Here is a 72,089-nt window from a genome sequence, read left to right as displayed (position 1 = left end):
GGCGCCAATAGCATTTTGCCAAAATAAATTGACACGCAGCATTACTCATACGCCCCGCTAGCCCGCAAGGCATTCGAGTCTAGCTGGCTTTCTGTCTGTCTGTCTGTCTGTCTGTCCGTCTGTCTGTGTCGCTGCCTGTATACTTTTTAATTGATGTTTATTTAACGTTCAACATAATTAACTCTGTGGCAATATTTAAAGCATCGTAAATGGGCATTATACGAGCCATTAAATGAATTTGTAAACGCTTCACTTGAACTAGAAGTCTTTGCTCTGCTCGAGCTGACGAGCCGAGTTGCTTTTATGCGCTATGTGCCGTGATTGCCGTTAACGCATCTCGTGCCCCAGCCACGCCCCAGCCACGCTCCAGCCATGCCCCAACCAGCTCGGGCCTCTTTAAACAGCGCCATAAACGCAGCAAGGCGGGCATTAACACCGTCCGCTCTGCGTATTTGCAAGTAGTTTCCATGCCAAAACTGTCTCCCGCATTTGGTGGCCTTTACGACTCACAGAGTCGCATATAAAACCAGCTGTTGCCCTGCCCCATCAGGAGTCGGCAGTCATCGTCAGCGCAGATTTGCGCCGTGTCATATAAAAATGCGAGCGACAGACGTAGATGCTACTGCTACAATGTTGCAAATTCCTGCATAAATACAATAAACATATGTATGTTTGTATACCCATTTTCAATGGGAAATCTGAATATAGGGGATTTGTAACAGGCAAAAGCAGGCGTGGCACACCTTATACAGCATATATATTCCTGTTCAGGGCGACGAACTTAGTAGATTTTGCCTTGTATATACAACCGTCCGTCCATTCGTATGTTTGAACGCCTCGATTTCAGTACACATAAGAGCTAGAGACTTGCAATTATTTTCTTAGATCCGAATAAATTACGCGTAGGTCCGGGTTTTCTCCAAAAGCCGATAGCTGGTCCTGTTCTTTTATTCTCGATAAAAAACTTTTTCAAAAAACAATTCTTAAAATAATATCTCTTACAGCTTTAAAGCTAAAGTCAGCTAATTTTATCTGTAGATGCGTATATATTTTATGTAATTTCGATTTTGGCTATAATTGATCCCCCCACCCCTAAATACACCCCCACTAGAGACTTGTGAATTGGCAAATGCATTTCAATGATGAGTGACATAAATATTCGCTTGTCTTTTTTTTCAACTTCAAACGCAAATAAAACAATAAATTCACTGAAAACAAGTAAGAAAGCTCTAGTCGAGCCTGCTCGACTACGAGATACCCCGAATTACATCACGTTGCAGCTTGCGACAAGAGACCAGCCTGACTCTATCGCATTGCGTTATCCCCGCACGGCGGCCCCATGGCCTGATCGAATCTCGAAGGTCCTGCGCGATTCGCGTGCCTGCCATCAATTTGTTCATTTGTTTGCCTAATTCATCGGGCAGGCGTTGATACAGTGAGTAGTATAAATATTGGGTTAAGTGTGATGCACCTCATAATGGATGCCCTGTGTTTCATTTACCGATAATTCTTCCTTGCCATCTCTCTCTGTGTCTTATTATTAGTTCTCTTATTTGTTTCGCACTCTCTAATATTCAATAAGAGCAAGGCGTACATTTTGAGTCTTTTAGCAACTAATTGCAGCTCAATAAATGTTTATTAACATTATTTTAGAAACAAATCAAGTTCTATAGAAATCAATTGTTTCTCCATGTATTCCATCACCTCATTGGGGTATATGTCACCCAAAACGACAGCTGGCACCGGCTGTGGCATAGCGCTGCCCTCCCACATAGCCCATAGATAGGTTATGCCATTGTGTTGGCAAAAGCCGCAGATTGAAATCAACGCAAGTCCCATATCAAAGCCATAATTGATTATCCAGGATAACTGTAATGAATGAATCAACTTATTTTGCATTCGCAATTTTAGCAAAAATTACTTACCTTGACGCTTTAATATTTTTGAATTTTTTTTATTTTGTGAGTAGTTGTTCTGTTCACAAAGAAATATTCTTGTCAACTGAAGCACTTCAAGAAAAATGCTCGCTAGATCTGACAGCAAAACTTTTGATTGTCGCAGCCAACTTCAAGTCGATGATCTTGACGAAATAGTGTTGCCAGCCGTGAGAACAGATCAGCTGTTCGCAAAGTTATTTTGGATAGAGTAAATATTAGCAACTTTGAACATCGAATCGAACTATTCGATTAATAAATAGGGAAACAAATGCAAGTCTGACATTTTACGTACTGCTCATCCATTCAACAACAATGAATTGTTATTGTATATTTGAGAGTTGGGCTGTATGCGAGTGCATTTGTGCATGTGTAATAATTATTGAAACATCAGTTGCTCGAAGGGTTCTGAGGATCTCGTAGTCGAGCTTGCTTGATGTTTTCAATAATTAATTATTCATTTATTTTGATTATTTTTCATTTTGTATCCATCTGTTAAATGGATGATCAGTACGTAAAATGTTTCGTCAAGCTTATCGACTTGAAGTTGGCTGCGACAATCAGAAGTTTTGCTGTCAGATGTAGCGAGCATTTTACCTGAAGTTGACAAGAATATTTCTTTGTGAACAGAACAACTACTCACAAAATAAAAAAATTTCAAAAATAATAAAGCGTCAAGGTAAGTAATTTTTGCTAAAATTGCGAATGCAAAATAAGTTGATTGATAAGTTGATGCATTACAGTTATCCTGTATAATCAATTATGGCTGAAGATGACTTTGAGGTCTATGGCTTTGATATAGGACTTGCGTTGATTTCAATCTGCGGCTTTTGCCAACACAATGGCATAACCTATCTATGGGCTATGTGGGAGGGCAGCGCTATGCCACAGCCGGTGCCAGCTGTCGTTTTGGGTGACAAATATCCCTTGGAGGTGCTGGAATACATGGAGAGCAAATTGAATTGAGAGAACTTTAATTTGTTTCTAAAAGAATGTTAATAAACATTCATTGAGCTGCAATTAGTTGCTAAAAGACTCAAAATGTACGCCTTACTCTTATTGAATATTGAAGAGTGCGAAACAAATAAGAGAATTACTAATAATAAGACACAGAGAGAGATGGCAAGAAAGAATTATCGTTAAATGAAACACAGGGCATCCATTATGAGGTGCATCACACTTAACCTAATATTTATACTACTCACTGTATAAACGCCTGCCCGATGAATTAGGCAAACAAATGAACAAATTGATGGCAGGCACGCGAATCGCGCAGGACCTTCGAGATTCGATCAGGCTATGGGGCCGCTGTGCGGGGATAACGCAATGCGATAGAGTCAGGCTGGTCTCTTGTCGCAAGCTGCAACGTGATGTAATTAATAAATCCACTTGACAACGTTCACTTATTAATTCTTTAGGGCTAAATCAAAAGCCAAAAGTGCAAGAGGCAACTTTTGCCTGGCGTACGTGACCAATAACAAGAAATTTCATATTTACAAGGCTGCACGAGCTGCGCTGCCGCTGGAGCTGGCTCACTGTCTGTCTGTCTGTCTGTCTGTCCGGCTGACTGTCTGTCTGACTCACTGGCTGCCTGCATGCATCGTTCCTCTCTCTCTCTCACTCTCTTGCTCACTCTCTCACTCTCTCTTAGTCATATACATGCAGCCTGGCTGCCTTTGTCCGTCGGCATATGCGAGTGAGTCCTTGCCTGCCGCCACGTCGCCATCTCAGTCATTGTAAAGTCAGTGGCCTAAAAAAAATTATGAAGTTGCTCACTTGATCGTGCAACGTACCTTTTGATTTTGTTGCCCAGCACTTGGCACGTTTCAGGCAACAGGAATTTCGGAGAATGGGAAAGTCCAACTCCCTTTCGCCCACTCTCACTCCCACTCCCACTCACTCTCTCCCACTCACTCTCTCTTTGTGGCTGGAATTAGCACAGCTGCTGACTAAATCAAGAAATGGGCAACGCCTGTCTACGGATTCATCTGTCTGTCAGTCCTTCAGCATGTGCGGCTGTCTGTCTGTCTGCCTGTCTGCCTTGCGGCCGTATCTGCGCTCAAATGGCATTGATTGTTTCTCCTGATGATGTGTGAAAAGTTTATTTGGCCAGTAAACATCATGAAATGCTAGACAAATACACAAAGCCAAATGTGAATTTGTTGCAACAGCAACAAACGTATTTATATATATGTACATTTGGACATGGCATCCAGCAGTCGAGAGTGATATGGTGGCAACTGCATTAAGACCAGACACCAGCCACCAGCCAACAGCCATCAGCCAACAGCCATCAGCCATCAAAACCATCAGAGATCAGCCGCATCAAAACAACACCAACTGGGCCAGTGCATCCGATGCAGAGGCCATTAAATGCCCAGATGCATCGGCACATTGGCAGCCGCAACAGCAGAATGCATTTAGCAAATGCAAATCAAATTTATAGACACAGTTCGAGGCGAAACCAACAAATCGCACAGCAAATAAGTGAAAGTCCACTCGGCCGATTATGAACTAGCAGATACCCTGGGACAGCATGGACTTGCCTTTGGTCAAGAATGTAACATAAATAGAGTTTGTTGAATGTTAACCAAACTAAAATAATAATGTGATATTTTTTAAAATAATTTTAAAAAATATTTATTAAAATAATTTTTTAAAATAATTTGTTATATATTTTTTATGTTTTTTTTTTCATATATGTTTTTAAAATTTTTTTAATAATTTAGTTTTTAATTTATTTTAATAAAGTTAAAAAAAAAATCAATTCGCAATATATTATGTTTATTAATTTAAATTTTGAAAAAAATATTTTTAATGCCCTAATCACTATGAAATATTCTTAAAATTTTATATAAGATTCTCTTTAAATTTTTATCTTTAAAAATTTTATTTAAGTTTCTCTTGTGTTTTTTTTTTTTTTTAAATTATTTGTATTATTCTTTTTTTACTCTGATTCCATTTAAAGTGGAAAATCGGGCTAAAATGCTATTGTTAAAATATATGCAACGAGCAGAAGGAGGCGTGGCAGACACCATAAAGTATATATGTATATTATTGAGCATTGCGACAAGCTGTTTCAATTTAGCATTCCATATGTCTGTCTGTCCGAATTTTTTTACTTTATTTTATTTCAGTTATTTTTATTTATTTATTTATTTTAATTTACTTTGTTTTTTTTTTTCAACATTGAATCAAATACCCCAGTTGTTACTACCTAAGCTTTAAGCTAGTCTTGATAATTATTAATTATTAATTAATTATTCATTCTAAGCTCTAATAAATTAATCAATTTTAAGTAATTTAGGTATTTTATTTTATTTACATATGTAATTTATAATATTTATTTTAATTCAATTCTAAATAATATAACTTGAATATTTGCACTACTTTAATTGCTTTGGCCATTTCAATTATTGAAATTATAGTTTTAATTATTCCAAATACTTTAATTAGTTTTATTATTTGAATAATTTGACGCATTTGCATTTGCACAGTCAGCAAATGCTTATGAATAATTAGCTTTAAGGTTCACTGACCTGCGGCTGGCAGTAAATTTCAACACTTTGCTGTGTGTTTGCTTCAACAGCAAGTCGCACGCACACACACACACACATGCTGGCAAACAAAATGGCGGCCCAGCTGTGGAAAAGTTGGGCGCGTTCCTAATTTATTTACATTTTGTGTGCGCGCCACTGCAAAGCTATTTCCGCTGCACATCATAATAATATTAATTAAGCTACAAATAATAATACAAAAAAAATAGGAATAAAAATAAATACAAATTTAAAATTAATTTATGCATTTCCTGCACACGCCGGACTCCTTTTGCCCACCCCCTTTTGGCCATTCGATTCACTCACTCGATCCTTAAGCCTCGACTCGCCCAGGGCCTGGCCCAAGGAGACCAATTTCTGGCTGTCAGCATTTAATTTTGACCTGCTGTAATCCCAGCTTTGAGCAGTTGCCCGCCTCCTGCTGCCCGCCTCCTGCTGCCTTTGGCTACTCTAGCATTCCAGGGGCGCCGGCAGCATTGTTGAGATTGTCTCAGTTTCTATTCATTCAGAAATTTGATTTATTTTGATTTAGTTACATTTTTATTTGACCTCTCTCTCTCCCTATCTTTCTCTCTCTTTCTCTCTCGCTCTCTTGCTGGACTTGCTCTTTCTCCTTCTATTGTACTTGTTGGGCAACAAGTTTAATTAACTTTGCAACATGCGTGCGTGTGTGTGTGTGTGTGTGTGTGGGATCATGTATGTATGTATTCATGTATATTGCAATTCGGCTTGCTCGGCTATTTATTTATTTATTAAATTTTATACAATTTCACGAGGGCGACGCACGCTTAGCCATCATATTCTTGTTCTTTTTCGCTTTGGTATTTTTTGAAGGCATTTTTAATTATTTATTTTGTGCAAATAAATCCAGCTGTGTGCGTGTGTGTGTGTGTGTGTGTGTGTGGGCGCAGCCATAAAAATGGCGCACATAATAATGAAAGCTTGAACACACACAGCACAAGATACCAAAACACTCACAAACTTATTAAATATAAATAGCATTATGTTGGCACTTCTCTTTATGCCACCCCCTCCCCCCTTCTCCGCCACCAGCGTCGTCTCTGTTGTCTAAACCGCAAGCAGAACACCATTAGCAACATTTAAAACCGTTAGCGTCCTCAGCAGACCATCGACTGCCCACAAATATGCCGCACAAATTTCCACTCCATATGACACCATTTTCTTTATAATTTAACTTTAAAAAAAATATACTCAGACGTTGTTTGCTTAACTAACAAAATTTTAAATACTTTTCAATAAAAAAAAATATTCATATATATATTTATTATTATTTAAAATATTTACATACACAAAACATGTCACAATCTCTTATATGCTGAGCTTCATAACAAATTATTAATAATTAAAAAAAAATAATAATTAAAATTAAAATTTAATTAACAGCCAAAGGGAAAAAACAAGACAAAAAGGGGAAAACAACAAGACAAAAATTATAAATAAATCAATTAAAATGCACAGCAAACCTTTTGCTTCATAAAACTCCACGAAAATTCGGTAAGCCCCAGAGCAGAAGAAAAATTATATAAAAGGTTACAGTCCGATTAATCTGATTAGTAGCTCTCTAATTTTCATTTATTAATATATTAAATATTAATAGTATTGTATTTTAATATTAATATATTTAATATATTTATTTTTATTTATTAACAAGTTGAATTATAAGTCATTCATGTCTGAAGACTCTCAAGCAGATCTAGGTTAAATATGTTTGTCCGAAATTCCAGTCTCTATAGAAGCTCTTAAGCTGGCTACCGTGGAGAACCAGATCTCTTTTGACGCGAGTCGAAATCGGGATCGACTTAAAATCCACGCCCTATTGCCGTGCCAGCAGGTGGATAAGAAGACGCCAATTTGAGTAGTTTCTCTTCCCTTAAGCTTAGCTAAATATAAGTCTAAGCTAGTATATAATCTATATCTGACGATGCTATTATTATGCAAGGGATATTAAAGGGCATATATAAGCTTAAGTGCTTTCCAATAAATAAAGAAATCAATAAATGAATAAATATGTACAAATAAAAAAAAAAAAAAAAAAAAACAAAAGTTAAATGAAAAAAAAATATATAGAAACAAATAATTATTCATATAAATAAAAATGAGTTTCGCAATCGCTAAAATTCCGAGTCCCTAAGCATTATAGAAATAAATGATCTTTAGGATTTCATTACGATCTCACATATAGATTATCTTATAAATCAACAAGAGTTCTACAATTGCTAAAATCCAGAATTTCTATGCATAATACAAATAAATGATCTTTAGGATTTCATAACGATCTCACATATAATTTTTTTTTATTAATCAAAATGAGTTTTACAAACTCTAAAACCTAAAATCCCTTTGCATAATATAAATAAATAATCTTCGGGATTGCATTACGATCTCAATGAAAATTGCAGAGGCTTTAATGACATCGAAAATGTCCGAGTTATAGAAACAGTTGAACCAGCTGGAAGAGGTTTGACTATGACTGTAAGCTCGGTTTTTTTTTTTTTTGCCCAGGTAAGAGATAACTATTTCTTTCATGCTGCTGCATTCCTCTTCTTATTTTTTATTTCTATTTTTTTTTTTTTTGTATTCTGTTTGGGTTGGAAACCTTTGTCAAATTGAATGAGCTATCCGCAAGCATAATCGTGGACCCACAGTGCTGCGAGTCCAAATGGATTTTGGTTACTGGGGCATTTCACTAAAAAGACAGCTTCTGTCTGACAGGTGGAAAAAGGTCGCGCGTACACGACACGGCACAGCCGTTGCCACTGTATGTATGTATGTGTGTGTGTGTGTGTGTGTGACTGTGTCCATCCGTGTCCTGTTCACACCCCTCCCCCTCTGCAGAGCAGGCGGTTTGCTGGGTGAGTGCGGCGCGTTTGTCCATGTTCATTACTGCGGTTAATTTGTTTGCTCTGTCCGCTGCTCTGTTTGGGGTTCACTTGAAAAGCTGTACCTAACAATTTTTGTGCTCGCTTGAGTTGTTGTTGTTTTTTTCACTTGGATTTTGCTGTAGCTGTTGTTGTTGTTGTTGTTGTGTTATGTTTTTTAATAAGCTTCGTTGTGGACAGGTGCAAAAATAAAGTAAAAAGTGTTGGACGAGCGCGAGAGCTGACATCGAAGGCGAAGCAGGAGCAGCAGGAGGAGGAGGAGGAGGAGCCGGGCGGCACAGGCAATCATCTGCTGGCACGTTGTTGACATCAAAATAATGACTGTCGGTCTGAGGATTGGGGCTGCTGTCAGCATGAGGCGGAAGGTGGTAGGGGGGATACGTCAATGCGGATGTGGCTGGAGCTGTGGATTGTGCCGGGCAGCGCGGCCCAAAATGCCACAGTAACAACAAGAAGCGCGTTTATGGTGGCGCCAAAGCAAACATATGCACAAGATATATATATATATATATAATACACAAACACACACACACACACACACAAGTACAAGTGGCACATAAAACAGAAGCCAAGCAGTTTGCCCCACTCATCAGTCGGCTTCATCTTGCTAAAGCATATAATGCGCCCAACAGCCACCTCCAACAGTCTCTCTCGCTCTCTCTCTCTGTCTCTCTCTGTCTTTCGTGCTTGGGATCATCATCATTACACGCTCATGTTTCTGTGCTCGTTGTTGCTGTTGTTGTTGTTGTTAATTACAAAAAAAATGCAAAAGCACGAAAATGTTGCTGTTTACCAAATTAAATGCTACTAATTGGACGAGTTTAGCGGCGCTCAAGTATATGGTCTGCGACTGTTGAGCTGCTTAGGCCCCGTTCTAAGGGGTTGTGGTTGGAGAGACTATCTCTCTCTCTCTCTCTCTCTCTCCCTCTCTCTGTGTGTGTGTGTGTGTGTTTGGTGGATAATGATGGGTGTGTGTGTGTGTATAATGTGATGCGCGGCAAAGCGTGGGTAAGTATACTGATGCCATGGAATTTTTAATGAAAGAAGTTATTAGCATGTATCTGCATCGTTAGCATCAAAAATGAAGTCGCATCCAAGCAGTTGAATATTTAAAGATCTGCTCGCTACTCGCTTGACAGCCCGTTAAACTCCAACATTTCCTGTGGCACCAACGACCAACACGAAGGTGCAGAAGCCAGACATCGATGGAGATAATGTGCCAAGTGACAGGTGAATCTAATGAAAAGCAAAGGAAATCCACAGAGGAAGCTTCGACTAATGCTAAAAAGCGATGCAAACTGAATTAACAGTGAAGAGTTAACTTCAGAAGCAATCATCGTTTATGAAGTATAGTAGGTTTTAATGAGCTGTAGATTTGAACTCACGATTTGAACTCTGATAAGAAGTTGCAGCTCACATAATAAACAAATCTGATTAGATATTTAACTATTTTATATACTAAATTGATGATGTGGAGGATGACCACAGGGTGTTTGTATTAAAGAAAAAAGTAAACAAAAAAATGTTGCTGACCTGTCGACAGAAGAATATCCGCACTAAGCGAACAACAGTTAGTCCCGTCTTATGCTTAAGAAAACAAACGGAGCAAGACAATGCAAGAGAGCGAGAGAGAGAGCGAACATGTAATATCAATCGCGAGCATAGCTCGCAAGTAACTGTTAACCGCTTTCATCCTCACGCTCTGCTCGCGAAAATCATACTCTCTCGCTCTACCTCATAGCAGAAGACTTTGGTTCTTTTCGTCTTTGTTTTGTGCTGAGCGCATTGAGTGAAACTATTCGTGTGACGGACGCTCTTCGTTCAGGTAGCGACACGATTCACGCTCGCACAGTGAGGCTCAGTGAGTGAGCAAATACAACATAACTCAAAGAGGCACTGCAATTGGTCTTCACATACACATGCACACACCCAATACACCTACGCAACTGCTATGCCTCAATGAGTGTTTGCTGTATTCCACTCAAGCAAACGCTCAGCGAGAGCGAGGCAAGGCAAAATTAAAACACGATTTCTAGCCGATCGCAAACGAACTCATTGAAGAGCCGATGCAATTGGCTGCTCTCTGAGTGCGAGTGTAAGCTTCGGGTTCGCTAAGAGCATCAGACTATTAAACAAATCGTGGTATAGGACATTTACATACATATGAACATATTTGCAAACATCTCGAGAGAGAGAGAGAGAAAGAGAGGTAGAATAATAATTAAAGAGCTCATTTTAAATTTGTAATTTCAATTTGTTAACTATTGTTATAAATTTAACACTTAGTACAAATACTTTGGATTTTTGGCAAAGTTTATTAATATGTGTATAGGAGGAATATCTTAATTATTATTGAAGAGATTTTATTCGTTCGAAATTGAGTTAAAGATGAAGATGAAATCATAGAAGCTTAAGTAGCCTGAAGACTCTGCTTCTTGTGAGACATTTAGCAAATAGATATACATATTGATAAGAAATCTCTCTTTCTGTCTCTCTCTCTCTGTTGGCTCATTGTAAATTGATGCAATTCAGTTGTAAAACTGTCATAAATTTGCTTAAAATAATTTATAAAAAAAAACCTTTCACAAGACTTTTCCTTTGGCATTCCAATGAAAGGTATTCCATGGCCGTAATACAATGGAAATAATATGCAATTACAACGCACTAAACGCACCGGATGAATGTGCCGCATCATGTTTTTTTATGAGCAAACACTTTAAAATTCTGCGAACATGATGTGGCAAAAACCCTGCTAAGATAACGGTTAATCAATAGCATTTAGCGGCGGCATCGAGTGCCGCAAGAGCTGACAAGAGCTGCAAAAGCGCATTGCATACCTTGTGGCGCAGCGAAGGTAAGCCCAAAGCAAATTGATTGAAGACCACTAAAAGTACGTACGTACATACATATATAGTGTGTACGCTATACATATATAAATATATAAGTAGATATATATGTATGTATGTATGTAGGTAGCACTAAGGCAGAAATCGCTTTGCGGTTAGTCAAAGCCAATGCAGCCGTAAGTCCACGGCAAAGACTAGCCCAGCTCGCTTCATCTCTCGCTCTCTCACACTCTTCCTCTCTGTCTATTGCTCTCTCTTTTTCTCGCTGGTCAACTGCGGCTATTGTGACTACGGCAACTCTGGCAAAATGGCGAGCGTATGTAAACATTTAAATCTGTTTGCAAATTATGCGCGACGGCTACAAAGGCGGATGGGTCAAAAGCAAAGCGATATGTGAATAGCGACAAAAAAAAAAAAAACAGAAAAAAGCTGTGGAAAAAACGACACGAAAAACAAAAGCAGAAAAGAGCAGAGCAGAGCGAAAAAAGCGTGTGAGTCAAGCAAACAAGCGACTCTACCAGACAGTTGCAGCCACACACACACATACACGCACACACAGTCGGGCATTACCAACCACAGAATACTCATTAACACATCAAAGGCTACTACATGCATTTACCGATGCATTTACATCCACAATTGCAATAATTTATAGGACTTTTCATATTCAACGAAACCATCTGGCAGCTCTACAAGGTTGCCCATAAGCATAAGTTTTATGATGTTGACAATAATCTTAAACATTCAATCATTTTATTTGGTTCAAGTAGATTTCTTGGTATCACTCATTGAGTATGCCATCTCCCAAATATCCGCTTTGAGTCTATACGGCGTCTCTATCAAAATATATAGGGTTGCCAGATGTCAGTCGTATATGGGCAGGCCTTCAGATGTTCAATTTGGAGTTTATAGTACTAAGACTGTAGAAGATATAGCTGTAGCTGAATGACCATGCCCCAAATGGACGTAGATACATATAGACCCCAACAGAGATACTTCAAAATATATTTCCCCTACAAAATGCATCCGAAATATCTTGATCCTATATATATATCGAGGGAATACAAATTTCAAGACTTTAGCTCCAATGGCGGCAGAAACAAGAAACCAATATACCCGTTTCACTTCAGGCGAATGAGTATAACAAGTGGCAAGCGGCAGCGTAAAGAGAAAAACCAGCGACAGCAAACGGTCGCGAATGAAAGGCAAACGCGTTCCGGCCACGTCAACGCAACGTTCCGGCCGGCGGTGGTGGGGCCACATTTTGCGGACACGTCGACGCCGATTAATAAACTCAACTTGCCGGCATATAAAAATATCCATGCAAATTAATTAAATATTTACAGTTTACTAACATAAGCACTGGCAAAAGAGAAAAGTAAAGGCTGAAGACTTGCAGAGAAAAAAATGAGAGAGGGAGGGTGGGAGAGAGAGAGAGAGTGAAACGTGCTGCACGCTTGCAAAAGCAAAGCCAAAGCCAAAGGCAAAGTCAAGTAAGCTTTGCGCTAAATTGCAAAAATATGCAAAGGTAAGCGCCAGCAGCCGGAAAAGCGTATGCTTGACTGACTGACGGATTGACGGACTGCCCCACAGACGGACCGAGTGGCTGGCCAGTGTGCCTGGGTGGTTGGTGTAAGGCCGTTACGGTGGTTTACCTTGGCTACCCCGGGCTGAGCCGAGCGAAGCTCACCAAACAGATGAGCTTGGCCGCAGCAGCGACAGCAGGAGGCGCAGCAGGAGGTGCAGCAGGAGGCGCAGCCTAGCTGGTCCGATTGAAGTGCCACAAAAACAACTGGAAACTGTGCCCAGCCTCAGCCACAGCCACAGCCACAGCCAGAACCAACTCCATTTGGATGCGTTCAGTGTGCTAACTAAGCTCATAGTTGCCACGGCACACAGGAAATGAAATTAGTGCTAAGCTGGCCGGGAGAGCCAGAGAGTCGGACCCGGAGACTCTGACTGACTCGGACTGAACAAACAAAATACAACTGGACTTTTATGTCGGTAATCATATTAGCGCCACGTTTGCTGACTCAACGTCGAGCGTAATAAATTTAAATCAATTTCAAGGCATAAATTACGCCACTGTCAAAGCCAAAGCCAAAAATTGCACTCGGTGTCAAGCTGCGAGGGCAGCGGCAGGAGGCGGCAGATTAAGTACGAAACTCAAGGATGAAGGAACTTAGTTCCTGTCTAATTAACTTATTTAGTTTGTGTTTCTAATGAGCGGTTCATTCATGAAATTTGATTTATATTTTTAACATATATTTTATTTCTGTTATACATTATTTTTATTAATTTTTATTTAATTTAATTTTAATTTAATTTAGTTTTTCAAGATATTTTTTATATTTTATTATAAATTTATTTTTTATTTATATTTATTTTATTTATTTATTTTTATTTATACAATTTACTTAACATATACTACAAAATCTAATTAGTTTAATATTTTATTTCTCCTGTGTATACATATTTTTTTGTAATATGAAATTTATTTTCTTTATTTTTCTGTAGTTTTTTTTATACCCTGAACCCATTGAAAATGGGAAATCAGGGTATAATGTTTTTGTGTAAAAGTATGTAACAGGCAGAAGGAATCATCGCAGACCCCATAAAGTATATATATTCTTGATCAGCACGACGAGCTGAGTCGATATAGCCCTGTCCGTCTGTCCGTCCGTCCGTCCGTCCGTCCGTCCGTCCGTCCGTCCGTCCGTCCGTCCGTCCGTCCGTCCGTCCGTCCGTCCGTCCGTCCGTCCGTCCGTCCGTATGAACGCCGAGATCTCAGAAGATATAAGAGCTAGAGAGCTGAAATTTTTTGTGCATACTCGTGTATACCATACGCAGTACGAGTTTGCTTTATTTTTTCGATAACTCATCCGATAACTTTTTTATCGAGAATAATCGAAAAATTGATTTTGTTTTTTGAGCCTCATTGGAGCACTATTAGACATAGAGACTTCAGATTTACTGTGTATATATATATGATGAATACAAACATTTTATCATCAACAGATTTTGGATACCACGCCCCCTTCGCCCCCAATTTGTAAAAAACGTATTTCAAGTACTAGAGACTTGTGCTTTGGAATGTACACACATTTTGACCATATAATTACGTCCTGAAAGTTTCATTAAGATCGTGTGTTTACAAAAGAAGTTATTCACCAAGAAAATTCTCATACTATTGCCCACACTGCAGCGCAGCCCAAGCGCAGTCGCTGCTTACTGCGCAGTTAGCAGAGCGCTGGCAGAATGGAGGGTTCAGGGTATCTCCTAGTCGAGCAGTCTCGACTAGAGTCTTCTTACTTGTTTATTATTATTATTTTATATTTATTTAAAATTGTTTATCATTATATACTTCATTTATTTATTTTTTATGTTCTAAATTTTTCATGTTTTTATTTATTTTTTTATTTTATTTTTTTTTTTTTTTTTCAATATTTTTACATGTTTACAATTTAATAATAAATTAATTTATAATTTATTTATTTTATGTCATTTCTATCTTGATCAAAATTTATTTTGTGTATATTTAACTTTGTTCAATTAATTTTTGTTTAGTTTATTAATTTATATTTATTTCTGTTATAAATAACAATTTTCTAATTTTAAATTTTAGGTAAGTTTTAGTTTATTTTATATTAGCTACATATATATATTTTTAGAAATTATTTTAATTTATTTATGTTTGCTTTTAGTCGTATTATATATTCTTCTACTTTATGCTCGATCTATTGTTATGATTTTGACTTATTTTATTATTATTATTTAATATTTCGTTCATTTTATAATTTCTTTATTTATTATTTACATGTATATTAGATATGAGAGATATTATGATTTTTTGTTACGCACGTAGTATATATACATATATTTAGTCTTTGCTTTTTATAGATTTTGATAATTGTCTCAAACAATTATTGATTAGCTCCCAAGCAATTAATCAGTTGAGTAACAAATAAAAAAAAAAATAAAAAAATGAGGAAAGAGACTTACTTTGCTCCTCGCATTTGCCATATTTCACTTAGAGCTAACGAAACGAACTGCATTAAAAAGTTCCACGAGAAATATGGAAATGTGTGTTGAGAGCACAATAAAAATGACTTTAATATAACCGTCGTAACTTTTCAGTTCGAAATATTGCCAACGCTATGCAAATTCTTTGACAATGGCAAGGAAGAAAATAAGTTTAAAAAAAAGTATGAGACGAGGAGGAAGAAGGAGAAGCAGAAGATCTTAACTTTAAATTGCGCCATAATATATTATCCATTTGGAACCGCAAACAATTTGGAAACTCTTTTGACACACACACACGCACACACGCGAAGAGAATCCCCCCCCAACCCCTTTGCGGTGCATAAGTGTGATCGCCTATCGACTATTACACACACATTATTCACAGGCTGTCCCCAGCTGGCAGCCCCAACTGCCGGCCCCCGGGGCCCTCGGGGGAGTAGCTAAATTGTTGCACTTGTGAATGCCGAAAAATAAATAAAAAGCGTAACGAAATGAAACCAAACTCGAAATGCCAAAGTAAAATACCAACTGCAAAAGTACTGAACAAGAGCCCGGGCACAATGAATGGGCCTCCACAGATACCAGAGAGAGAGATAGAGATAGAGATAAAGAGAGAGAGAGTGAGCGAGGGCGAGCCCTAAAGGTCCAACTTTTAATGGCAAGAGCAAAGAGACAAGCGAATGTGCATGGAACACATGTCGTGGCTGCGGGCCATACGGAAACGAGGGAACAGCAAAGGGTGTGCACTATGCGCAGGAGTCGCCGTGGTCGGCATGGGCGGTAGGGGCGTGACGGCACAGTTAAGTGCATGTTACCCAACAATTTAGCAGCGTAAGTTGGGAAAATTTCAAATGGCCGCAGCAGCAGCAGCGGCAGCGCAGAGAAACCCAAAGACGCCCAAATGAAAAGTGCTAGAAAATAAGTAAGAAGGAGAAGAAGCAGCTGGAAAATGAGATGAAATGCTAAAAGCGAATGCAGCATGCAGCAGGCAGAAGGTACGAGCAAACTTAAAGACAGCCCGCAAAAAGTTGAAATGAAGATTTATTTGCCTATTTGTTTATTTATCTTTAGCCAAACTAGCTAAGAAAGAGAAGAAGAAGCAGCAGAACAGAGGCAGAGCGCGCCACTTGATGAGCTGCTTGAGCAACTTGCAGCAGTTGCAACAGCTGACGTCGACGTCAGCGTCGCGACGCCTCTGATGCGCAGCAATGCATTTAGTGTCTTTGCATTGCGTATCTTGCGTCCTGTTGCGGATAAATTATTGTAGGTAGTTAGCACGAGTCTTATATGGCACTCACAGAGAGTGTGTGTGTGAGAGAGAGAGAGAGTGTGGGAGAGCGAATGAGAGAGTGTGTGAGATATATAGCCAGCCACACTCTTTATATCCGGCCAAGCGCAAAACTTTGTATTTACTTATCTTTTCCTTTTATTTTATTTATTTTTTAATTTTTTTTCTTTCTTTTCTTCCTTTTTTTTTTTTTTTGTCACTTCCGGCTTGGGTTGAGCCAAATAGCAACTACAGCCAGCTAATGGGCCATTTAATTATACGGAAATCATACAAAATGCATCTAATTAGTTTAGCTTTTTAATTGCCAGGACACTTGAGCCGGCTCAGCCGACAGCTCAGCCACGAGGCAGCGCCGAGCGGAGCTTACCCTAATTTCTGTCAACCCACACACACACAGATAGATGTACATATATATACACATGCACGCATACATATATTTTTAAAGAACCGTATATATATATATATATATATATATATATAGTAGATCTGTAGCAACTATTCCTTTGCCTTTCACATCGGTTGCCATGCAGTTTACCTTGTAAATACTTCAATGTTCGCTCTTCCTTTCTCTCTCTCTCTCTCTCCCTCTCCCTCTCTTGACAGTTGCAATTGCTTCTGCATTGCTTGTGTTGGTGCAACAGAAACAATCGCCGACAATTGTCACGCGAATTGACTCTCGAGCCGCTGAGTCGCGTCCTTTGCCTTTATCCACGATAATTGGTCCGTGCATAAAGCATTGAGCTGGGCCACATGGAGGAGTCCGCGCGACTAGCCGATGCCCTCGACACGAGCAGCAGCATTTGACTGAGAGAGATGCCCCAAGATTCACGCCCACTTTTGCCCCTTGCAGGCACTCGAGTCTCCTGTTGCAGAGTGCAGAGCGTAAAGACAACAAGGGTTCGTGATAAGCCCAATATAGCGAGAAAAATCATTAAAACGAGTCCAATTATTAATAACGAACTCAGGAAATTTCACATGGAAATGAAACTCCCAAGGAGTTGTTATACATATATATATATTTATATATGTATATATGAATGTAGCAGGCGAGCTGCACAGGCTCAGCGACTTTGTGAGGCCACCCAAGGGCGAGTTAACTCTATAGAGCTTCGAGCATTTGTAGTGGAACTTCAAAGAGAACTTCACAGAGAGCTGGAGAGAATTGCATATAAAAAAAAAAAATAATAATAATAAAAAAAAAAATGTATATAAATAAAAACAGCTGTGCGACTGTACACGAGATGTTGAATAGAATAGTTTAGTAAGAGGCACAAAAAATTAAAACAATTTGATAAATAAAGAAATAATAAAATTAGATATAAAAAAAAATAAATAAATAAACAGAATAAGTGGAAACAGAATACTATTTGAAAAAGCTCCAGGTTGATGTATTAGGATTAATAAAAAAAAAAAAAATTGATTTGAATAAGTAGACAAAAAGTAAATAAATAAGAAAATATTTAATTTTATATAGTATGATTACTAAGAATAAAAAATATATATTGAAAAGCAAAAACAAAACAAAAATAAATTTTAAAAACTTTCATTTTATTTATTTTATATATATAAAAGTAAAAAAAAAATACTCTTCCCATTCAAATAAATCCAATTTAATATAATACGATTTTTAAAAACATATGTGCATACGGACACTTTCCTTGAAGCATATATTTTCAAAGAGTTTTGTTTTTTATGTTTTATGTTATTTATTATTTATTTATATTTTTTTTATCGTTTTAGAAGTTTTTAAAATTTGTTTTTATTTTATTTTTTTAAATTTTAAAATGAAATGAAATCTATTCCATTAGCTGTGCTATATAATAAACATGTTATACTGTCATATTAAAATATGTGCATATAATATAAAATTTTTAATTATAAAATAATAAATAATAAAAAAAAAACTTATGCTGAAGAGGAGCAGCTGAATAAGCGGGAAAAAAAACTAAAAATTGTTCGTATATTATATAAATAGATAGAATATTTTCTAAGCATTCAAAAACTAAAAAATCAACTAAAAGCCATAAACTCTATTTTTATGAAGCAAGAAAAGCAAGCTTAGCACCAAAGATTCAAAAAACGTTTGCCCAATGGCCTCGCCCACATATTTCAGTCAATCTATACAGAGAGATTACGCCATAATAATAAATCCATTGCTATCGATAAGCTGATTTGGTCACATATCGATAAGAATTCGAACATTTCGGTAGAGCTTTCATATTTCATAATACATTTATAACTCTCTATGTAATGGGCACTCAGATATGTTTATATGTATGTGCACATATGTACGTATATACACTACACAGTTTTATGTGCTTAGGGCATAAAGGCAGCGCCATCAAATTGGGATACGACGCGACGTTAAAGGCCAAAGTGAAGCAGCGAACGCACAAAAGCACGCAGCGATGGGAGTTGAGCATTTTTGCATTTGATGTGTGTTAAGTAAAAGGTGCTTTTAATATTTTAGGCGCCCGCACAGGTGGGGAGGGAGAGGGAGAGAGAGAGAGCGACGATAGTGAGTGAATCGAGTGTGGAGAATGGAAGGATGTAGCCACTTGAAAGTGCTGATGCCCAGCCAAGGTTAGTTAAAAGTTAGGCATTCGCCACTTGACGTGCCAAATTTCACGCCACTTGAAGCGATATGGAGACGGCAGGAGTCGGCAAGCAGCATGCAGCAGCAGCAGCAGCAGCAGCAACAACATCCGTTTCAGCCATCAGACGAAGCACCTGGAAAGTTTTGTAGCTGCCATCTGGCACCTGGCACCTGGCACCTGCCAGCTGCCAGCTGCCATCAGGCGAAGGAACTTTACGTTTTAATCCTTTTGCATATCGCATGCAGCGTAAAAAGCATCGTTAAATAAACATAAGAATATGAATGCAGGATTGCGCGCAGCGACTGCGAGTGCTAACCGCTTTCAAACTCCCATTCCCAACATGAATTGGCCATAAACTTGATGGCTAACGCCAGCAGCTGACTCCATGTCTCGGCCTCATTCTCTGCGCTTCTTCGGCTTCGCGTTTTCGAATCGAACCAGCAAACTTTCAATTAATTAAAATCACATTGGCCAATACATTTTTTTCTCTTTGCATTTTAATTTGTTTTTTTTTTCTTTTATTCTGCTTCTTCTTCTTGAAAAACTGATTTATAGCTGAGCCATTCGCCGCCCATTCCCAGCTGCCGTCCGAGTGAAACGAATGGCCCTGCGATCAAATTAACATATTTTTACAATAATTCCTAGTGGCTGCTCCCAATTTATGCTCTCTGCATTTCCGTTTATAGCTCGGATGCGGCACAAAAACATATCGAATCCCTTTGTAGCACCACCGATAAGGGTTAGAGCCAGCAAATTTATGTGCCCAAAGAGAAAAATCGTTAAACAAATATCAGCAATCACTTTGCAGGCGGGACAAAGGCGAGAACAAATTTTTAAATCATTTAAGAGTGAAGCTTAGAGAAAAATTTAGAATCATGGAATGGAAAAAAATTGGAATTGCTAGAAGAACCATCTATAATGATGGTAATTAAAACCAAAGATTTTAGCAAATAAATTAAATAAATAAATATTTAAAAATAAAATAATATATACATATATATATAAATGAATTGTATATTATAATTAAAAACAGAAAATATCTCTTAAATTTATTATTACTGATTTGTGATTGAAAAATAAAAATAATAAAAAATAAAAATACAAATAAATAAGCTAAATATGATTATGATAATAATAGAAAAATATCTTTTAAATTTATTAATTATGTTTTATGAACTATATAAAATGCTCTTAGTGAATTAAAACTCTTAGAGAAATAAAATATAAATGGCAAATAAAAAACATACATAAAATAATTAAATAATTACAAATAAAAATTGAAAACTAAATTATATATAATTACTACTAATAATAATAAAAACTATATCTCTTAAATTTCTTATTTATTATTTATAAAATATTCTTATTGAATTCAAAGTCTTATAGAAATATAATTCAAATGGCAAAAAATAAATGAAAAAAAAAATAAATAGATTAATATAAATTATATATGATAACCAATAAAAAAATCTGTTTTAGTTTATGATTTTTTATCTCTATAAAATGATCCTAGTCCTATTATTATTTAATAAAAATGCCAGACGAAATCGGAGGCGACGCTGCTCAACTAGAGTTTCGCTGCACTCCATTTGCAGTGTATTAAGCAAATTGAGGCAAGCAGCAGATAAGAAGAAGAGGAAGAGGAAGAAGAAGCAGTGGCAGCAGGAACTATGTGGCAGCTACACATATTCGCATATTCGCCGCAGCTTCCATAGGCGTTGCGCCGCTTAAATGTCCCATCATTGTTGCCCAACTACTTTGTCTTTGTCTTTGCAATTTTCTTCTTCTTTTTTTTTTATTTTGTACTACAGCAACACCACTCAAGTTGCTGCCAGTGTGTGTGTGTGTGTGTTATTTATGGTCTAAGACTTTGAAGCTAAAATTTCGCAGCTCCATTCAGCTGCTCAGCTGCGGCTGCTATATTAAATCGCAGGCCATAGTTTTCAATAAGATGCCATCGCTCCGGCTAGAAACTCTGGAACGATGCCTTCCATTTATTTTGCCCAGCTCCTGCTCCAGCTCTTGCTCCCACTCCTGCTCCAGCTCCTGCTCCAGCTCCTGCTTCAGCTCCTGCTCTCCTTTCTAGTTTTTCTCTTTTATTTTCTGCTTCTTTTTTTTTTTGAGTGCGAGGGGCGTGCCCCTAATTTATGTACTTGGGGGTAAGTTCGCAATAGTTTTGAACATGAATGGGAACGAAAAAAAAAAAGAAGAAGAAGAAAAATGAATACGGAATTCGGCGGATACCTTCGCCTAAGCCGGGGCCCACAATTAGCGGCGCGGGACGAGCGGAGCGGGACGGGCTTAGCCATGTCTGGCGTCTAGGCGGCGGCTAGCGCGAGTCGAGTCGTTTACTATGTGTGCTGTTGTTGTTGTTGTTGTTGTTGTTGTTGTTGTTGTTGTAGGCGCGACAATTTCAAACCATTTGCCAAGCAATGCCTTTTCCATGTCCTTGTCGACTGCCAGCTGCCGGCTGCGGCTGCGGCTGCTGCTGCGGCTGCGACTGTGGCTGTAACTCGAGCCATCGCAATGTCTTATTTTATTTTGTTGCGGCCCTGCGGTGTCTCTGCGACGTCTCTGCGACGTCTCTGCGCTGTCTCTGTGTGTGTTGGGCCGCCTGCTGGCCGATATTTTATTTTTATTTTTATTTGCAAAAATCAATTTATGGCTTCTTTGGCAATAAACGATTCCTCTTTTAGTTGCCTTCTTCTTTTCTTTATGGCCGCATATCTTAGTAATATTTTCTATCATTGTCATCGCTTGAGTTGTGCCCTACACAATTCCCAACTCGCTCGCTCTACCCAACTGCCCTATCTCTCTCTCTCTCCATCTACATATCTCTCTCTCTCTCTCTCTCTCTCTCTCTCGCTCTCTGTGTGTATCATCTCCCTTGTGCTGCTTCCTCATTTTTATTGTATTGTTAGCAGTCCGTTGTCGCAACGCCCCCATCCAGTCCCAATTTGACCAACCGCACGCCCATTATTCATTGTACACTTTGGACCTGCTTCCCTTTTGGCCTCACAATGTGTCTGTGTTTATGTGTGTGTGTGTTTGTGTGTGTGTCTTGGCTCAATAATGCTGCGATAATAATGCTCGCCAAGAATTTCAGCCAAACACCAGGCCATTGCAGGCGCCACTCGAACGAAAGGATGCACGCATGTATGTATGTACATATGTATATGGCCATGCCCATATACGGCCATGGAGTCAACTCGAGTCCAAGTCAAGTCCGAGTCAAGACATTTCCTTGAGCGGCAAATGAGCGTTGCTCACGCATTGCACTCAACTTGTGCAACAGGGCGTATGATGGACGAGTAAGTCGTGAATAAGCAGCGTAAGTGCTTGAGTGCAGTGATCTTTAGAGAGAGAGAGAGAGAGAGAGAGAGATGGAGAGAGGAAGAGAGAGAGAGAGAAATCTAAAGGGCCAAATAATTGAAAAAGTTATTTAAATCTAGTTGCAGAACTATAGATAGTGATGATAGTCATATAAGAGCAATCGATAGTCGATAGAAGGTATGAGTAGAAGACAGTTTGAAGCGTAAAAGGTTGGAAATGATACAACAAATCGTTGCCACTCTATCTTTTATAGACTAGCAAGAAAAGCTGCTTACATTATATATCATTCATAAAATTCGATTAAGAAATTCTACCAAATATTCAATTTCTTATCGCAGAGTTTAAAAGACAGAGATCAAAGAAGTTTTAGATTAGAAAAGAAAGAAAGGGAGACAGCGACAGAGAGAGAGAGAGAGAGAGACAGAGAGAAAGAGAGAGAGAGAGAGAGAGAGAGATAGAGAGAGAGAGAGAGCGACAGGGAGAGACACAGACAAAGAACGGACAGAGAGACCGAAAGACAAGCAGAAACAGACAAATGGAGAGAGAGAGAGAGAGAGAGAGAGAGAGAGAGAGAAGACAAAAACAGACATAGACAGAGAGAGAGAGACATACTTAGAGAGAGACAGATATGTAGAGAGGCAAAAGACAGAAATAGACAGAGACGCAGAGAGAGATAAGGAGAAACAGACAAATGGAGAGAGAGAGAGAGAAGACAGAAGCAGACATAGAGATAGAAAGAAAGACATATAGACAGACAGACTTAGAGAGGGACAGACATAAAGAGAGAGAGAGACAGATATGTACAGAGACAAAAGACAGAAATAGACAGAGACACAGAAAGAGAGCGAGATAGAAAGAGGGAAATAGTAAAAGCAGATAGGGAGCAAATGAGTCGCCAAGCAGAAAATATATAATACAACAAACAAACGATAAATAAATTAAGTTTTTTGCCACGCCCCTATCCACTGTATTATTTTGATCAAGAGCTGTTCACATCCATCTATTGTATATATTCAAAATTTCAAGAGATCATAGTGTTCCCAGTTCATGGTCTCACTTTACATACATTTTTGCATCGTACAGCAAAAAATCTTATGAAAAAAAAGGAAAACCAATATGCTCTCTTTCAGTTGTTAGCGAGCATAATCAAAGGGAAAAGCGAATGGAGGCAACTGAAAGCGGACGCAAAGCGAAACATTTTAAACGCATGTCAATTGCAAAATAATATTTTAAATAAAAAGCAATTTCAATAGTTTTTTCTTTTGCCACACGCACACATACACACTCACACACTCACACACATTTTATTAAATTCAATTGAAATGAGCAGCAAAGCATACAAAAAAATTGCAATTTCGACTCAGATTGCGGCAGCCGCCTGCTGATTGCAAATATTTGTTGCAGCTGGAAATCGGAATTCCAATTGGAATCCGAATTGGATACGAAATCGGTCAGCTATAATGCTTCATATTAACCTTTAGGCGGAGCAATAAAAATGCAAAATTAATTAAGCGGCCATTGATGACAAATCAAACATGCACACACACACACACACACACACACACACACATACACAGAGAGAGAGTCTTTATGGCAGATATGTTGGCTTTTCCTTTGACCAATGTGGAGGAAGCGAGTTTTTTTTTTCACAATTTTTCTGCCACACACACACACACATATGCATACTTGCTCTTTTTTTTTGTATAAATAACAAATAGAAAGAGCGACTGAGGGGGTGTGGCACGCCTTTGTGGAGCTCGTTCGTACCGCCATCCAGAGAGTCAAGTTTTTTGCAGTTGATTCAGTTTTTTTTTTTTATCTTTTTTTTTCTGCTTATACAATAAATAAAGCTGTTTTATTATTGTATTTTGCTGCAGCGACGCATGAATAAATTTCGTCTGGCCAAATAAAAGATGCGCACATGGTCGAGCGACGCATTTGACAAGTTTATAAATTATCGACTCGGAAAGCCAAAGAAAAACGTGAAATGTGCAGCTGATTGTTAAATCGCATTGAATGCCATTAGAGTGGCCAAAAGCAAAAATATTATATAAAGAAATGGCCGATGGACAAGCTCGGGGTATAACAGATAGCTAGGGATAAATTATGGAAGAGAAGATTTTGAGAGATATTAAAAGATATTGCCAGATGATGATGTCTCAATATGAAGAGACCAAAGAAAAGGCAAGTTCTCATTCATTCGATTTGACAAAACTCTGATTTAATGAGTGAGACCACAAAGTTATAATTAACATAATTTTATTACCAAATCCCCAAATGTACAGAACGATGTCAAGATTGAGACGACATGCTAAGGGTCTTAAGGGTCTTTTATTACCAAATGTCTAATGCATGGGAACTATCTTCGATCATAAAGCGTTTTCTCTTTTTATTGCTGCTCAAACATAAGCATGAGCTTTACGATCATCCCCAAGGACACAGCGATCGAGAGACAAACACTTGTGCACTCATTCATTTAGAATGAATGACGTGAAAAGACAAGTCCATGGGACGTATAATAAAGTAGAATAATATGGGCATTTATACTATGAGTATAATAATGTAACTATAATAAGATGAGCATTATACATAAAATAAGAAAGTTAAAGTAAAACGGTATTCAAAGTGACGAACAGCGTGGTACAGTTTGCAATTAGAAAAAAAATAAAATAAAATAAAACAAAATAAATAAATTTGATACCAATATCAACTCAGCTCTATCAATTTTTCTAGAAACTCTTCAGCTCTGCAGATTTCTTCTTCATCTACACTTTGCCTTAAGAGGCCAGAGAATCGACTCGAATCAATCAAACTGAATCAAATCATATTCTTATATACATATATTCTTTCTTTTATTTTTATTTTTATTGTTTCTATATTATTAAAAATATATATTGTAATGTGACAATTCTTCGTATCAAAAAATTTATTGATACAAAACAATTTTGGTTTATATAATTTATTTATTTATTTTAATAATTTTTTTTAATTAATATTATTTAGAGCAATAATGCAATATAAATAAAATAAAATTTAAAAATTTGGTTTATAAAATTTATTTATTTATTATAATAATTTTTTTTTTTTTTATATAATTAATATTATTTAGAGCAATAATGCAATATAAATAAAATAAAATTTGTATAATACTTAAATTATATAGATAACATATAATTTAAGTACTATATAAATAACAAATAATTTTAGTATTGCAAAATGTTATTTTATTTATATTTCATTATTACTCTAAATAATGATAATTATTTAAAAAAAAATAAACAAATTATATAAGCCAAATTTTTTCTTGATAAATATGTAATATAAATAGCATTTTTTAAATGTATATTTTATAGATGATAATAATTTATATAAGACATAATAATATTTATTCATATAAAAGATATACATTTTTTGTTTTCATAATTGAAACATTAAATTTTATAAAAAATGTATTTTGTAATAGAAAGCAAAAATGTTAATTTACAAATATATATAATGTGCATCGATATAACAGAAAAAAAAGTTATTTGTATTAAAGTAAAATGTAGCAAATATTAAAAATAATGTATTAAATTAAAATATTAAATATTAATATTAAATATTTTGTTTTGTGATCTAAAAGACATATAATTTTAATTTTTTTATATACAAAATTAATAAAAAATTATATTTTTAATGTTTTTTATATTTAAAATTCTTTAGATACGTCTCCAACAATATTTATAGCAACAATATAAGAAACAGCTTCTGTGAACACAACTTTGAGCGCGAGTAATTCCATTTAAAATTTCTACACATAATTAAAACACTTAAACTCTAAAATCCATAAGCCAAAGCAGGGCAACAGTAAAGCCTGGCCGTAAGTACGTGCTTTGTTTGAAATGATAATCAATTCATATATTTAATACATTATTAAATCTGCATCCAATTGTCAGCAATAAATACATACGTATTTACTTTCTAATTAATATTAAATATACTGAACGTGAATGGATGTTCATGCACCTCCTAGCTTTGTCCACAAATTCTAATTAACTAAATCTCAGCTTGACTAATCCAAGGGGCCTAATATCAAAGTGAACCGTGTAACAATTTCTATGGCTGTTTCCCCAGAGCTCATGCTCGTGCTTATCTCTCAGCAAGCAATCTTTAGACAAATAGATATATAGTTTGCTTACGCATCCGGTCAATCACTTGTTTCACGCTGCTTTGATCTGCAATTATTTATTATATTCCCCAGTTGGAGCTAGCTGCTGTTAGTTATGGAGCTTGATCCAGGCTAATCGGGCGGCCATGGCAACAATGAAAGGGCAATTCCATCAACGCCCGAGCCGGTTGGACTCCGTTTTATTGGCATTTCTGCATCCAGGCATTCATCAATCAATCAAGCATTCATTATGCCAGCTACCAAATTAGCAGAGAGCAGCCACAGTGCCTGGACCAAGTCAAATAACAAGCCCATTGGGCCTATTGTTCGATTCATGCAGTCAGAGCCGCAGCCGCAGCCGCAGCCGCAATTCGAATTAAAATTAATTGGTAAAATAATACACTTGCCACACAAACACACACATACACACACACAGTTGTACACGCCCAGGCATATGAATAACAATGGCCACATTGTATAATAGTCGCCCGAAATGCGTAACATGAGAAATCTGTTATGCATACGCATGATAGTCAAAAGGTCTATGGGGCGAATACGCAATGCCCAGCCAGAGCCGAAGTTTGACTCTTTGGCCTATTGTCATTAGGCATGTATAAATATCTGCTGTTTGTGTGGCAGATAAATATCTGTGAATGAATATGATATACATACATATATATATTTTCATATATCCGAAATATTTCTCATTTCAAACACCTCAAAGATCTCTCAGACTCTCCCTCTCCCTGTCTCTTCCATATAAATTTCCACAATTCATGTCTAAATTCTAGCTGTGATATGTTATATTATTTGATTTCGTTTCATTTCGTTTCGTTTCATTCCGTTTCGTTTCGATTTGATTTCATTTGGCTTGATTTGATTTGATTTCAGTTTTACTTGGCCCATTCATGGTTTTCTGTGGCCATAAGTAACTATATATTTTCGCAGCGCAAACGCTTGTTGGAGCCGACATGGCGCTGACTGACATCCAGCAACAATAACAATAATAAAAATATAAAGAACAACCAACCAACCAACAACAACAACAACAACAGCACACGTGTATACATATACATATATATAAATAAGAGCCAACAACACATCTCTAGACATGTTTGCTTGTTTATAAACGAACTTTTTATTGCTACAAAGTGGCAGGCGACAAGCCAGAAATGTTCGACGCACACACAGAGAGAGAGAGAGAGAGAGATTGCCGGGTGGGTGGATGATCTATATATACATATTGCTGTTGTGGTGGCACAAAGTTTTATGTGCGGCACGACCGAAATTCGAATGCATTTCTTGTGCCCCCAAACAAATTCAATTGACAAGTTAAAAACTTCGATTCACTTCAAGTGCAGTGGCAAATATTTTACCTCTGTACCTCTCTCTCTCTCTCTATTTCTTATTCTGCTAAGAATACTTTAAAAAAAATTGTTTTCATAATATCTCTAATGTATTTTGAGGCATATGAGTTTACTCGATTTCTCATCTATGCACATTTAATAATTGACTGATTGATTGAACTTGAAGTTAGATTTCTAGTTCAACTGCAAAATGTATCTCTGGAAATTTCAATCTGAACAACAAATCTTTAACTATGTCAACTAACAAGTCAAGACAAACTAAAAAGCAGCATAATTTGAGCAATATCCACATAGCGCTAGCCATCTGTCTTTCCGTTTATCAAACTGTATGGATGAACTATCTAGCGTAATCAACATTTAAACTCTGTTCTCTGTGCTCTCTCTCTCTATTGCTCAACTTCTTCCACCGATTCCCTCACTGCTCTCTTTTGAACTGGCTACCTTATTACCCACCTATAACTATCCTAAAGCTAACATAAATCTATAATAACTAATTTAGCCATCTCTGAAGCTACCTTATACCTGAAGCTCACTGAAATTGATTCAAATCTATAATATTGCTACACTCTTTCTTAAGTTCAGCTCTTGATACTCTCTCTCTTAAGCTATTTTCTAGCCACATTTCTAACCAATTTTAATCGATTTAAATCGATAACAGACTTCAGTCTAACTAGTCTGTCAGCTTCTTCGAGCCTATTTTCCAAGCGATTATATTGATGAACTGATGCGAAACTTCAGTCTACTGTGATCTTGTCTAAAATATATTCGTGTCCCATTTTCAAATCGATAAAAATCGTTAGCCTTTTGTGCTTGCTTTTAAACTACTTTCCAAATTTTCTTATTACTTTTTTGAATCCAAGTTAAGTTTCCTGTTGAAATGAAAGTCCAAAAATGTATTTTTCAGCATAAAGTTGATACAAATCGATAACTAATTTACACCCTTATATAGCATACATAAGTTCGAACTGCCAAAATTATGAACGTAACAATTTTCTTCAATAAACATTGAAATTTGTTATTCACTCAAAGTGTTTGACAAGAAGAAGACGCATATGCCCAAAGACATAAAATAGTGAGGGTCTTGAAACCGCTAGATCTAAACACAACTTATAGATGAAGCCCGAAATTACGGAGAGCCTATTAAGCCAGGACCTTAGATAGTTTACAAGTTACTAGAACTCTAAGGAAATTTAATATAATTAGTAAATACTTTCTAATACTTCTTTTATAACCAAAATTGTAATCTTTGCTTAGATTCATCAGTTTTTCTTTTAGACTAAACACAAAAGTTCGTTTTCTTATCATCAATTCGAGTTGCTTAAGCAGCGCAACGATTCGGAGATCTGTCTAAGAACTTGGATAGAAATCAATAAATTTGTCATGTTTGTTGTTGTTGTTATTCAGTTTGCCTGATTTAAGAGCTAATTACTTAGAAAGAAAAATGAATTTGGAAATGGGAATAGAAATAGAAGCAAGTCGATGGCATTGTGTTGTTCTTAAAATTAGATACGGGCAATGCCGGGTAATTTCTGTTACTGTGTAAATAAACATGCTGATGTCTATATCTCTCTCTCTCTCTCTCCCTCTTTCTGTGTGCGTGTTGTTTACACAATTTATGTATAATTAATTTAATTTTGAAACTGTTTGGCAATGGCCACGCCCATGCCATCCGACGCCCTCGCCTGACCAATCGTCAGCATTTCCGGCTGCCAGTCCGTAGTTCGTTTCGGTTAACATATTGAAGCGGAAGTGTTTGTGACTTTTATGATTTGGCAAGTCTTTGATTTGATTAAGCCTCAAAGTGACACACACACACTCACACACACACAGCCAATCATATGTGTGTGTGTGTGTGACTGATTGGCTTTGCCCGGGACTAGCTGCTCGATTGCTCAATGAATGAATCCCATGAATGGCCAATGAATTTTCCCCTTCCCGTTTTTCACACAGCTCCATAATGTGTTTGGGGTTTTCCCCTTCCCTTTCCCTCTCCCTCTCCATTTCTTTTCTGCTTTTCTATTTTTTTCTTCTTCTTTTTTATTTCTTTCTTCTGTCTTTTTCGTTTTTCTATCAATGCAATTGATTTGCTTTAGCATGAAATGATACTTGCTTAGAAATTAACTCTCATTTTCAGGCGGGCAAAATAATGTTTTTCATTCTATTTGATGTGGTTCCATTTGATTTAAGTCGACGTCGAAAGACTCTCAGAACTCTCAAAGTAAATATGTATGAGGCATACGATGATAAGGGAACGAATTAGCGGAGAGCAAATCAGAAAGTTCATTATCTTGAATCGATTTTACTTCTGTATTTGGCAATGTCCTTGATGAGTCATAAAGCTATTTAGTAAACTGTATTCCGAATTGAATATTCAGAATTGAAGTTCTGTTTGAATTCATGAATATGAATTTCAATAGCTCAAACTATTTTATGTCTATTATGCCAATTCTATTTTAATATTACGGAAATCTATCAAAGAAAATATATATATGCAAAAATTTAAACAATTCATTTTTCTGATAATGTGAATATGAATAGTGAATATGAATGATGCAATTGAATCATACAATTGAATACTTTGTACAAATATTGAATATGAATACTAAATATACAAAAAGAGTTGGAGACTTCATTAAAAATTCATATTTAATATTCAGTATTTATATTCAATACTCATATTCAGTATTCATATGCATTATTCGTATTCTAATCTATATGAATATGACAAAGTGAATATAAATAGTGAGTATGAATGATGCAAATGAATAATACAATTGAATACTTCGTACAAATATTGAATAGGAATATTGAATATACATATAAAGTATGAAAACTTCATTCAATATTCATATTCATATAAAGTATATTCAGTATTTATACTCAATACTCATATTCAGTACTCATATGCACTATTCATATTCTACTGTATATGAATATGATAAAGTAAATATAAATAGTGAATATGAATGATGCATATGAATAATAAAATTGAATACTTAGAACAAATATTGAATAGGAATATTGAATATACATATAAAGTATGAGAACCTCATTTAATATTCATATTCATTATTCATATTCTGTATTCATATGTAGTATTCCTATTCTACTGCATGTGGGTACTGAGTATTCATATTCTACTGAATATGAATAGTGAGTATTCATATTGTACTGCAAGTGAATACTGAGTATTCATATTGTACTGCAAGTGAGTACTGAATATTCACATTCTACTGCATGTGAGATTTTATGTATTCACATTCTACTGCATGTGAGTACTGAGTATTCATATTGTACTGCATGTGAATACTGAATATCATATATTGAATATCGAAGCAATGCCTATTAATATTAAATATCAAATCGGAAGATGAATATTAAATATGAATAATGACACTCATTAAGACGGAATACTGAGAACTGAGTGCTGAGTGCCGAGTAGTGAAAAGTTCAATGATAATGAGCATATGTAGGTAGCGATATATTGTTTATGAATGGCGCTTCACACGATTTGTGTTCTTGAGAAAATTACATGAATATTAAATGAGTATTTTATGAGATTCCAATTGATGGCATGAATAGCTCAAATGTTTCAGCTGCAATACAATTTCCTCTCACACAGAACCGAGGCACCCAACCACCCAGCCAGCCACCCACTCACCCACTCACCCACTCACACAGACAACAGTTTCCCTGCTGTCGGTGAGCGTGAAAAACATTTTTTTCTTTTTTTTTTTTTTTTCTTTTTGGTATCTTGCAGTGAAGGCAAATTTTCTGTTCTCTTTATATTTTCTCTTTTGCTTTTCTTGTGCTGCTCTCAAATATTGTAGAATATCAATCAACGGCAGTTTGTTGCCTTTGCCCCCCGCCCCCCTCCCCTTCCCCCCTTCCCAGCAGCTGACTTACCTGGCTGAAGTTTTGCTTTGATTTCCTCTTGTTGTTCTTTAAATTATTATTGTCGTCGTTGTTGTTGTTGTTACTGGCGCATTTGTTGTTGCTGTTGTTGCTCCCTTCAGTTTTATTGTTGTTATTGTTGTTGTTGTTGTTGTTGTTGTTGTTGTTGTTGTTGCATTAGGCGCGTAAAGTTTTGTTATGCATTTTCTTGAACGAATCAAATATTGTTTGCTTGGCGCCGCATTTCGCCTGCCTAATGCTGCATTGTTGTTGTTGTTGTTGTTGTTGTTGTTGTAAACATATTTTAATTGTTGTTTTAGCAGTTTAGTGGAGTCACATGACGCCCGTGCGCCACTGGCAACAATAAAAATAAAATTCGCACTTTTCTTATGTCACTTTTGTGTAACGCGTGTTGTTGTTGTTGTTGTTGTTGCAGTTGTTGCTTTTCTTGTTGTTGTTTGTTGTTGGCTTTTGGCTATTGAATTTACTTGGTTTTAGTTGTTGTTATTGTTGTTGTTGTTGTTTGCTATTTATTTATATTAAATAACTTAAATGCAATTGCTAATTATTTTATGATATGTATAATTAATTGCATTTACTTTCGTAATATATTTGGACTCTATTTCAGTCTATTTGAGCTTCATGTATTTATTATGTATTTAATTAAATAATTGAATAAGTATTATTTTTTAATTTTTTATTTTGGTTGTGGTATGAATTTAGTTTATGTTAAATAAGTTAATGATTAAATATTTCGAGTACTTGATGCATTCTGTTTATTTAATTGAATTTCATGTAATTTTTATTATTTGCTTATTTAGTTTAGTTTATTTTATGTTTGTTTCTTGTCTGTTTTGTCTTTGTTCTGATTTTATCTTTTCTTGCAAGTCTTTAACTGTTTTTGTTTTTTTTTTTTTATTTAATACTTCATCTTTTCATATTCGCTTCACTCCGACATCTTTTGGTGCTACAATGAGAGAAGAATTTGAAAAACTTTTAGAATCGTGCATGGAAAAATTTCAATGTAATAAAATTTTAAATTTTCCTATATTTATATAATTTTTTATTTATTAATTTTTTGTATGCAAAATTCGTATTAGGTTTTGTATTTGTTTTTGATTTATTATATATTTTCTTATATATTAAATTTTTTATTTGTTTATAATTTATTTTATAAGAAATTCGTATAAAGTTTTCCATTTATTTTCTATTTATGATATATTTTTATATAATTTTTATATTATTTTCTTTTTATTATATTTCACACATTCTCTTAAGCACTTAATTACATTTTCAAGCCTAATCAGGTTTCTCTTATTATAGTATAAGTTCTCATTTAACAACTTTCGCAACATGTCGACCCGGAAACACTAAAAACTTTACCCCAAGACTGAAGAGTGCAGAGAGAGACAGAGAGTGAGAGAGAGGGAGAGAGAGAGACGTTGGGAGCCCAGGCTGTGAGAGAACGAACCGAGTTATGCTGCAATAAATTTCACCTCATAAGCCAATAATAACGAAACTTTTGTGTTGCACATTTTATGCCCCAAACCGAGGCACAGCAAATTGCCTACCTGCAGCAGAGTGTCCTACTTTGGCAACAAATACAAGTGCAGCAATAAGAATGCCATTTAACAGCAACACACACACACACACACACACACACACACACACACACTCACACAGACAATGAAAATGAGAAAATTGCATACGAAAATGTAACGAAAAGAAGAAGCCGAAAAAAATTGATTGAGTCTTGGCAAGAGCGAGCGAACGGGCGAACGGGCGAACGGAGGAGCGAAATGAGGTAACAAATGGAAAACACTTTAATGAGGCAACGGCCACGAGGTGAAACTCTCAGACAAACCTAGTTACAACACACTTACACACACACATACACACACACACACACACACACCTTTGTGGATTCAGTTGGGGCCAAAGAGCTTATATGCATAATGAGGCACACCTCGCGCTCATAGAAACCGAGCCGTACCAATATGGGGCAATACACGGAGCCAGCATTTCCGGGCTGCTTTCGTTTTCGCGACAACACACAAAGACGTTGCCGATGGGGGCTGCGAATGGAGAAGGGGATGGCGATGGGGATGGGGGAACGATGACGAAGTTGTAGTCAATGGAAATGTCGGTCAGCATGCTGTTGGCCCCGGCTCGACTTTGGCTATAGCAAATTCATGTATTTCTATGAAAAACTTATATAAAGCACATCAGGCAGGGCCGAGCAGAACTTTGATTTCTCATTAAGCGCCCCACTTGGCAGCTATCGAACTGAAGAGACTATATAAGCTGGAAGGAGGGAAGTTTTGCAAGTTGGGGAGAGGATTGAAAATCAGAAATCTCATTAATATCGCATATTAATAATACTCAAATTTCTCATACATAAAAAGAAAAGAAAACAAACAGCAGCAAAATAGTTCAAAAATACAATTGAAAAGAATTAAAACTGTAGAAAATACCGAAAACAATAATATTTATAGTTCTTATAAGAAAAAATTATTTAAAAAAAAATATAGAAAAAAAATATATACATAGTTAAAAATACAATAAGGAAAATTGATAAAAAAGCAAAAATAAAATCAATTTCAAGCTCTGAAACTGTAGAAAATACTGAAAACAAAAATATATATAGTTTTTAAAAAAATTTATATATATATATAAATTAATTCCGAGCTCTGAACTGGAGGAAATACTGAATATGTGGTTATATATATACAAAAAATTATTAAAAAAAAAATATGAGAGATAGAGAGAGAGATAGAGAGAGAGAGAGAGAGAGAGAGAGAGAGATAGAGAGAGAGATAGAGAGAGAGAGAGATAGAGAGAGAGAGAGATAGAGATAGAGAGAGATAGAGAGATAGAGAGAGAGAGAGAGATATCTTATAGATATATATATAGATATATATATAATATATATATATATATATATATATACATCTGTCTATACATATAGTTAAAAAACAATTTAAAAATTTAATAATATATTAAAAATAAAATCCTTTTCGAGCTCTGAAACTGTATACAATATTATTTATAGTTCTTATAAAAAAAATAAAATAAATAAAAAATATATATATGTATATATAGGTCAAAATACAATAACAAAAACTGATAAAAAAGCAAAAATTAAATTAATTCCGCGCTCTGAAACTGGAGAAAACTGATAAAAAGCAAAAATTAAATTAATTCCGCGCTCTGAAACTGGAGGAAATACTGAAAACAATAACATTTATAGTTCTTATAAAAAAAAATTTTAAAAAAATATATACAATATAGATATATATTTATATGTGGCTAAAAATACAAAAAAAAAAAAAAAAAAAAAACAAAAAAAACAAAAAAAAATATTTATAAAAACATACAAATAAAATCAATTATTTAGCTCTAAAACTGTAGAAATAAAAGATAATATTTATAGCTCTCATATATAAAAAATAAAAAAAATAAATAAAAAATAGTTATAAAAAAATAAAACAATTTAATAAGGCATTTTCATGCACAGCGAAGCGTTGCCACATCAACGGCAATATCATTTTTACCACGCCCCTAGTGGGCAAAAGTGGTTACCATTTATAGGGATAGACAGACGTAGACCAATATACTCATTTCACATATCTAAATGAGTATGAAAGCAAAAAGGTGCAATAATTAAATAAAGTTATTCTCGTTGCTTTTAGCACAATCTCATTAAAGTCTGCTCTCTCTGCACCTTTGCTCGATATCAAAATAGCCAACGATAACTTCAGTTCACAGTGGACAGCGCCAGCGTCGAGTCAAGCGCATTGTGAGCCCAAGCATCACAAATTATTATTATTGCGTGTTGCGCCATTGGGGCAACGCCTCTAAGCGAGAGAGAGGGAGAGAGAGAGAGAGAGGGAGGAAGTTGAAGCGACTCCGCCACATTCATGTTGCAACATGCCACGGCTCGGAGCAACATCTGCAACATGGCTGCGACAAACAAACGGCAAACGGCAAACGGCGAACGGCAATCGCCTGTTCCCATTGGCCTCGTGACTAGACAACTTTTGTTTGCTTCTGCTCCACCAAGCCCCAGCCCAGTCTGTGACCCAGCCGCAGCTCCACGAACAGCTCGACCGCCCCTCGCACGCGCTGCCAATGCCTTGCCATGCGCCAAGTGCATAGAATGCATTTTAAGTAAGTTCACGCGGCGCTATTAAGCACAGTCGAACACGCCCCGCCGCCACGCCGCCCCCTAGCCACACGCCTCCTGCTCCGTGTCACGCGCCTCCTGCCAGCAGATTTTCGCAGCATACTTGCAAGCGCATCTTGTTTGTTTGTTTGTCTCTTGCTGTTGTTGTTGTTGTTGTTGTTGTTGTCCTGCATCCTTTATTTTATCATAATTTTTTTATAGAGCATTCATTTTTTTTTTAGTTTTTGTTTTTGGTTCATTTCCGATGCGCTGGCAAAGGCGACGCTTCTTAATCACACACACAACGAGAGCGAGAGAGAAAGAGAGGGCGAGAGAGAGAGTGAGAGGGAGAGAGAGACAAACACATATGTATACAGGCTGAGCTAGAGCGAGACAGAGCATGTGTAATTGCTATTTAGACTGGCTGCATGCAATATTGTTTGTGTGTGAGAGAGAGAGAGGGAGAGAGATAGGGAGAGTTAGCTGTCTGATTTAATGGCAATAGCTGCGGCAAGCAAGCAAAGCCTCGCCAACAAACACAAACACAAACACACATGCACAACAATGCAAATAACAAAGTGAGTGAAAGAGAGAGAGAGAGAGAGAGAGGCAGAGCGAGAGAATGTATGTGGGCATGGGCAGGCGGCATGCATGAAGTGCAAGTGTATTAAAGAGAGTTTAGTGCGTGCGCTCGCCTTGCCTGGGGCGACCCAAAGACCATTTAAAGTAGGACAACGGGGCCAAACAAACAGCGAAACGACCGAAACAGCGAAACAACCGAAATACCAACACAATGAAAGGATGTGTCGCAGATAATAAAGGAAGCCGTGTCACTTTTGTTTTAAGCCCGCATTATATGCCGACTAGGCCGGGCCTACATACAGCAACAACAACAACAACAGCAGCAGCAGCAGTTGCAGCCATGCTATGTGATTGCACACACATACACACACACATACATACAAACATATATATAAACTATAGCATACATATTAGGTCAAAAAAATCTACGTATATGCATATGTAGCTATGCACACATACATACATATACATATACATATAGATATATATACATTTGCATAATAATTTATGCTCGTATAGAAGTGAAAGTGGGAGTGGCCGCAGCTAATACACCCTTGCTTTACATACCCTGAACCCATTGAGAGTGAGTAATCAGAGTAAAATGTAAAAAAAATTGCCTGGAGCAGAAGTCGTGGCACACCCTACATATGCTTTATCAGGGCCACGAGCTGACTCGACTTGAACGCGTCGATCTCATAATCTATAAGAGCCAGAGAACTGAAAGTTTTTTAGCATAAAACTCAGAGCCAGAGCTAAGTTTGTATATATTGTAAAACTCCCAATTGTATATCCTATATCTTTGCACGTAGAGCTAGAGCAACTTTTGTATTTATGTACATGAATGTATATATTATACGGGTTTGATTTTCATTATATATAATGTATAGAATAATACTATAATAATAATAATAATTATAATAATAATAATAATAATAATAATAATAATAATAATAATAATAATAATAATAATAATAATAATAATAATAATAATAATAATAATAATAATAATAATAATAATAATAATAATAATAATAATAATAATAATAATAATAATATAAAATAGTAATAATAATAATATAATACCTGGAGAGCCTTAAGAAAATCTTGTAGGAAGTATACAATATTTATAAGGATTCCTAGCAAAGACTAACAGAACTCATACAACTCGCCTATACTTCAGATATATATATACACATATACACATATATACATATATTCTATGCTCTCAGCCACACCCCATCCTATGGGCTACATCTATTTCATCAGGAACTTTATACGCTCACTTCCCATTTTCAATTGGTTCAGGGTATTAAATTAAAATAAAAAATAAAAAAAATGCAAAACCGTTTGCAGCTGTTGACCGCTCGGAATATGAGATATCAATTTAATGTCACGTTTTGTAATTTATTTTTGTTGTAATTGCAATTTTTTTCACTCTCAATTCTTTTTTTGGCGCATACAGAAAATATTCAGTTTATGGTTATGATTTCCTCTCATCTATCGCAATCGCTACCGCTATCTCGGCCCGTACTCTATCTATCTATCTATCTCTCTCTGTCTCTGTCTCTCACTCCACCTTTACACAAATTAAAATAAAATTGAAATTAAATTTCATATGTCATGCTATTCATTTTTTTTTTCTTTTTCAATTTTTTTTGTTACATGGTGTTAAAATGGAGCTAAAATACTCGGCGATATATAAATATATATATAGAGCATATATAAAATATATGTATATATGTATCTGTGCATGTTAATGTCAGCAATTGCCACTTTTTCATTTAAGCACATAAAACAGAATTATTTAAGACCTGAAAGGTTTCACATTTTCAATTCTTTTTCAGCTTCATCGAGTCTCAAATAAAATATAAAAAATTACATTTAAATAAATAAATACAATCAAATAGAGTGCTACAAACATATCATATTAAATATATCAGACAGATGCTCGAATAATATTGTATTATATCAAAGAAGTTAAAACCTTCATTCATTTGTCACGCCCTCCAAGCACTGCACAGCACCCATGTACTCCTTTCACTGAGTATAAATACATACGATTTCATAGTAAATTTCAGCGTCTAGCGAGGTTTTTGAACACATTTTACGTTTACTTCTGGTTTTTAGAATTGTCTCTGAACTGTTGCAACAAATTGAAGCTAATTTTGTTAAACATATATAATAAATATAAAGTAAATAAAATATAAAAATATATAATATAAAATGTATATATTTTTAATTGTATTCCCAATACTCAAAGGATACTTAAGGGATTAACTTTTTATTTATTTTTTTCTGTTTTCTTATTACTCTATAACCCACATCAATTTAATTTAAAGAAAGAGAATAAACAGAACAGACTTGGCCGGAGCTTAAGAAGCTTGAAGAAACTCTCATACGAAATTTATAAAAACATTAATCTCAAACGATATCAACAAATCGCTTTTTATTTTATGAGTAATAATACATGAATAATATGAATAGTGCGAATTTAGAATGAATCAGTCTTTAATATGACTACCCAAAAATACTTTGAATAAAATATAGCTGAAAAGCAGAAGCATATTATGTTTATCGCCATTTCATAGAGCTCATATTTTATTTATTTATTTTTGTTTGTGGAAAACATTTAGTACAAAAAGAATACTTCGGTCGAGAATCCCTTCAATTTAGGATGAAAATCAGAGGTTGACTCAGTGTGTGGCTTTACCAACTTTCCTGCTCATTAAATATTTTTTTCAAGTTATATCTTAGCCATAAAAAATGGTCTAAGATATAGGAAAACAAAAGAGAAACTAAAAACAAACTCGCAAAATGTTTTATATTCGAAACTGAGAGCTTTATGCGAGAAACGCAAGGCCATGTCTATATCGATACATATCGCAACACTTACATTCAAACACTCTCAGAAACAAAAGACATGAGCTGGCACCTAATTCCATATAATCTCCCATCAGCCAAAAATTCGTCAAATAGGTTAAGGTTCACATGGATTATTCCGATTATTTGGCCCCATTTGGAATGTGAATGTGAATGTGAATTTCAATTTGTCCATAGCGATTTGAGAGTTTGTCAGAAGATGAAAGAGATTTCTAATTAGCTCGAAGATGGCACACTAGACACAAATGAGAACTCATATGGGCCGTTTATTCAATGAACAAAGACACCGACCACACTGACCGGAGATGACGATGAGGGCAATGCATCAAATTATTAATAGATCCATGTGAAAGCCAAAACGAATCCCCCCCAGATGCTGTGAGCAATGGAATGGCCGGAATTTCAAATACCAAAAAAACAACAAAATATCTAAAAACAAAAAACAGAATACGAGCGGAGGTATACGACTTGAAGATGCTCATGAAATACTTTCAAATAAATTACGGGGTATTCAAGAGAGAAAGAGAGAGAGAGAGAGATAAATGAAATACTTCTGATTTGCGTGTATTCAGAAGAAAATTTATGAGTCAAACTATGCTTAAGATTATATTAAATAGATATCGATAAATGTTTATCGATTAATTACATGAAGTCCAGAGACTCTACAGCTCGAACTCTAACTCGAAATCTGTAGACAAAAGGGAACTTGGGCGGCTAGAAATTTCTAGATGAACTCCAATCCACTACACATGGGCTATATCCGTTTCATATACCCGATTGAAAGTGCTTTGCGTGGTATTTAAATACAATAGAACGCGAAGCGAATCGAAATGCTTGCCGGGAGAGACGTGAAAAATCATTTCAAAGTCAAGATTTATTTGATTTCGACAAGTTGAGCGAAATGAGCGCAAGAGCAACAATAATTACAGAGAAAAGTAGTTTCACTCTCTATATCTTCCTATCTCTCTCTCTCTCTCTCTCTCTTTCAGTCTCCCTCTGTCTTTTTAGTTGTTCTCATTTGTTCGCCTATTTTCATTGTTTATATTTTGTAGCGCAGCTGACGCCATAATTTTTGTCCAAAACGTGTTTAAATAAATAACAACAACAAGAATGCAATCGACTACGTAATACTCGCTCGCACAGCACACATAAGAGGGCATACATATATGTTTATATGCGAATACTCGAGTTCCTAAACTTTGGCATATTTAGTTTTTCACACATTGTCTAAACACCTGCAAGGCACCTGGCCCTACACGTGGCTAGAAATGCCTAGACATATTCTCAAAGAATGTGATATACTCTTCTCTTACATTGTGAGCGGGCATCGGAACTGAAAACACACAAAAATCTAGCACAATTATTTATTTTGATTAATAATATTTTCGTCGCCCTTTGAAGTGGGCAGAAATTCAATAGGTTTACTCTACTGAATCACTGTGGGAATCTGAATGTTTATTTGAGAAATCAGAATGAATGAATCTATATAAATTCAATTGATTTATTCTGCAAATTTTTCCATATTCGTTTGTGTACACATATTGATAAATCAATGGAGGTCGATAATTTAGTTGCTGAATTTTGTATTGCTAGCTCTAAAACTGTAGAGAAAATAATTTCTTTTCTGATTTGCCATAGACCAATTAAAAGGATATGGTTTAATGATTTTGCGCTGTCTATTGGAGTACATATAATCCGAAATTCAACTCTGTAGCACTTCCACTACATTGGTTTCTGAGAGACTGAAAAATGCATTATCCCATTCGCTAAGTTCTCAGTGGGTGGATCGGGATAATCTTGAATTATTTCCAAGTTTCAAATTTCAAATGGCTTGCACTCTTTACGGACGGACGGACGACATTACGAATGGACGGACGGACGACAAGGCGTACACTGCACGAAATAAATATGCACATTTTTCTAAAATAAATATACAAATTATTATTATAATTTTTCTTAGCAAACTTGTAAAGTTTCGGTAAAAAAATTCCAAGTTAATATTTTCTTCTACAAATTGCTCAACAAAATTTAAGAAAATATACTAAAACTGTAAAAACAATTATTTTTTACAAATTTGTTTCAGTTATAAAAATATATTAAATATTTTCACACACTTCAATTCAAATTTTAAGATTTATGCTCCAAAAAAAAAAGAATAAATAAATAAAGAATTAATTAATAAATAACTTTCAACAGATTTTCTATATAAAAATATTAGAAATATATTTCTAGCCCAAAATGTAAAATATATACATACATATATATATACAAATACATATATATTTTTTTTTCCAACTAAAAATTTAGTTTTAAAATGTTGCCTTAAAATTTTTTTTAATAATATTATCTTTAGTAAATATTTCACTTCAAAAAAATTTAGCCACGTTTCGATTTGTTGCTGATCGCAAAAACAAATACACACACAAATACACAGAGAGGGATATTTATATATATATGCATAGACAGAGAGATAGAGAGAGAGAGAGAGAGAGAGAGAAGCAAACACAAACATTTCATAGACTAAATAATCTGTTAGATTTATGCTTAAAACAAATTATTGTTTTTGCTTTTCGATTTTGTTGTTTGGTTTTTTTTTTCGTTTGTTTCTTAGTTGGATTAATTACACTTTTTGTACAGCTTGAGAGTTGTTGTTGTTGTTGTTGTTGCTGTAGCTGCAGTTGTTGTCGCGGCCATTGGGGCCCATTGTCGTTGTTGTAGCTGTTGTTGTTGTTGTTATAGCTGCCGCTGCTGCTGGCATTGTTGTTGTTGCTTGCATTTCATTTGTTTTAAACACTGCATTTTTGTTTCAACATTTTACGAACGTTTGCTAGCTGGACAACATCGCGAATTGTTGCAGCTGCTCTTTGATTTTAGTGTGGATCACATGAAAAAAAATTGTGAAAAAAATTTGTGCGAGTTTGAAAAACCAAAACGATACAAGACAGAAAAAAAAAATACAACCAGAAAGTAAAGTCGTACAAGTATTGTGTGTGTGAGTGTGTGTGTGTGTAAATTTGTTGTTCAGTCAAGTCCTGTGTCTGTGCGTTTGCGCACAGCTGTTCTTAATTTACTAAGCATCGATGGTCGACTGTGCGTATGGAAAGCAGTGTGTGTGCTTGTTAACAGTTCTTTGAGCTTCCGTTTCCGCAGCCGCTTTTAACACTGCACTTCCGCGCGGGGCTCCGATCTCGACACGACTCACGACGCGCTGTCCATGGCGCTCAGCGTTAAGCTGCAACTCCGCCTTCGCTGCTGACGGCAGCTTCGGCCGCACGAGCGCACGAGCACGGCCAGCCGAAGCCGAGCTGCAGCAGTCGAACTTCAAATCAAAAAGCGCAAGAAAAAATAATGATAAATAAATCCGAAACTAACAGAGTAACAAATTTCGAAATCGAAAATGAAAACCAAAATAAATATTAACTGCAGTTGTTGGAAATCTTCTTCAGATATAGACGAGCCTGGACGAAATGGGGGTCTGAATGGGGCTTACTGGTTGTCGTGGTGTTGCCGTTAGCTGATCTAATGTAAATGTGGCTCTGGCTCTGGCTGTTGCAGTTGCCGTTGCAGTTGCAATTGCAGCGAACGGACCAGGCCACTAACTGGAGCAAGCTCGAGTGCTTTTAGTTCGGCCATGCAACTCCGGTCAGTCTGTGGCAACTCCGGGTCGGCACTCCGGTCACACAAGCACGGACACACATATGTGTGTATATAAATATATATATGTATCAAATATATATTTATATATACATATATTTATGTTTATATATGTATATGTATATGTATTTACAAAAAAAACACTCACACACACACAGACAGACAGACAGACAGACAAAGCACGCTCGCTGAGTCGCAGACCGTGTCAGTCAACGTGTGCGAGCACGCGGAAAAACAAATGTAAACTGTTTTTGCTGCATGGCCTGCGAACGTTTGGAAGCAGCCGCAGCAGCAGCAGCAGCAGCAAGCATTAGCAGCCGCTACCGCAGCAGCAGCAGCAGCGACGACCCCAAACGAATCGTACGAAGCGAACGAACGAGCGAACGAACAAATTGCCGAACAGTAACGACGCGCACGAGCACGAACAAGCCGAAGGCAACCGAAACGATACTCAGACGTAGACACACACACGCATGCACACACACACATACAGAGTCAGTCAGTCTGGCACACATACATACGCTTTGTATAGACGTCGTGAAGCAGCAGCAGTGTAGGCAGCGAAATATATTTCAGACGTCGCTTAGCGGTGAAGCGCCGCACACGAATAAGACCGAGATGCGACTGCGACTGCGATGAGACCCAACTACACTTTTAGTCAAACAACAAGAACAAGAACAACAGTAACAGCAACATCAGCAGCGAGCTCTGCCAACGCTAACGCCGACGCCGGCTGTTGCGCTGCTCTTTGTCGTCGGTGTTTGTGCTTTTGTCTTTTGGCCATTGCCAATTTGGCAGGCCAAACAACATTTGCATTCGGCTGGCGTTGGCTCCTGCTCTCAGCCAACTGTTAACAGGGCCAGAGAACTAAGAGTCGAAAGCTTTTGTGCACTTCGTGCAACTTCCGGCAACTAACGGAAGCAGCAAGCACAAGCAACAACCACAACAACAACAACAACAATATTACTTTTTTTTAATTTTTTGTTTTTTTTTTATGTTGCAAGTGAGCTGAGAACAGAAGCACAGCCGGGAGCCGGAGCCGGCATTGCCGGCCAAAGAGAACAGAAACATTTTGCAGTTGCAGTTGCAATTGTTGGTACATGTTGTTGTTGTTGTTGTTGTTGTTGTTATTGTTATTGTTACTATTGTCTGTTTGTACTCATATTTTGTTTGTTTCCATGCAGTTGCTATGCATAAACTCAAGCAAAATATGGGAAATAAAGCAATGTAAAAGAACTACAAATAGTAATGCCTGGCGTATGCGTAATATTTACAAAAAATTTGTTGTGGTATTCCCTAAGTACATCTCATTACATCCCCTCTTAGAAAAATTTCTCTTTGAGATAATGTATAATTTAATATTTCCTTAATTAAAACTTCTATATATATCAAATATAGTTAAATCATTTTCACATCATTTCTCAGCGCTGCGCAGCGATCTCACATAACAGTTTTTCGATTGTGCCTCAGCGTATGCAACATAAACAAAAATGCGCTCACAGTGCGGCAGCTGTTAGCTAACAGCGTCGCGCCATTGAACTGTTAACGAGCGCCTGTGCAGCTGTTAGAGACTGCTTAACAGCTACGAGCGCGAATCAAAATTGCAACAATCAAAAGAGGAATAGCAAAAAGACAACACGAAAAAAAAATAGAAACGCAGCAGCGCTAGCGTTGACGCCGACTACGACTGCGGCGGCGACGTCAACTGCAACGCTGACAGCCGAAAAACCACGTTTTTGTGCAGAAGGCATTCACACCGAAAAAGTTCTTGTTGTCGCCTGCGCCCGTTCGTCTGCATACTGCACGTGTGCACGTTTTTCGAGTTCGGCATTTGTCGCTTCGGCAATCGGCGGGATTCGGCAGCGACTGCGTCAGCGGCATCCGCATCGCTCTCCCTATCCCACACACACACACACATACGCAGCGCAAGCTGACCTGCTCGCTCTCTTTAGTGTGTTTGTGTGTGTGTCTGTTTATGTGTGTGTAGCCGGTTTAGTCGGTTTTTAGGTTTTTCGGCTGTTTTTGCCGCAACCAAATGAGAAACGCGAATTGCGAAATGAAACGCAACGGAACATCAATGGGGATCTACTACGTCATTCGTTTGCTCATTTTAAGTCTGCAAAATGCAAAAAATTGATGACACACACACACATAGCAACACACGCACGCACACACACACAGTCGTCCACAAGCGACGTCATAGATGACGTCGAAGTCACGTCGCTGCCTGTGCCTAATCCGTTAGGTTAAAAGTTAAGACTGCAGCTGACTATTTTGGTGATGCAATCGGAGGGAGTTTCGCGAATTTAAAAGCTAAGCTCGCACCCACACACACATGTATATATCTATATATTTATATATAATAATAAAGCAATAAAAAAAACACACACACTTTGGACTCGCGCACTTTTCGTTAAACTTCTCCTGATTTGATTCGTTTTTGTTTTTATTTCTCTTGGTTTTCCTTTTTAATATTTATTGCCAATTTGTGTTGTTATTGTTATTATTATTATTATTATCAATTTGAATGACGCGCTCTTTTGGGGCCCGGGCCAGTTGAAGTTTTGGGCGACGTCGTCGTCATCAGCTGCGGTGCGTGTTAATGCACCACTTCCTGTTACGCTACTGTACCGGAGCGATATACCTTTGCCGTTATTAGTGCAACGCCAGCTTACGATGCCAGTTTATTTGGACGCTCTCGCACTCGCACTCTCTTTTGCTCTCTGTCTGTCTGTCTTTCTGTTTTGGGCTGTCTGTCCCTCTGCCATGCATCGCGCTCGCGCTCGCGTTCACACACACACACACACACACACACACACACACACACTCACTCACTCTCTCACTCTCTCTGGAGCTCTTGCTCTCTTCATACTCTTACTCTGTTTCTTCTTCTCGTTTTCTTCTTTTTTTGTTGTTATTGTTTTTGGGAAGCCAACTGCAACTCCGGGCATGCGATTTGAAAATTGTGTCGTCAGCTTGACACAATTTTCCAGAATGCGCCTGGAACGCACGAAGCTAGTTCTCTGGAACGGGAACGGGAACGGGAACGGGAACAGATTTTCGGGAACATTGCGTTGCTGGGCTTAAGGGGGCCGCTTTGCAGATGCGTTCAAACTGCCGCTGCCGCTGCCACTGCCGCTGCTGCTGTCTCTGCCTCTGCTACTGCCGCTGCCGCTTCATCGGATTGTTCATGTAGGTCTGGATTTTCGGAACACGTGTCTTACACTTTGCACTTTGAATGCATTTATTCAGGGTTTCGCAATTAAATAATCTGACAGTGTATCAATTAGCCACTCGCATTTGATTCATTTTCTGCATTCGATTTGCTTTCGCATTTTATGTTTTCCTAAGATGACAGCCAACTGAAGCTAATCAAATTAGCTGCCTCCTGAATGCCGGCAACAATTTCATGCATTATGCATTTTGCAGCAACAGCAGCAGTTGCCAAAATGCTAAACACTCGCCACTAACATATATACGTATCAGTGACGTGTGTGTGTGTGTTAGTGTGTGTGTGCGAGTTCAATAGCATTCTGCCCGGCATTAAAAAATAAATAAAGCCGCCGCTTGCTGCATTTCGCTATTGAGAGCGACAGCAGCGACGCTAACAGCGGCCACGGCAGAGAGCCAGCCAAAGAGAACACAAGCTTAACAGTCTCTTAACAGCAAGCGCTTAGCAGTAACCGAACGAAAGCTTTTGCGCTGTTAACGCGCAGCCCACAACAAAGGCCAGAGAGATAGCAGCCAAAGGTGTTTACAGCAAGATCACCTTTTAGGTGGGCAGTGCTTTATTTTTTTAAATAGTTTAACTATTTATATTAACTCTAACTATTTATTAATATTAACTCTATTTCTATTTATTTCTATTATTCTATTTATCTCTATTTATATTAACTCTATATTAATAAATAAACTTGCTGGAAATTTAAATGAAACTTGACTTTCATAAGTTTGGTGAAGAGAAAATAATATATAGATTCAAATAAATAAATAAATTTATATAAAATCTGAGAAGATAATAATATATAATATATAAAGCAAAGTCAAAGGAATAGTGGATAGTTTCATATAGATGACGATTGAAATATAAGTTTTAGATGAATTCAGTTTTACATATCTTAAAGGTTTCTTGCACTATATTTCAAATCTTAATATTTAAGAGGGGTGGGAGAAAACTACTGAAGAACGAGCGGGAAAAATTGAGGAGGAAAAAAAGAGAATGACGCGATAAAAGGCGGACGATTGGAGAAAGTCACAACTTCATGGTTGGAGAAAAGAATAGACGGAAGGACGAATGGATGTACATATAAGCAGACAATGGGAAGGACTAAGCGTGGTAGAGGCGCAAAAATGGACAGAAGGACGGATGAATCAATAGGAACTAATTACCGACTCCATCTTTAGCTGATTTCCTCTCCAAAGAATTAACAATCTTTTGAAATAAAATAATCAAACACTAAATAAAAGAAACAATCGATTACAAAAATAAACAGAAATTTATCGATCGTTTTATTCAAATTGAAACAGATTTGATTTGTTGTTTTTTTTTGTGGTTGGCCTTTGACCAAAAGATTTGGTGGTAAAAAATTTTGGTGTCTCGTCCCTTAAAAAAATGCACTTAATCGTAATTTTACGTTAGGTCGATCATGATATAAATAGACCCTCGGTGATTGCCAAACATGGGTAAAAGCACTGCAGTAGCTAAACATTCAAATAAAATTTGGTAAAAGAAAAGAAAAAGCTTCGGACATGGATCAGAAGGAAAGCATCAAGTCTCGGGCTATGGCACATAAGATTGGCGCAGTTTCATAAGTCTTTCGACAGCAGCGGGATGCGCATAGTCGTGCACGGATATCTCCATGTAGACGGGCTCCGTATAGTTGTTGGTCAGCACGCGCAGGTCCTGTGAGGTGAGGCGCAAATAGTTCTTGCTTCTGGACATGAACTTGGTGCAGTCGTGGCACTTGTTCAGGCCGCGCACCTGCATGATCGAGCTGCGGCTGATGTCGACGCGACGATTGAAGACGGTCATTTGCACATGGATGGGCCGCACCAGCTCGACGCTGACCAGCCAGATTGCCACCACGCTCTCGCCCAGTCTCTGCCGCTCCAGCGAGTGACTCGAGCTGGACGAGTCGCAGCCCATGAAGTCTTTGTCCACGCAGCGTCCCCTGAAGCGCCGGCGGGTGCGGCAGGCCATCACAAAGATGGGCATGTGGCCCGTGAACCGGCTGTATTTGCCGGGCAGGCCGACATTGTAGTCGGGCATGTAGTGCGAGATGGGCAGAGAGTCCGGCTTGTGCTTGTCGCCGGCATAGACGATCATCGAGAGGCAGACGTTGTGGGCGCGCTTGAAGGAGCGCGGCTTGAACATGATCAGCACCTGGTCGCGCTCGAACAGCTCGTTGAGGGCCAGGCCGGGCTCACTGAAGTGCACGTGCAGAAAGTGGGCCAGTATCGATTCGTTGATCACCCGCACACAGTTCGGCTCGTTCATGGGGCAGTCGAAGAGGCGTGGAATCGTTTGGTTATAGTTGTGCCGATGGCCATCTCGCAGTTCGTGCGCGTGAATGTAGCAGACGTAGTCCCAGCTGGACTTCTCCTGGATGCTGCGCAGCTGCTGCAGCCGCACCGCGATATCCTTGGTGCGCTGCTCACGGCTGAGGCTGTCGAACTCACGGGACAGATAGGCGCACCTCTCGATAGCCGCACGGGCCGCCGGCTCGCTGAGAACCGGGGCGCCCAGATAGCCAACGACGAGGGCATCGACGGTCAGCTGCCGCCTGCGCTCGCGGCCGCTCTGAGGCGGCGTACGCACGCCCATAAATATGGCCGGATCACACCACACATCGTTGAGGGTGTCCGTGGAGCCGTGCCGCGAGTCGCCCGCCCCATGGGCCTGTCGAGGTGACCTCGCAGTGCCCTGTATGGAGCCCACCAGAGACGAGCTCTCCGTGAACGTAAGGCTCTTCGACTGCATTATGCCGGACATCACCTTCTCGTTGAACAGCAGCCGGGGCGTGTCCGGTGCGAGCAGCACTTCCACCTTGCTCGACTCATTCGAGCTCATGAGATCATCGAAGGACTCGTCCCTGACGCTTTGCATCGATGACATCGTGGGCAAATGGATGTTCTTGGGCGAGCGACGCAGCAGATAGCTCAGCTCGGGCTTCTCCTTGAGCTCCACGCACTGTGGACGCTGCCTGACCTGCTCCTTGGGCTTGTTCTTGTACTGCACGGGAAACTGATAGGTGGCCCTTCGCGAGGACTGATGCTTGGCCTCCTCGTTTCGCATCTTGCGCCAGCGGCGCAGCTCCCGGCTCTTGCGGTGCTCCAAGTGCGTGGAGCGGAACGGCGGCACCGGCGATGGGGGCAGCAGTATTCGCACCGAGGTGGGTCGACCCGGTGTCCCCGCTCCGGCCGGCTGGGGCTTACGATGCTGCTTGTGCAGCCGCATCCCCTGACAGCCACAACAGACGTAGCCGGGCGGCTCCGCTCGCGTCAGATAGATATTTCGCATCCGCTCGTCCGGGCTAGTGGGCTGGCACGACACCGCCTCAAAGTACTGGCTCGACACCGTCAGCATATGCTCGTCCATGCTGCCAGCCATGGGCTGACAGGCCATCTTGGTGTCGCGCCGCTCGTACATCTCCGCGTTGAGCATGGATCTTCCGGGCTCGACGTCGATGTAGCCGCACATGCAGCCGTTGCCGCCATGCAAGCGTTGGCCCCGGCGGCGCAGCATCTTGCTCTCCGTTTGGGTGCCGCTGTCGCGGCAGCGGCGCTCGCGATAGCGATGCTGACCCTGCTCCTGGTCCTGGTCCTGCTCCTGCCGATGGTGCTGATGCTGATGCTGGTGCTGGTGGTGGTGCTCCCGCCTGCGGTGCTGCCGCAGCCACTCACGCTCGGCGTCTCCCATGTAGAGTAGCTCGAGTGATGTCAACGGAATGCCAAGTCGGTCGTAGTGCATGCGCTGACGAAACAGCTCCACAAACCCAATCCGGTAGTTTGTACGCTCCTCCTCCCAGTACTCCGGTACGTCGGACTGCGATGGACACTCACTATGCTCCGACAAATGCAACTGGATGTCTCGCACCAGTTCTTGATAGTCGCCGGGTAGGTCGTGGCCTTGGGGGATGCTGGGTCCTTCGGTGTCGGCTAGAAGGAGGGATCTATTGATGATTAAGCTGCTTCGCATCTACATCTACCGTCTCGACGCTGCTGAGCTACTCACTTGGAGAATTTTGCGATGAGCTATGGATTTTCAGATCGGACGCTCTGAGCTCAAATTCATCCGGCGTATAAAAGCGTTCCGAGTCGGTTTCTGTAGTGTCCTCTTGCTGTTTAATTGTGGTATCTGTATGCTCATGCCACACTGCCGATGCTTTTGTTGTTGCTGCCACGTGTATAAAATGTTTTTCTTCCGAGCTGTTGAACTTATTTTCCATATCTTACTGAACTATTTGATTTAGTATACTTCCGTCTCCGTAGATGAGGTGAGCTTTACTTGAGCTGTGACTCGAAATCCAGCGCTTGCTGCGACTATCGAAAATGTCAATAGAAAATAATAAATATCGATATCATAGTGTCTCCTAAATCGCTCGTTTTAATAAAAAAGGTTTATTTAATATCTGGTTAAGTGAAATTAATCATTTTATGGGATTTTAACTCAAGTATAGCAAGTTAAGGTGTAGATTAATCAAAAGTTTATATACACATTAGCTCGCTTTGTCCTCATCTAATTTTCTGTATAGAGCAATAGAGATAATAGAAGATAGAGTAATTTAAAATGATTGAGTCTTTTAAATGGTTCTCAAAGATGCCAAAGAAAATCAGCTGGAAATCAATTTTCCGCATAATATTTGCTGTAACTATTGAAACCCATTGCTCCCACACGCAGATGCAATTTATTTCCAATAAATCGATAACTATTGCCGACTTTGTGTTATCGATTAAATCATCTATAAAAAAAATGGCATCTCGTTCATCTCTAGGGCCAGAGCCTCACAGTTTTGCATTAGCTAAATCTATTTTAGATGCCAAACCCTTCCCAGCAATACATATATGGATGACATTATCGAATGCTGAAAGTCTGATACTGAAAGTCCATCCACAAGAGAATTTGCTCAAGCTCTCACAATGTAGCGCAGAACTATGGGACTATCAAAAGAAATTGAAAATGATATTTAATAAAAATTGAGCTATTTATTATGAAAGGCCGATAAGGTATGAAGGTAAGCCATAATGCGATCAACATCGACAATGTCAAGCACCCTGCAACAAAATTAGATAAGAATTTCCTTAGATATAATCAGTTTGCTCTTGAGCTGCAGCAGATAATGCTGATAAATGGGAAATTTTCGTGGAATATTTGGGATCGGGATATGGAGAGCTTATCGCCAAGCTTCGAGCACACACCTGGTGGGCGGTGTTGAGGTATGCAGCGGCAGCGATCTGTCGATGAGTGGGTTAGCAGCTGCTTGCGATAAGTGCAAATCGCTATAAAATGATTTGGCTTTCAGCTGAACCGTCGTTAGCTGTCGATTTCTCAAGTGAACACCTGTTCGACCCATTCCAGATAAGCCAGCGACAGTGGCCAGAGTCTTCAAGTTATTGAAACACTTGCCCACCATAAAAACTATAAAGCGCCCAGAGGCAGCTCGACAAGCCAACAAAAGGCCGTTTAAAACAAGAATGAAGAAGAAGAAGAAGAAAAATAACAGAACAGATAAAACCAACACCAAGTGACTCACACAACAAATAGCAAATGGAACCGTTTAATGCATGCGCCTCCTCTATTGATCTATTGCATAGCATATAGAAGTACTCAAGCTGTCTGAGTGCCTGACTGGGAGCTAAATACTCCATTGCGGCTGCCCATTGTAATTGCCAGTTGGGCAGAGACTTAATTACACGTTCGCTGAATGAATGGAAGTTCCCAGCCATGATTTATTTATTTGCAGCTACCTTGCCCACATCTACTAAATGTAGCATATATAAATAGCATAAATTACACTCGAATTGACACGAATCAAACAGGAATTGTGTTGGCTTGCCGTCTAATGAAAGCCTCTCCGAATGGGCGACTCTTATGATTCACGTATGTCAAATGATCCCCTTTCTATGCGATTCTCACGAGTTCAAGTGGCTGTTACATCTCGAATTTAGTTTAGTTTCAGTAATTCCTATTTTTTCTCCTTCCTTCACGTCGCATTTCCTTTGATCTCTCTCTTTCTCTCTCTCCGTCTTGTGAATGAAATATTTCTTTCTTTTTATCCAGCTTTCTTTCTCTCTATCTTCAACAATCAATGTCTATATACCTCTTACACTCTCGGTCTCTGTCTCTATCTACCCCTTTACATTCCTCTCCGCCTCAATATGCCTTCCTCGCTCCATCTCTCTCTCTCTCTCTCTCTCTCTTTCTCTCTCTCTCTTTGGCTTTCCCTTCTTCGTCGCTTACAATCTGTCATCTCAGAGAAAGAGGGAAAGAGAGGGGGAACTTTCCCACTCTCATTCGTTTCTCTTTGTTGCTCTCTCTGTCTCTCTCTCTCTCTCTCTGTCTGTTTCTCTCTCTCTCTCTCTCTCTCTCTCTCTCTCTGTCGCTCTTTTTCTTCCATTTGCTCTATATATACATCCATAAATCTCTCCTCTACTTATTTTTGTCTCTACCCTCTAACAAACTCATTCTTTTTTCTTCATCCCTTTCGCTTGTTCTACTTATTCATATCTCTTTCTTTCGATCTCATCTCATATTTTCGATCTCTTTTCTCTGTTTCCTTTTCTTTCTCTCTCTTCAATCTTCAATCTCATCTCACTCATGAACTTTCCCATTCTCTGCCCATTCTCGTCTCATTCATGTTCCCTTTGTCTCACTTAATCTGTGTCTCCATCTATATATATTTGATATATATATATAGCTCTTCTTCACTTCTCTTTCGTCCTCATTGTCTCTTCCCCCCCATAATTTTCTTCTTCTATATTTATTTCAAATCCATTTAAATGTTCGACAATACAATGAAATATTTATTCATGATTACTTTTAATCCCATCCAATTCTCGCAATTATCATAATTGGCATTGTTGCTAATCCAATAAAAATAGTGTATATATCTGTATACCCACAATGGCTATGGAGCTGTAATCGATTCGGCAACGGAATGGCTTATCTGCCGCGGCTAGTTGTTAATGGAGCTCAGTGCCCGGTGCTAATCGCCAAATCAGTCCCCAAAATCTTATCAACGGCACGCCGAGAGCACTTTAGTCTGATAATGGTAATGCCCACACATACGCTGGTTTCAATTTCAATTTCAATTTCAATTGATTAAACAGTTGTTAACGAGCTAACGAGCTGGTCGGCTGGAGCGCTTCAAGTGGCTCCTGGTCAACTGTGTGTGGCGAATCAAATTATTAAGCCTTTACGCTTTTCGCATTGTTTGGGCTCTCTTTCCCCTCAATTTTTTTTCCGGTGTTTATGTGTGTGTGTGTTGTGTTGTGTTGAGTGTTTGCTGAAATGGAAATGAAATTTCAGTTGGTTGCCCTGCTATTGTTGGGGGCCGTGCAGCCAATGGTGGCCGAGCCCCATTGCATTTGGTATGGCGAGAGCCATAAGCTGGGAGAGCACTGGCAGAACAAGGAGTACCACGGACCGGCACTACCGCTGAACAATCCAGAGGCGGAGGCCATCTTCGCCAGACGCTGCCCCATCCTCTATGCGGAGTACAAGGGGCCCAATGGCGATAACGAGCTGGAGCTCTGCTGCGACGGCAATCAAATTCTGAGCATGGACTCGGGCTTGAATCAGGCGGACGGTGTGTACAGCCGCTGTCCCACATGCACGCTGAACATGGCCCAAACCGTCTGCATGATGACCTGCGCCAAAAATCATTCGCTCTTCCTGACGCCCTACATCGCGAAGAGTCCCGATAATGTGGACTTTGTGGAGCACATCGACTATTACATCGACGACGAGACCGTACAGAAGGTCTACAACAGCTGCAGCGGCATACAGCATCCGCAGACGGGCCGGCCGGCCATGGATCTCGGCTGCGGTGCGTACAATGCCAAAACGTGCAACTATCGGCGCTGGTATCACTTCATGGGCGATGGCGATAACAACGACTATGTGCCGTTCGTCATCAACTATACGTGGAGTGCGGATGCAGCGCCGGGCTCCACGGATGAGTACCTGACCGTGTTTCCGCTGGACTGCGGCCAGAGCTATGAGGGCAACTATGCCTGCGCCTGCATCGATTGCGACGAGTCCTGTCCGATCACCGATCCGCCGACGGGCTACGAGGATCCCTGGCAGATAGCCGGACTGTACGGCATCACCTTCATAGTTGCCCTGGTGGTCGCCCTGCTGATCGCTTGCCTCATTTGCTATAGCGCCGTCAGCGATCGTCCCGGACCCAACATCTGCATGCCGACAGTGTACGGCGATTTTCTGTACCAGGGCTGCCGCATCTGGGGCACCTTCTGTGCCAAGCATCCGGTGCTCGTGCTGGCCATCTGCTCCTGGGTGATTGGGGGGCTGGCCTATGGCATACGCTACATGAACGTGACCACCGATCCCGTCGAGCTCTGGGCCAGCGAGGAGAGCAGCACGCGCATCGAGAAGAACTACTTCGATCAGCACTTCGGGCCCTTCTATCGCACCAATCAGCTGTTCGTGAAGCCCGTGAAGAAAGACACTGTAAGCATTTGCCGTTTGCCTGCACGGATAACCCTCTTCATTACTCAGCTCTCTCTCTCTCTCTCTCTCTCTCCCTCTCTCTCTGTTTCTGTTTCCCTGCATCTCCCTCAGTTTACTCACGAAGCCCCCAGCGGAACTCTCACCTTCGGTCCAGCCTATGAGCAAAAGTTCCTGCAGGAGGTCTTCGAGCTGCAGGAGCAAATCATGAAGCTGGGCGTGGCGGAGGGCACGAGCTTGGACAAAATTTGCTATGCGCCCATCCTGTATCCCGGCTTCACACCCACCGTGGACGACTGTCTCATTCAGTCCATCTATGGCTACTTCCAGAATGACATGGAGAAATTTCAGACCTCCTATGTGGACAGCAACAACTTTACCATCAACTATCTCAACCAGCTGGAGGATTGCTTGCGGTGAGTCGAAATAGGTGGAAATATGACAGTGAGTTAAGGAAAATGCACATGAGTCGTGAGGACTTGATCTCTATGATCTCTATATCATATAGGCGAGTCTAAACAACTCTAGATTGTTCCCTCTTATAGCGAGAAATGAATCATAGACTCTCCAAACAGTTTCGTTTATATATGTATACTACGATAAGAGCTAGCGAATGTATGTATGTATGTCCAGTCTGGCAACCCCACAAGGTTGCCCATATGCGACAGACCTATTGACCCATAGACTCAAAGATAAGCATAATTTATGGGATAGTGACTATAATAATAATTGCATCGATCTCTAAATATAATATCTCTCAAATGATCGCCTTGAGTCATTACGGCGTATTTTGCTCGTCCCTGACGATAGATATAGAGCTGCCCGATGGGCTTATGCATATACTTCATATACCACTACTATAAACATTTGCCAATTTCTCATTGAATAGCGTTCCGATGATGGAGGACTGCTTCAGCAACTACGGCGGACCCATCGAGCCGGGCATCGCTGTGGGCGGCATGCCGCCGACCGAGAACGGCGAGGATCCCGACTATATGCTGGCCACGGGCTTGGTGCTCACATTTCTGGGCAAGAATCAGCTGGACGAATCGAAGCTGGAGATCAGCATGAAATGGGAGAAACTGTTCGTGGACTTCATGAGGGACTACAAGAGCGAATATCTGGACATTGCCTACTCGGCGGAGCGCTCCATACAGGACGCCATTGTCGAGCTGTCCGAGGGCGAGGTCAGCACCGTTGTCATCAGCTACGTGGTGATGTTTGTCTACGTGGCAATCTCACTGGGACGCATACGCAGCTGCCTGGGCTTTTTGCGTGAGTCACGCATCATGCTGGCTGTGAGCGGCATCGTGATTGTGATGGCCTCTGTCGTGTGCAGCTTGGGCTTTTGGGGCTATGTGGGCGTGACAACCACCATGCTGGCCATTGAGGTAATACCGTTCCTGGTGCTGGCCGTGGGCGTTGACAATATCTTCATCATGGTGCACACCTACGAGCGGCTCGATCACAATCAATTCGCCAGCACCCATGAGGCGATCGGCGAGGCCATCGGCCAGGTGGGACCCTCCATTCTCCAGACGGCCAGCAGCGAGTTCGCCTGCTTCGCGATTGGCGCCATCTCCGAGATGCCGGCGGTGAAGACGTTCGCCATGTACGCCGCGATCGCCATTCTGCTCGACTTTCTGCTGCAGATCACGGCGTTCGTCGCGCTGATGGCCATCGATGAGGGGCGCCGGAAGAGCGGACGGCTCGATCTGCTCTGCTGTGTGCGCAGCAAGGTGAAGCCGGAGGCCACACAAGACGTCGGCGTGCTCGAGAAGCTCTTCACCAACTTCTATGCCCCGTTCCTGCTCTCCAAGTGAGTCGATCGTCCAGTCCATTGCAATGCATTCCATTCCATTCCATTCCATTCGCTTTGCGTTTCAGGCCCGTCAAGATAATTGTGCTGCTGGTGTTCACTGTGGTCACGGCGCTCTCGCTGATGGTGATGCCTTCGATCGAGCCGGGCCTGGACCAGGAGACCTCCATGCCGCAGGACTCGCACGTGGTCAAGTACTTCCGCTACATGGACGAGCTGCTGGCCATGGGCGCTCCCGTCTATTGGGTGCTCAAGCCGGGCCTCAACTACAGCAATCCGACGCATCAGAATTTCATTTGCGGCGGCGTTGAGTGCAACGACGACTCGCTCTCCGTCCAGCTGTACATACAGTCACGCTATCCGCAGATCACATCGCTGGCACGGCCGGCCTCGTCGTGGATCGACGATTACATCGATTGGATCAACATTCCCGATTGCTGCAAGATCAATGCCACGACGGGAGGCTTCTGTCCGAGCAGTAAGTCCGCCATATGCGAATGCTCTAATAGATCTTTACACTACCGCCCACCCTCAGACTCCAAGAGCGAAAATTGCTATCCCTGCGAGCGAGAATTCACCGAAGATGGTCTGAGACCCACGCCCGAGACCTTTGACAAGTATGTGCCGCTGTTTCTCTCCGATCTGCCCGATGCTGAGTGCGCCAAGGCGGGTCGAGCTGCCTATGCGGACGTAAGTAGAGCCCTACCAAGCATACTTTATCTCTTTATACTGCGTACCCATTGAAATTGAGAGATCATAGGTCAAATATTTAGCTAAAATGTATGCAGCGCAGAGCAGGAGGCGATGAGTATTTATAGCGTTGATCAGGCTGACGAGTTGAGTCGGTAGAGTACTGTATAACCATCTGTCCGCATGTCTGTTGATGTGAACGCCTCGAACTCAGAATCTTTAAGAGCTAGAAACTGGCATATTTTATTGTAGTTGCCTATATGATATGTATATCATATTTATCTAAACAAATTTTAGCTACATATACCCGTTTTGATGTTATCGATAAATATCGTTTTTCAAAATCTGTGACAGAATTGTGTACTTACTACTCTGTATAATACTTTTGCAAGAAATGTTCTCAGCTTTTCCATGCTGATGTTATCGATTACTATCGTTCCCAAAAATCTGTAACTAAATTATTTTCTTAAATATTAAAATTATTAAGAATTAATAATATTCTTAGGTTTCACATTTTGATGTTATCGATAAATATTGTTTTTAAAAGTCGGTTACTAAATGATGTCTTGCACATAGAGCTAAATTTTCTAATGTTTCGCATTCAATTATATTTTATATTGATACCGATTTTGGAACTTAAGATATATGGCCTTAAAATATGTCACGTAAACAATACGAATAGAGTAGACTGATTGAAATGGAGCAAAAAGTGGTATGGCTCTTTTTTGATGTCATCGATTAATATCGTTTTTAAAAGTAGTTTACTATGTACCGTCTTCTGTGTATAGTTAAATGTTTCATTTAGTTTTAGGATAAGTTTCTTTCTTCTTCATATATTTGGAAATCAGCTGAAAAAAATACTTGAGATTTTAGTTTTGTCTCCATCTAAAGTCTCTCTTCTTCTTCTTCTTACAGGCCGTCATTTACACGCTGAATGACGAGGGTATGGCCACCATTCTGGACACCCACTTCATGCAGTACTCGACGACGTCGACCACATCGGACAAGTTTGTGGCGGCGCTGCGTGAGGCGCGTCGCGTTCAGTCCGAAATCAATGGGATGTTCGCCAGCAACGGCATCGACACGGAGGTCTTTCCCTACTGTGTGTTCTTCATATTCTACGAACAGTATTTAACCATTTGGGATGACGCCCTCGTCTCGCTGGCCGTCTCGCTGGCGGCGATATTCGTGGTGACGCTGCTGCTAACCGGCCTGGACATCACATCGTCCCTCATCGTGCTGTTCATGGTGCTGTGCATTGTGATTAATATGGGCGGAATGATGTGGGCCTGGGATATATCGCTGAACGCCATCTCGCTGGTCAATCTGGTCGTCTGTGTGGGCATCGGCGTGGAGTTCGTCTCCCACATTGTGCGCTCGTTCAAGCAGGCCAACGGCAATGCCCAGCAGCGTTCGCTCCACTCGCTCAGCGTCACCGGCAGCAGTGTCCTCTCCGGCATTACGCTGACCAAATTCGCCGGCATCGTGGTGCTGGCCTTCTCCAAGTCGCAGGTCTTCCAGATCTTCTATTTTCGCATGTACCTGGGCATCGTGCTCATCGGTGCGGCCCACGGTCTGATTCTGTTGCCGGTGCTGCTCAGTCTGCTCGGGCCGCTCAAGAGCCTCAACCGGGACGCCTCCAGCAGAGAGTCGCAAACGAGTCCAAATAGTCAATAAGAGCCCCTAGCTTCCCCTTCTCCTTTCCCTTCCCCTGCCCTCCCCCTCTACCAGTAAGACTGTGTGCTAAATGCTATATATGTATATTTATATTTTGTTTCCTTTATTATGTATGTATATAGATGTTTTTATTTGGCCTCAAGTGCAAAACACTTGCCATTTTACACTAATAATAAAATATATATAAAATAAAAAAAAATTTAAATAAAATAAGGAAAAAAATTTGTGTTTAAGCCATAAATTTGCATAAAATGTTTGGCAGCGACCCCCATCTGTATCCTCTTTATTGTTTATCGCCATGGCACCTTTGTTTTTTATGGCATTAAGCGGCCAACTGCCGCGCACCGCCAAAACAATAAATAAGAAGCTCGCCGTGGCGACCCCAACCAACTTTCAACCAAAGCAACACCCCCTGCCCCACCCCGTTCCCCTCTTGGACCCCTTCAACTCGCCCACCGATCCCTCCTGCCTTGAGCTGTTAGTCATCAGCCGTTGTGCCGCGGCCAGTCTTATGTAGCTCAACCCACCTCAATCCTCCCCTAAACGTCTTACGCCTTTTCAGCGAAAACTTTGGCCAGATTTTTCAGTTGCAGCTTCTTCATTATGATACACTAATTAAGCGGGGGCATGCCACATGCCATGGCCAAAGATGACCAAAATATTACAAAGAACATAAACTATATATAAATATTTCTTTTATGCAAAAAAAAAAAATAAAATAAATTCAGTAATATATATTATATATAAAATATATTGCATATTATATTTTATAATAAAACAAAAAAAAATAAAAATCTACTACTAAATAAAAATATATAGAGCTCAAGCAATTTTTGAAATATTTTAGTACCTAAACCTATTAAACAAAATAAAATTATTAAATAATAGTAATTAAATGCTTCAAAAAGATGAAAATGAAGTATGATCAATACTTTTAAATAAATAAAATAATTAGTGTAATAATTATTAACATTGAAAAACAATTTTAAATAAAATGAAATATAATCACAAAAATAATTTTAAAAAAATAATAATAAAAATAAATATAAATAAGTAAAAATTTTTTTTTTTATTTTTAAAATATTTTATATCATATGATATATAATCTTAACATTGTTATAGTGTATAATCTATGAATAATCTCAATTGTTCACTGAGTCCAGACAGATGTTATAATGGCACAAGAAAAAGTTTATAATATATTATTTTTTTTGTTATTTTTGTTATTATTTTTGTTTTTTTTTTTTTTTTTGTAAATTAGCAAAAATAAAATTATTCAAATAATAATAATTAATAAAATAAATTCAAGAAAATTATTATAAATATAATTTGTATATTATTATTATTATTTTATATATATATATATATATAATACATCTTCAATTTGCAGCGCTCTCTAAGTTCAACCAACTTGAAATAATTTGTATATTATATATGATTTTTAATATGCATATATAATGTCAAGACGAAGTTCAAATGTTCTCCACGTGTAGCGCCGGTCTTCAGTCCGCACTCTAATTAATGCTGGCGGACGAGGGCATTCAAAGTTCATCTGGCTGCACGCAGGCATTTTGGAGGAGGGCTTTCCTGTTTTTAACTGCTCACCGCCTGCTGGCCAAAGGACGCGTTCTGCGGCTTACAGCACGCAGCGCGACGCCAGCAGCAAGCAACAACAACAACACCAAAGCAACCAAATAAAAAAAAGCAGTGAACACAAACATTACCCAATGGTCACGCACACAGGCAAGAGATGTGCACGGGAATTTAACTCTCAGAATGAGTGTAGTGTTTTTAATTAAAATTAATAAAGTTTATAGTGGTTTTTATGTGCCAGCTCCTCCTCCTCGCCGTCGCCATCGTCGTCGTCGTCGTCGTCGTTGTAGCTCCCAGCTACTTGAGTGCCTCGTGCGGCTTGTCTGTGTGGCAGCAACGCTTATTTTCGGTGCTTAGCTGCTTGGCCGTTGCTGCTGCTGCTGCGTTAAGCGTCTTGACAAGCACAACCACCCAACCCACTCACCCACTCACCCACCCACCCACAGTTGGCCAAACAGATTCTCTTCTGACTGGGCCGCAATTGAAAAGCATAATTATAAATGTATCGACTAATGCATATGGCCAAATCAATTTCCAATTAACAGCTGCCTGCGTGTGTGTGTGTGTGTGTGTGTGCGTAAAGCCCACCACAAACAGATGAAGTGAAAAGTGAAAAGTGAAGTGGCCATTTATCGAGTGGCTGCGTCTTTGTGGCCCAAATGTTTTTCCAGCCAACACAAATGGCAATTAACCATTTCCAAGTACTTAGCTCTGACAGTGCCAAGTGCTAATGTTATATATCCAACAAAAATTTTAATTAAAAAGGAAAAAAAAAGCAAGTAAGAAAGCTCTAGTCGAGACTACTCGACTACGAGATACCCTGAACCCTCCAAGCTGATATTCTAATCATTCTGCACTTCATTTATGCACACATACATATATATACATCCATACTCACGCATAAGCTCGCGCTCTGCTAACTGCGCAGTAAGCAGCGACTGCGCTTGGGCTGCGCTGCAGTGTGGGCAATATTATGAGAATTTATTTGTTGAATAATTTAATTTCTAGACATACAATCTTAATGAAACTTTCAGAATCTAATCATAATGTTAAAATCTATGTACATTCCAAAGCGCAAGTCTCTAGTATTCGAAATGCGTTTTTTACAAATTGGAGGCGAAGAGGGCGTGGTATCTAAAATCTGTAAATTGCAAAATGTTTGTATTCATCATATATTTATACACAGTAAATCTGAAGCTTCAGGTCTAATAGTGTTCAAATGAGGCTGAAAAAACTAAATCAATTTTTCGATTATTTTCGATAAAAAAGTTATCGGATGAGTTATCGAAAACAAGCACGTACTGCGTATGGTATACACGAGTATGCATGCCAAATATCAGCTCTCTAGCTTTTGTATCTTCAGAGATCGACGCACTCATACAGACGGACGGACGGACGGATACACGGACAGGGCTATATTGACTCAGCTCGTCGTCCTGATCAAGAATATATATACTTTGTGGGGTCTGCGATGATTCCTTCTGCCCGTTACATACTTTTACGCAAAACCATTATACCCTGATTTCCCATCTTAAATGGGTGCAGGGTATAAAAAACGAAACGCAAGAGATGATGATGAAGAAGCAGCTGAAGAAGAAGAAGAAGAACACACATTAGTCAGACAAAGCAAAACAAACGCCGACATTTGCATGCGCTTCACGAAATCTCTAGCCAAAATATATCTGAAGAGCATTCCTATGGAGCATATACCATATCTAAGAGTCAGCTAGCATCTATTGAGTAATACACTCCTAGCTATATACATATATTCATAATCAGGTTGAGTAACCGTTCAGTTCACTCATAAATCTCTCCCGCGCTCATTAAAGTGGAATATTTTCGTTTCGTTTCATGAATTAAAACAATTTCATTTGGCCTGTGTCATATTTAAATTTCAATTAAATCTGACAGCCCATTTGGAATGGTGTTAAATAAAAAATAGAGCAATAACGAAAAATGAAGCAAAAAATAGTTTGGTAACTGAGGTAAAAATTGTATGGAAATTAAAGAGGAATAAGGCAAATTCATTGAAGACTTTTTGCCTAAACAGGGAAGGAGAAGGGAGAGGAACTAAGGGCAGCGATAGAACTGAGTATTATCTCAATGGCAAATACTTGGATTTGTCCAAAAGAAACCCAACTGAGTGTACATAAATAGACTTATTCACTTCATAGTTAACGTAAATCAAGTTGATGATTAAGTTAGAAATACTTATAGAGCAATAATCTAGAGCAATCTAATCATCGTGCCCAATAATCTCACTTTATAAAACAATCCAAGTCACTGAGTAAACATTTAACTATGCTACTCAATTACTTAGACAATTCAATTTTAATAAGAACAAAGACTCGAAACTCTGAGAGAATCATCTTAAAAGCAACAACAACAACAAACATTTATGAAATATTACGTGAATGGGCAATAAATGTTGAAATTAATTGCGAACATTTCAGCATTGAAATTGAAGTGAAGCTAAAAAGTGTGTGTAGCACAAGGTATTTGTGCCTCTTCTTATCATTTTTGCTTTTGGTTTTTGTATACCCCTTCACGAGCGTGATATGGGTATATTGGCTTTAAGCAATGTCCGTCCGTGTTTCTGCTTGTCCGTATTAATTTCGTTGCCATTGCAGACAGACAACATTGAGTCGACTTGCCAAGATTTTCCCAACCACCCACTAGGGGCGTGGCAAATCCAAGCATGCATATTCTGGTAGTTAAGAAATTCTTGTAGAGAGTTGAAAACTGAAATTTATTTGGCACATATTGACTATACAAGCTGAAAAATATGTGTAGTATGTATCTTAGCCCATAGGGGGCGTGGCATATCGGTAAGAAACAGCATGTTGTACAGTTTCTTATCTAGATTGATATAGATCTAGTTAGCTCTAATGCGTATATTCCTATTGGAGGCAAGTGAAATCGAATCAAATGGATCGTAATACTGAATGAGTATTCGGCTGTCGATAATCCCTTTCCTTCTTGTTTTGCATTTCGGCAATTTCGCGCACGATTTGTGGCCAATTTCGCACACTCGCCGCGCGGCCATAAAAGATTCTGGACGGAATTACCCGGTAATACATGGCGCTCATAGCGCATAGGCCGGCATTTAAATTATGTATATGTTAAGTGTCTGTCTATGCCATATACATATATGTATGTATGTATGTATGTATAATATATATGTATTGGTGTGTATCTATTAATCGGCTATTCGGTTTGCACCAATGCCCATTTACAATGCACGACTATCTCTGTGTGTTTGTATCTTTATCGGCTTGTCTGCTATGGCCATAAATGCATCGCTTCCTCTTTCTCCGCCTCTCTCTGGCTACCTATCTATATCGCTCTCTCTCTCTCTCTTAAATCGCCATTGCTATTTAATTTCATTTCCATTTTATGCCAGTTTTAATTTGAATATGTTATGATTTCTCATTTAAATTTGCATTAAAATCATTTTTGCATACCCTGCCAGCATTGCCGCCAGCTTATGGGGTATATCAATTAGAATAGTTGGTCTATGGTAAACATTGTTGTATAGAGAGCATTAAGCGCATCATCTCGAAGCTCATATCCAAAATAATAAAGAAGAGGATGCCCTTCTATATTTCTATATAGAGGGGCATCGTCTTCTTCTCTATTTTGAATATGAGCTGGATACGATGTCACTCATATCATTCTCTCCTTCACTTCTAACATTCTCTTTCTCTCTCTCTCCCACCCTCTCTTTCTTACTCTCTCTCTCTCTCTCCCTCTCTTTCTCTCTCTCTCTCTCTCTGTCTTATCATTCTCTCATTCTATATAGTACTGAAATGCTCTCGTAACTTCCCTTATTTTTCAGCTCCCTCTTTTATTTATTTTACATTCCATATTTGTAGTCAAATATATTAAAACATCAGCAAACAGTTGCTTTTGAATTCAGTAAGCACTTTCAGATGGGATTACATTCAATAAAGCTGAAGATTCTCTATATTATATATATGTACTTCCCATACCCTTTAAATACTCCATATGGCATATTCCTTTCCCTTGCCTACACTAGTACAGGGTATCCCTTGACTGATTATCAACATTTCCAACTTGATTTATCAAACACTTTCACACTCATATATATACATATATATTCCGTTAGATTTTTCCATTTTCCTGCAAATGCCATAAGTTCTTTAATCACCATTAAATACCCTGTAATAGTTATAGCATTTACATCAAGCTCATGCTTTAGATATCCTCTATATGTTATACTCCCTCAATTCATCTCTCAATTCAGATTTCTCATTGAATTCCAATCCACATCCAAGGCATATTTAAGCCGAGCCGAGCCGAGCCGAGTCACTTTCCATGCCATTTCAGCCATGTTGAACAAGTTCGCCAATAACATGCACTAAGCCGCCATAATAACCTCTGCTTGATCAATTGAATTGGCCAATTGGCCACTTGCTTGTTGTTTCAGCTGTTGTCGGTCAATTGGTCAACTGGCCAATTGGTCAGTTGGTCAGTTGGTCAAGGGCGCCAAATTACACAACTTAATTCACTTAAATACATAGATTTATGCAACTCATTAAAGCGTTGCCAAATTGTATTGAGAGCAATGTGTAGAGCCGCACTGTTCTACCCTTGAGCTGACAATCATATATTGTTGAACAGGTTGAATTTAACAAGTTAATAAAAACAATATCTGGAGGTGATAGAATTATTCGAATAGAATATCTTATCGATATGGCGGTTCATTTATAATCTTGGGTAATATTGATTGAGTGAGATGTTAGTTAACACTAATATTGAGTGTGGTACTAACGAGGTAGACAGTTGGTGGCGATGGATGTAATCGTACGTTCGAGTGAAAAATCGAAGAGTTTGGTGAGCAAGAGGATAAAGGTCACGAGTGCGAGAACTCGCTGCACTCCTCAAAATGATCTAATATGCAGAAATATACGACATATACATACATATATAAATGGGCTATAAGCACTAGGCCCACTCGAAAATGCCGCTAATGATTAAAGTCATCTGGAAAAATTCCATATCCTAGAAATATCTTATAGTTAGTAGAGTACAAGATTGTCCATATCCAGTGGAACCACCTGGCAACCTTATACAAGATATAATTGTATATATACAAAATGTGATGTCAACAAATCTTAAACAAAAAAAAAAAAAAAAAAACATTGCTTAAATAAAGTTCATCAACTACTTGGAGTCTCTTTCAAATCCGTGCATTGCCCATTAAAAACAAAGAAAGGCCAAACATCTAATGGAGTACCATAGAGTATATATACCTGGCAGCAGCTGTCTCCCTCTCCCCCTCCCACTCCCTTTTCTCTGTGAAAATTGATGTTTAAATTAATTTATTTACCAACGAAACTCGTCGCGTACAGTTGTGACCATGGACCAGAAATGAAACCGTTATTTATAAATGTGCTTAGAAACCGTAAATCCAAAATTACAATTTCAAAACATTATCGCTGTGCAATTCTCAGCTAACTGCCAAACGGACGGACAGGGGAGAGTCTGACAGGCGGACACGTTGACAGACGGACAAGTGGACGCACGGATAAGCTGACGGACGGACAGGTAGACGAGCGACCAGTACGCTTGGGTAGTTGGCCCGCAATGTTTATTAGATCCAACGCTTGGGAATTTTGCAACGAGTTCTCAAATTGGATGTCTATACAAAAACAAGTTAAACAAAGAAAAAAAAAAGGCGAAAGCGCATAAGCGAATTTATTTGGCCTTTGCAATAAAAACATAATTGGGAAAGAACATACATATGTATGTATATGGCCTTTAACCCGTCGTAGCTCAAATGGTCTGAGCATAACAGCTCAACTTGTTTGAGTTGACATAACGTTATGTAGCTAACAGTGCTCTTTTCGGCACTCAGTTAACAGCTGTTAAATGTTTAAACTGTTCATCTATGCAAATAACTCTATAAGTGAAATGAATGTTAAGCTGTTTTAAATTGTTTTATACATTTAAATTAGATTTGTGGAATATACAAAATGGATTTGAAAATATTGTGAAATGCACAGAGATTTTTTCTTCTTTTTTTTGCATGTTTATTCCTAAATTATGGTATTAGCTATAATAAAATATAATACTCTATAGATGAATAGAAATAATAACAACATTATGATTAATAAACAAAATTCAAATGAATTCGTTCAAGGTTAAGTTCCAATTAGTTTATTTATGATTAGTAATTTATACATCATTATTAAATTTATAGTACCTATATATGTACATGTATATGTAGAAAGATATGTACATATGTAAATATGGAATACAATCATAGCTCGCAGTTATCTGTTAGCTTTTTAGTTCCTTAACAGACAAAAAAAACATACTTATTCTCTTTATCACTCACTCTCGCTCTCAGCGAAAGATTCTTAACGTTTCTGCTTTCTGCTTAACGCCTTGAGTGAAACTATTCGAGCGAACTTCTTTTAACGAGCTTCGTTGACGTTCGCAAGTGACTCAACATATCAAAGCAATCGGACTTCACATTCACATGCACACGCACACACTCAATTCGCCTACGCCTAATTGATATATTCAGCGAGCACAGCTCTCGCATATACATACATACATATTTAATACCATCATAGCTCGCAATTATCTGCCAAACGTTTAGTTCCTTAACAGAAAAAAAAACTCAAAATCACTCCTTCTATCGCTCACTCTCGCTCGCAGCAAGAGATTACGGTGCTTCCGGTTAAGCGCCTTGTGAAGTGAAACTCTTTGAGCGACGCTCTTTCAACGAGCTTCGTGCAATCGGGCTTCATATTCACATACACACGTACACACTCAATTCGCCTACGCAATTGATATGTTCAGCGAGCACAACTCGCGCATACATACCAATACATACACAAAAAACTTTTTGCTTCATTGCACTCAATCAAACGGTCAGCGCAACAATCAGAGCGAAGCGAACGACAGCAACAACACGATTGCTAGCCGATCGCGAACGAAGTTGTAAACGAAGCGAAGTCGGCTGCTCTCTGAGCTTTTTTATTTCTTGGAGTGTGAGTGTAAACTGAATGTTCGTTAACAGACTCTGACTCTGCAAGACATTTAACATATGTATGTAGTTGCAGATATCGAGAAACGCTCAATAGTTATATATACATATATAAGTCATATTTGTGTGCACACATATGTATATATATATGTGTGTGTAATCATTTTAATTTGCAGGACAACTAATTAGATTTATATTTATATACTATTATTTGCATTGTATTTATTATATAAGCAAGCTTGCGATAAGTGTTTGAGCATACATACATTGCATATGGCACATAGAGTCGGACATTCAATGCCAATGGGTTAATTGGCTTAACGATGCGATATCCCCTTTTCCTGTACGCATTGGTAGGTGCGCGCGTGAGTGTGTGCGTGGGTGCATGCAACAACAATTTTCAACTAAATTATAACAGCAACCTCAACGTATGTACACACACACACACACACACATACAATTTAGAGGAATGTCATGCAAAATACAAATGCAAAAGCCAGCCACCGCAGAGTCGCAGTAGCCCCAAACAACAACAACAACAAGAGCAACAACAACAGCAGCAGCAAAAATAGCTAAAGTATTAAATGGCGCACGTATCCTAGGCGCAAAAACACAACAAAAATGTCAAACACACATTTGACCAGGCAACGGACCAGGCGAGTTCAGCGTGAAATGAACAGTGCTAACCAAAATTGTGTGTACGTCAATGCAGTTCGTGTCCGTCCGTGTTGTCCGGCTGTTGTCCATCCAAATGCATTTGGACTGTTTTTGCCGAAGGCGTAAGTGCCATGATATTACTAGCGATGGGCGTGGCGCGGCATTGTAAACTAATGCGTAGCAGCAGCCAAGATGTCGGACATTGATCGATGGACGGCCTGATTGATGCACGCTCACAATTTTAAATTATTCATTAATGCGTTTTTCCATTTACATTTACGTGTTTCTGCTCCTCACTCACCCACATCATCATCATTGCCAATAACAACAACGACAACAACAACGACAGCAGCAGCAGCAGCAGCAGCAGCATTTAGCCATGCAACAGCACCTGCAATAGCGAAAATGAACTAAGTGCACATAAATGATTTAAAGGTTGACTCAACGTGCAAATACCCTAGAATGCAAATATATATATATATTTTTTTTTTATTTTATTTTAATTTAATTTAATTATTTTTATTAAATTTTTGTTTGTTATTTAGTTACTAGTAAGTAAATGATGCCATTCGAATAGTTCTTAGATATTATTATTATCAGCAATAAAACGAAGCCTCAAGAAATAGAGAGGGAGAGTGAGGGAGATAATTGAATTTTTCTATAGTTTATCTAGTTTTATTTTTAGAATTTCTTCTTTTTATGATTTTCTGCTATGTAAACATTGATGTATATAAAAAAAAAAAAAAAAACAAAAAAAAATATATATAGTTATATATATTGTATATAGCTATGTATAAAAAATACACTCTATATATTTTTTAAAATATTATTTCATTATCATTTTCCTCAATCACAAATATATCAAAATATATATAACAATATTACTATTAGCCCCGATTCCTAGTCTAACTAAAGTCTCTACTGTTAGAGGCCTGACCAAAGCACATACTCAGCTATAAGCCAGCTCATCTCAATTTACAAATTAAAAAGAAAAAACAAAGAACACGCTAGACTATCTACTATCTACTACTACTACTAGACTATCTAGAGTGATTAGAGCCGGGAGTAATCGATCTCTTAACTGCAAAAGCTATAAGATAAATCATTCGAATGATTAAATGAAATGAAATTCGGAAACAAAAGCCATCGGGCTCTACGGCACAGTATATATGGTGGTGCCGCAGCTCAGTCTTCTCATATTCGTTTACAAGCTCAAGCAAGAAAGTTCTAAATTTCAACGCTGTCCTAGTATGAATCCCTTTGTCAACGAACAAAACATTCAGACTGAAGATCGTTACCAGCAAAGACGTGGAGTCAACACCATTTACAAGAGCTGTCCCAGCCATCCCACATGGAATGTCTGGAAGAGGCGAGCGTATCTCTCAATGCGGCGGGCTCTACAACCAACCAGATACAGGTTCAAGTAAAGCGCTACGATGGACTGCAGCGGACTGGTTCAGACTGTGCCGTGTAAGGATTTTGAGGTTGGAGAATGCAGCTATAAAAAAAAAAAATAAAAGAGAAGGCGTACCAGAAGCACTACCAGTCAATCCTGTTCGCATCTTATTTGACTACAACAAAATAATCTGGCCAAGGAAAAGCGAAAATATTACCTACTGGATCACAGAGCATTATAAAGGACTTGGAATACTATATTATTATGATGAAATAGATCTGTGCAAGCATGAACATGTGGACGGTGCTAGTAAAAACTTCCAGCCACCGGCGAAACGTTAAAGAATGCATTTACAGATATGATAAAATTTATTATAATTATTATTATTGTTATATGTGACAATCAGTGTAGTTCTACCTAAAATATTGTAACCTAAATATAAATAAAAATACAAAAAGTAATGCATTTCTAGATTTCTTTGTTATTCGGAATCGAATGTATTAACCAGTGTTTGTAAACAAAAGTCTTCCGCTCGTTTGCTTAATCAATACTGCGCCACTTTTTACATACTTATCAATGTAATCGATAGGCCGATAAATGATTTCGATAATAGCACCAGCTCTGCCATTAGTTGCTCATATGCTAATGGAAATTCAAATTGCATAAATTGTATAAAATATGCATTTAGCATTTAGCTCATTTCAAGTTCAAAATATATCATAAAAAATAAAAAAAATATATATATAAAATTATTAAAATAAAAAAGAAAGGTTTTCTAGTACAACAGTGTTTTGTTCAGTCTTAGGTGCAGTCACTATATCCTTTCAAGTCACATTCATTGGGTATATACTATTATAAAATTGATCTAGATTTTTTTTTCATATTTTTGTTTTTTTTTTTTTTCTATTGGAGTCTAGTTGCAATCATTTTTAAACTAAAACTACTTTTCTTACTCATATTTTAACTCTTTTTTCTATCACATCTTAGTCATATTCACTGCTTAGCACTCATCATAGCCTCTACTTGAATCCCATTCATTTTAGTTATTTCCTTTTCTTTTTAAGATTTTACATTCCATTGCATATAAATATATTTAAGCTTTACTCGATACTCTGATATTCTGTTCTCTTTCATCTCAGTGCCTCCACACTACTGGGCAGTCTATGATGCCCAGTCAAATCCCATTCCAGCATGAGTATACGTTATTATGATTATATTTCCTTCATTACATTTTTCGCTGTCGCTGCTGCAGCTGTACTCATAAAATATTATTCTCAGTGTACTGATTACTAGATAATCCAATTAATGGCTTGGCCAACACGCAATACACTCGCGCCCATCCACGTGCATAAATTGTGGATGCGAATAATAATAGTGCAAATAATAACAATAACAATTATAATTATAATAATAATAATAATGAGAAATGTAAGCAGACATCGCTCAAAGTGCTCTGCACTGGATGGACATCGCATTTTAATAGCGAGACAAAGAAATTGAGTTTATATAAATTTCATTTAATTTCATCATATTTAACTCAAGCTGAGATGAATTATTATATTTATGCATATGTGTGGCAACGGCGTTATTTACCCACATATTTTTTTCTTTGTTTTTACTCTTATTTATTTTTTAATTTCATTTATTTTGTTGTCGTTGTTGTTGTTGTTGTTGTTTGCCCGCCTGTCGCTTGGTCACTTTAATAGCACAATTGTGTTGGATTGGTTTTGTGGAACAGATGCGTTAATTGTGCTGGTTTATTACCAGCCCGAGCTGAATTTAAACAATGCGCCAGCAATATTAATTAAAATCGCAGCGTCCTGATTGATCCAGCCCACTGGCAAGCCCACTCCCAGCTGCCCAGTTCCAGCCCCAGCTCGAGCTCCAACCCAATCCAGCCCATACGCAATACTCTGCGTTCTCTCTCTCTCTCGCCTCGTTCTCATAACATTCCGATTTATTTGCCGAGTGGCAGCTGCAGCCGCAGCTTGAGTCGACTATCCAATGCACTTGAAAGTCGAGTGGAGTTGACTTAAGTCAGCCACCATGATGGGCTGTTCTGTGATCCTCCAAGTGACTGGCAAGTGGCTAATGAAACTATGCAAGTCTTTGCCTGCCTCTGCCTCTGTGTATACCTGCAGGCTGCTGCTGCCACGAGCGTTCATTATGGTCCACTTAATATGCGTTCATAGCTAGCATGCAGCATGCCTTGAATTATAGACAGAGAGGGCAAGTCAGCTAGAGAGAGATAGAAAGAGATAGGGCGAGACGGACGTACGTGGAAAAACAACATTTCGCATCTAACGTAATCAGAGGCAACACACACACACGCACATTCGCTCACACATATGTATATAAAAAAGCTTAAAAACTGTAGGTA

General features: G+C 38.6%; 2 protein-coding genes and 1 long non-coding RNA gene across 6 annotated transcripts; 1 reads left to right on the top strand and 2 right to left on the bottom strand.

Moving 5' to 3' along the window:
• Positions 1 to 32,598: 32,598 nt before the first annotated feature.
• On the bottom strand, positions 32,599 to 45,805 carry LOC149090699 (uncharacterized). 4 transcript variants are annotated; one of them, XR_016197381.1, is made up of 3 exons: positions 45,560 to 45,805; positions 42,138 to 42,370; positions 32,599 to 32,853 (listed from the first exon to the last, which is right to left on the bottom strand). It is a non-coding gene; the product is annotated as an uncharacterized LOC149090699 (long non-coding RNA). The 4 variants fall into 4 exon arrangements; XR_016197380.1 differs by having other exon boundaries at positions 42,138 to 42,375; positions 45,560 to 45,804; XR_016197382.1 differs by lacking the exon at positions 45,560 to 45,805 and adding an exon at positions 43,689 to 43,797 and having other exon boundaries at positions 42,138 to 42,375.
• Positions 45,806 to 47,697: 1,892 nt separating this feature from the next.
• On the bottom strand, positions 47,698 to 50,702 carry LOC108655831 (uncharacterized). The gene is made up of 2 exons (XM_018107652.3): positions 50,402 to 50,702; positions 47,698 to 50,325 (listed from the first exon to the last, which is right to left on the bottom strand). Exons 1-2 carry the CDS (start codon positions 50,613 to 50,615, stop codon positions 47,948 to 47,950), a joined length of 2,592 nt encoding a protein of 863 aa, XP_017963141.2. The 5' UTR covers positions 50,616 to 50,702; the 3' UTR covers positions 47,698 to 47,947.
• A 2,773-nt stretch (positions 50,703 to 53,475) lies between these two features.
• Positions 53,476 to 59,444, top strand: Npc1b (Niemann-Pick type C-1b). Its single transcript, XM_018110166.3, has 6 exons — positions 53,476 to 54,859; positions 54,971 to 55,272; positions 55,746 to 56,675; positions 56,744 to 57,153; positions 57,211 to 57,365; positions 58,281 to 59,444. The coding sequence occupies exons 1-6, from the start codon at positions 53,678 to 53,680 to the stop codon at positions 59,040 to 59,042; spliced, it is 3,741 nt and encodes a 1,246-aa protein (XP_017965655.1). The 5' UTR covers positions 53,476 to 53,677; the 3' UTR covers positions 59,043 to 59,444.
• Positions 59,445 to 72,089: the final 12,645 nt, after the last annotated feature.

Source organism: Drosophila navojoa, chromosome X, assembly GCF_054131105.1.
Source record: "Drosophila navojoa isolate 15081-1374.11 chromosome X, UAZ_NAV_1.0, whole genome shotgun sequence".
Classification (NCBI taxonomy): domain Eukaryota; kingdom Metazoa; phylum Arthropoda; class Insecta; order Diptera; family Drosophilidae; genus Drosophila; species Drosophila navojoa.
This window is presented reverse-complemented; position numbering and strand designations above follow the sequence as displayed.

Bases quoted from the DNA above. Each gene is read 5' to 3' on its own strand.
- LOC108655831 (XM_018107652.3), bottom strand. From the start codon at position 50,615: ATGGAAAATAAGTTCAACAGCTCGGAAGAAAAACATTTTATACACGTG. The intron at 50,326-50,401 runs GTGAGTAGCTCA...CCCTCCTTCTAG, and splicing joins CTCATCGCAAAATTCTCCAA to CCGACACCGAAGGACCCAGC.
- Npc1b (XM_018110166.3), top strand. From the start codon at position 53,678: ATGGAAATGAAATTTCAGTTGGTTGCCCTGCTATTGTTGGGGGCCGTG. The intron at 54,860-54,970 runs GTAAGCATTTGC...CATCTCCCTCAG, and splicing joins AGCCCGTGAAGAAAGACACT to TTTACTCACGAAGCCCCCAG. The intron at 56,676-56,743 runs GTGAGTCGATCG...TTTGCGTTTCAG, and splicing joins GCCCCGTTCCTGCTCTCCAA to GCCCGTCAAGATAATTGTGC.